Source organism: Lathyrus oleraceus, chromosome 3 (assembly GCF_024323335.1).
Source record: "Lathyrus oleraceus cultivar Zhongwan6 chromosome 3, CAAS_Psat_ZW6_1.0, whole genome shotgun sequence".
NCBI lineage: Eukaryota > Viridiplantae > Streptophyta > Magnoliopsida > Fabales > Fabaceae > Lathyrus > Lathyrus oleraceus.
The window spans coordinates 482,327,164-482,399,252 of NC_066581.1; the positions used below are offsets into that span (position 1 = coordinate 482,327,164).

At 38.4% G+C, this 72,089-nt stretch overlaps 1 protein-coding gene across 1 annotated transcript; it reads left to right on the top strand.

Moving 5' to 3' along the window:
* Nucleotides 1-5,268: 5,268 nt before the first annotated feature.
* LOC127131764 (uncharacterized) lies at nt 5,269-58,179 on the top strand. Its single transcript, XM_051060678.1, has 5 exons — nt 5,269-6,370; nt 6,452-6,598; nt 6,758-7,268; nt 7,539-8,055; nt 58,171-58,179. The coding sequence occupies exons 1-5, from the start codon at nt 5,269-5,271 to the stop codon at nt 58,177-58,179; spliced, it is 2,286 nt and encodes a 761-aa protein (XP_050916635.1).
* The last annotated feature ends 13,910 nt before the right edge of the window (nt 58,180-72,089 follow it).

A 72,089-nucleotide genomic window follows, 5' to 3' on the forward strand; every position in this document is an offset into this window, starting at 1 on the left:
GTGTGATCAATGACTCATATTTGAACAGGTTTCTGCAAAACCAAAATGATAAGACTGATGCACCTGGAACTTCTTCATCCAGAGCCCGAGCCAGACCCAGACCTCAACCTCAACCTCACACTACCCCAGGCTTTGATCAGATGGCGTTTGCCAACTACTGTTGCGAGAGCTTTGAGGCCTCCAGGAGGTCTCAATCATTTCTTTTCGATGCCATGCAGCAGCAGTTCCAGAACACGTTTCTGGCACCAGAGGCACGCACTTTTCCTTCGCAAGCGGACTATGCAGCTTATGCAAATTGGCCTGAGGGCAGACCAAATTTTATGGGGGGTGTAGGAGGCAGTGCTTACCCAGATGAGGAGATGGAGGATGTTCTTGGAAATGTAGGTGGTGACGAAGAGGAGGAGGATTGAGAATGTGGAGATTTGAGAGTTGTTGTATTTCTGAGTTTCTTTGTACTGTTTCTGTTTTTGTTTTTGGGAATTTTTGATGTACTTTGGGTGGCTCTAGTTCACCATAACTTTATTTTGGCACTTTATTTTGTTAGTATTTTGACAATTGCATGAATGCTAGTTGAGATTTAAGTGTGTTTTAATCAAATTGTGGTTTACCAACATTTTTGTTTAATTGTTCTTATTCTTAAGTTAAGCTTTAAGCAACCGAGAAATGATCGCAAAGAAAGAAGCATAGGACACTTCGAGTGGTGATGATAAGAATTAGTGTCGGCATTTCAAGGTACACTTTATCGCTTTCTAGACTTAACATGAGTAGTTTGATGGTGTGTGCAAATTCCATTTCATAAATTCATTGAAGTATATGTTAGTTTTGAATCAAAATAGGACTTAACCAATTGTGAGGAAATTTTCCATTGTACACTAAAAAGCGGGAAACCGAGCATTATTTTAACTCATTCTTATCATGCTAAATCATACATCAAGCTATTTGTGTGTAAATTTTTTGAAAATGATAGAGGCATTGTTTGTGAGAAAAACCACTTGACCAAAAAGTTTGAATCAACTAACCTTGTGAGGAATAATCCTTAGTTAAACCCCTTTGAGCTTAATTTAGGATTCATTTTATTGATCATTGAAAAATCAATTGAAAATTGTGGAATAAATGAATCCTAATTTCTTTCGTGTCAATTGAAACCTTAAATCGAGTTGTTGAAAATTTTGCCTTTTGCTTATGTCTAAGTAGGGAGCATTATTGAATAAATTTGGTTTTGGAATCTAAAGTTGGGGAGAGTAAAGTGAAAAGTTGATTAGAAACTTGGAAAAGTGAATTTTTATGAAAGGGTGAAAATTTGAAAAGAAACAAGAAAAAGAAAATACCCTTGAAACCATAGAGCATAGAAAAAAGATTAGAAAAAGAAAAGTAAAGAAAATGCTCATGGTTGTGTGGAGTTGAAAAGAAAAAGAAAAAGAAAAAGATAGGGACCAAGGAAAAGGAAATTGTGTAGAGTTGAATGTTTGGGAATGCTCCCTTAGGATAGGAAACTTTGTAAATTCTCTTAATCATATCCTTTCTTGTAACCTAAGCCACATTACAACCTTTGAAAGACCTCTTGATTCTCATTTTTCACATGATTTGGTATTTGTTGTGATAACCGCATGATTTGAGTTGTTGTTGATTTAATTGCTTGGATGAGTGAAAGTAACCCTTCATGTTATTCATCATTATTATGATGTGTGTGTAAGTTTGATTCAATTTTGACATATATGGTTTTGAATTCCATTGGAATGATTTTTGCACTTTACCATTTCCCTTATTCATGTTTTGATCTAGAATTAAGATAGGTGAACTGAGAAAAAATGGCCAAACACTTTTGGACCATTTGAATGTCCTTGGTAAATCCTTGTTCCAATCTTTTGTGTTATTGTCTTGGTTGTGAGGGTGGAAACTTTTGTTTAGGGACAAACAAAATGCTAAGTTGGGGAGAGTTGTTAGGGACCAATTAGTACTACTTTTTATATCATTTTATTGGTCCCTTTTACCAAGTTTTGATGTAATTACACACTTTTATTCTCACTATTTTGTATAAATGCAATTAGGTTTAATTTATTTTGTTTTGAATAGTTATTTCACATATTTGTTAGTTTTGTAGAATTTTTGGTTAAGAAGGCTTTGGATTGCAACACCACACTTTGGAGGAAGCTTGCCAAACAAGGAAGCTGGAGAAGCAACAGTTCGCGCCGCGAACTACCTTCGCGCCGCGAAGGCTGCGAATCCAGCAAGCTGACTGAGGGTCAAAAGTGCTGTTTTGCAGGAAAAGTTTATTGCCATTTTGATGTCTGCCTGGGAATTGCTTTTCTGCTTGAGATGACAATGACCAATTAGGGAAATGTCAACCTTTTTTGTTAGAAACAAATACATTATGCTAGGGCATTGAAAAAATAGACTATTATCATTCACACATTGATATTGAGAGCTTTTTGTAAGAGAGAAAACCAGAGTTTTTCTTCTTTAACTTTCTGCTTTGAACAATGATGATGAGGAGCTAAACTCCCCTTTGTCAAGATTGGAGGTAGTAGCTATTCTCATATGTTTATGTATTCCATTTGATTTATATATATGATAAAGATTGTTGATGTATTGAATATTGTTTTTGCCCTAAGTTGAAAACCAGATTTGAGTAGTTGTCGAGAGAGATTATTTGAGTCTTGACATAAAACAGATTTTCAAGTAGTGAATAAGTTGTATAGATAGATTTATTCATTACTCTTCTTTGGTATTAAATATTAAAGATTGCTATATTGATAGTTAGGTGGAGAGATCGTCTAAGGATCAATATAGTGATTATCACAATATCATTTAGACATAAATGACTTTGAGAGGATACTTGAACATCATCAATAATCTTAAATCTATATAGTTATCATAAGGAAGCATAAACATTTGAAATAGTGAACTCCAATCTTGCCAAGCTTTTTTTATTAGATTAAAACCATTTTATTGTTTTTAGTGATATTTACTCACAAGATAACTTTCCAACCAAAACAACCTTGTTACCTTCTAAACTTACAACATTTGGATTATAGAACGGCGGTAATATCAACCAATCTCTGTGGATACGATATAAAAATATTTGCCGAAGATATACTTTTCAACACATCCTGAATCATCAAGGACCTTGAAAATACTGTCGAGAGGTCTAATGCCATGAAGAAAGAAGCGAGGGAAGATTACGAGGCCCGGATTCTCGAACTAAGGACCACTCTAAAAGAGTATAAGGATTTGCTAGCCAAGGAGCAACTAGAGAAAGAAAAGATTCATCGAAGCTTTATGCGTGAGAAGTTCAACCTTGGACGAGCTTGCGAGCAAATCAAGAACTTGAAGAGGGGAATCTATGACCAAGCCTATGTAGAATTGCAAAAAAACTGCGGACATTGGGAGGAGCGTTGCTATGAATTTGAAGTTGCCATTGTTCAAAGGGACGAAATCATCCATAATCTCCAAGTCCTTTACGAAGAATGGAGGGACAAGTACACCAACATGACAGTATTAACCAACTATGCCCTTCAAGACTTTCCCGACAAGTTGAAGGAGGCAGATCTGATCATGTGCCCAGATAATACCCCCAAAGAGGTCTACCACTTCGTCAAGTTCTGCAAAAGAACAATGGCCAAACTCATTACCGACATTGAGGCTCTCCGCAAGTCTCAAGGGGTCACTTTTAGGGTGGATATCTAGTTGGTTTATTTGCTTCCATTACTTGTATTTTGCAACTTCTATGTATTGTTGTCTATTTTCCCTTCAAAGGATGAATGAAAGTTGCGATTTTTCTCTATTGTGTTTTCCTATTTCATGATTGTGAACGAGAATCGTCAAGTAGTTATTGCAATGAATAAACATGAATAACTAAAAAGAGCTTTGCTTTAACAAAAAAATGCATGCATCATATGCATCTTTCGAAACAGAAAAACAAAAAAAAACTCATCCATCCACCCCTTTTTTTCCTTCCAGAACCACTCTCCAAAGCTGACTTTTCGGTACGATACACGAGGACGTCGACAAGCTATCATGGAGCAACTTAAAGAGAACCAAGTTGTCCTTCAGGAAGAAGTATCCCAAATGCGGTCCCAAATGCGGCAATTGATGGAGACTATTCAAGCAGTCGCAAGAGGCTAGGAGGTTATGGCAAAAATGCAAGAAGAAATGAATCAACGTGCCAGTACTACTAATCCTCCTACCCCTCAAACGGTCAAGAATCCGACTCCAGTTCCTCAAGTTGATCCTCCAATTAAAATTAATGCACCCGGCGGTGTTCCAAACGACAATCCTCGTCCTCATGCTCTTGAGACAGACAACCAACTTGATACATTCTTCAGCCCAAGGGACGCTTCTCATGATGACGCCTTCGATTCCGCAACCAACAAGGTGGAGAGGAAGGTAAAGGCTATCGAGGAAAAGCTCAAGGCAATGGGGAGCACTGACATTTTAGGCCTCGATGCGGCAGAAATGTGCTTAGTACCTGGGGTCATCATTCCGGCCAAGTTCAAAGTTCCGGACTTTGAAAAATATAAGGGAAATAGCGACCCTAGGACACACATTAGGGCATACTGCCGAAAGATGGCTGCCTATTCCAGCGATGATCAACTTCTAATGCATTTTTTCCAGGATTCCCTCAGTGGGGCATCTTTGGATTGGTACATGCAACTCGAGGGCAACCATATTCACACCTGAAGGGAAATGGCTGAGGCATTCCTCAAGCACTATCAGTACAACACTGATATGGCACCTAATCGCACGCAGTTGCAAAATTTGACTCAGAGGTCTGAGGAGTCCTTCAAAGAGTATGCCCAGCGGTGGAGGGAATTAGCTGCTAGGGTACAACCCCCATTGCTAGAAAGAGAACTGGTAGACATGTTTATGGGAAACTTGCAAGGTCCATACCTTGATAGAATGGTAGGGAGCACCTCTTCAGGCTTTTCTGACCTGGTCTTAGCCGGTGAAAGGATATAAAATATGATTAAAATGGGAAAGATCCAGAACTCTGCCAGTACTTCTAGTGCATCGAAGAAACCTTTTGTTCCCTATGGTAAAAAACAAGAAGGCGAGACCAATGCTGCCTCCATCATTCGAACAAGAAATCCCACTTATCCACAAGTAGCTGCCATAGCTCTCGTCCAACCAAGTCAACAACAACCATTTGCAATTATTGTTCAAACTCAACAACAACAACGGTATCAACAACAACCGCAACATCAGCAACCACAATATCAACAACAACAAAGGATGCGAAGGCCCGAGAGAAGATTTAACCCAGTTCCCATGCCTTATAGCCACATTCTACCATATTTATTGAGGGGATCAATTGTGCAACTAAGGGAGTTAGGACCCCCACCAGCGGTTCTTCCTCCCGGTTATGATGCAAATGCCCGTTGTGAATTTCATTCTGGCGCTCCCAGGCATTCAATCGAGAATTGTAAAGCATTAAAGTACAAGGTTCAAGATCTTATTGACTCTAAGGAAATCACGTTCGCCCCCAAGAGGCCGAATGTGAATAATAACCCGATGCCCCCTCACAACAATGCATCGGTGAATATGATGGAAGCTGACAATGGAAGGAGATTGATGTCCTGTGTGGACGAGTTAAAAACACCACTCATCGAGATCAAGAATGCTTTGATGAAGAATAATACCTTTCCCATCTGTGGTAATGATTGTGAACATTGTCTGATTAACTCGCAACAATGTAGAACATTGAAGTCTGTCATACAACAATTAATGAACCAAGGGATCTTGGTGGTAGACTGCCCATCCACAAAGGAAGATGTGTCTACCCTCGAGATACCATACGACGAAGTCCCTCCTCTACAAATTCCATATGAATTCTCTCAGTTAACTCTGTCGACAAATCGTATTACTCCAATCATAATAACAATTCCCACACCATTCCCATATGTTGACACCAAGGCAGTCCCTTGGATGTATGACACCTCAGTCTACATTCATGGTCAGAAGATTCAAGAAGAACCGATAAAGTCTAGTGACCCAATGATCAATATCACCGGCACTAGCGGAGTCACAAGAAGTGGAAGGATATTTGCACTGACACCCACTCCAATTGGAACTATCAATCCTTCAACTTCAGATAAAGGCAAACAAATTGATGGCGCTCAGCAAAGACAAGACCCCGCACCTTCAAGTGAAGTAGACGAGTTCTTACACATCATCAAGAAGAGCGATTATCGAGTAGTTGATCAGCTTAACCAGACACCCTCGAAGATCTCAATGTTGTCTCTATTGATGTGCTCGGAGGCCCATAGGGAGGCTTTGGTAAAGTTTCTGAGGACAGCTCATGTACCACAAGAGATATATGTTTGTCAGTTTGAAGGAGTAGTTAACAATTTCGCTACTAGCTTAAGCTTAGGTTTCAGTGATGAAGAGCTTCCCGCCGAGGGGAGGAATCATAACAAGGCTCTCCATATTTCCATTGAGTGTGTGGACACAGTCCTATCAAGAGTTTTGGTAGACACGGGGTCTTCCCTCAATGTGATGCCTAAGAGCTCCTTTGCTAAACTAACTATTGAAGGACTCATAATGAAGCCGAGTGAGCTTATAGTAAGAGCATTTGATGGGACTAGAAAGACTGTAATCGGTGAGGTGAATTTGCCTATGAAGATTGGTCCCCATATTTTCCTTATCACTTTCTTCATAATGGATATCTATCCAGCCTACAGTTGTCTGCTTGGGAGGCCTTGGATCCATTCGGCTGGTGCAGTCACTTCAACGCTCCACCAAAAATTGAAATTCTTAGCTGATGATAAGCTAGTTGTTGTCGAGGGTGAGGAGGACATTATGGTAAGTCACCTCGCATCTTTCCGATATGTTGAGGGAGAAGGGGAGATAAGGGAAGTCCCATTCCAATCATTTGAAGTTATCAATGTTGAAATGGTTTGCCCAGAAAGGGGTGAATCAAAAGATGCCAAATCTCCCATGGCATCTCTTAAAGACGCCCTGAAAATCATAAAGGATGGACACCCCCAAGGATGGGGAAGATTGCTTGAACACCCTGCCAACAAGGACCGCACCGGTTTGGGATACAACTCCCAGAATTTGAAGAAGCCCGCGCCGATAGCTACAAGGGGATCAGTGCTCCCGCTGTCCGACAACTTCTCAAGTGCTGGTTACCTGGATGACAATCGTATTTGTGCCGTGGAAGAAGAAGAAGAAGAAGAAGATGATGGCTTGATCTTCACAAAGACTGATGGAAATGGTGCTACCAAATGGACCGAGTTTGAAATACCTAAAGTGACCTTGATCAAAATGTAATTCCCAATGTTGTTTTCCTTCCTTTTTATCAAAAGAACCCATGTCAAGCCCAAGGCATGGGGGAATAATTTGTAGGGCCTCATCAAATTTCCTTATTAATCATTAATGAAAAAGGATTCATGTTCGCAGTCAATTTTGAGATCTCTGCCTTTCATTTATTTATTTCACCTTTTTTTTTGTGGCATTTTTCTTTTTTTCTTAAAAAAAATCTTTTCAAATCATCCTTTCTTTCATACCAATAAAAGTGTGAACCTTAAATCATGCAGATCATCCTCGACAACCACCAATGACAATCCTGCTACAATCTCATACGACTTTGACAACCCGATTAATCAAGTTGATGAAGAGTGTGACGAAGAGGCCGAACTCCCAGAAGAATTGGCAAGGCTGCTCAAGCAAGAGGAAAAAGTCATCCAGTCGCACGAAGAATCAGTGGAAGTGATTAACCTTGGGACAAATGAGGAAGCGAAAGAAGTCTGGGTCGGCTCCGCTCTACAAGACGAGGTGAAGACAAAATTGATTGAGCTCTTGAAGGAATACAAAGATGTGTTTGCATGGTCATACCAAGATATGCCCGGCCTTGATACTGACATTATGGTCCATCATCTACCCCTTAAAGAAGAATGCCCTCCAGTAAAGCAAAAACTACGAAGAACCCGTCCCGACATGGCTATGAAAATCAAGGAGGAGGTACAAAAGCAGCTCAACACCGGCTTCCTAGCGGTCTCCAATTATCCTCAATGGATAGCTAACATTGTGCATGTACCTAAGAAGGATGGCAAAGTAAGTATGTGCATAGATTACAGAAATCTAAATAGAGCAAGTCCCAAAGATGACTTTCCACTGCCACACATTGACGTGCTAGTAGATAATACCGCTCAGTTCTCTGTTTTCTCTTTTATGGATGGTTTCTCCGGTTATAACCAGATCCGCATGGCTCAAGAAGATATGGAGAAAACCATTTTCATAACACCATGGGGCACCTTTTGCTACAAGGTGATGCCTTTTGGAATGAAGAACGCCGGCGCCACATACCAACGAGCCATGATCACTCTCTTTCATGATATGATCCATAAAGAGATTGAGGTCTACGTCGACGACATGATAGCTAAGTCTCAAACCGAAGAAGAACACCTTATCAATCTAGAAAAGTTGTTTGAGAGGCTGAGGAAGTTCAAATTGAGGCTTAATCCCAACAAATGCACATTTGGGGTAAGATCCGGCAAATTGTTAGGTTTTATCGTCAGTCAACGTGGCATCGAAGTAGATCCCGAGAAAGTAAAAGCCATGCAAGCTATGCCTGCACCCAAAACCGAGAAGGAAGTCCGAGGATTCCTAGGTAGATTGAACTACATTGCTAGGTTCATATCTCACCTCACTGCCACCTGTGACACAATCTTCAAACTTCTTCGAAAGGATCAAGCCATCATTTGGAACGATGACTGCCAAGGTGCATTTGAGAAAATAAAGGAATATTTGCAAGAGCCTCCTGTGTTGATGCCTCCTGTACCTGGTAGACCATTAATCATGTATCTCACCGTTCTTGAAGGATCAATGGGTTGTGTCCTCGGCCAACATGACGAGACTGGTAGAAAAGAGCATGCAATATACTATTTGAGCAAGAAGTTCACTGATTGCGAGAGTAGGTATTCGATGCTTGAAAAGACTTGTTGCGCACTAGCATGGGCTGCCAAACGTTTAAGACAATACATGCTCACTCATACGACATTGTTGATCTCTAAGATGGATCATGTCAAATACATCTTCGAGAAGCCGACTCTAACTGGTAGAGTAGCCCGATGGCAAATGGCTCTGACCGAGTACGATATCCAACATGTCACTCAAAAGGCCATCAAAGGGAGTGTATTGTCTGATTATCTTGCACAACAACCCTTGGAGGACTATCAGTCTATGCGTTTCGAATTCCCCGACAAGGATATCATGTTGATTAGGGATTGCAACATCCCCGGTCCCGAGGAAGGACCCGAGCCTGGATCCCGATGGACCATGGTTTTTGATGGAGCTTCTAACGCTCATGGCAATGGCATTAGGGAAGTAATCACTTCTCCAACTAATTTCCACCTCCCCTTCACCGCCCGATTATGTTTTGAGTGTACAAACAATATGGCCGAATACGAGGCTTGTATCTTTGGTATTGAAGCTGCTATCGATCTTAGAATCAAAATCCTGGAAGTTTATGGGGACTCAGCCTTGGTAATCAGCCAAGTCAAAGGAGATTGGGATACTAGAGACCATAAGCTCATTCCTTACAAAGAGCATGTCTTGAAACTAGTCCCCTATTTCGATGAAATTACATTCCACCACATCCCTCGAGAAGAGAATCAGCTAGCTGACGCTTTGGCGACTTTGGCATCCATGTTTAAAGTTAAATGGAAGAACGAAGCGCCATCCTTTCACCTGAACTACTTGGACGAACCTGCTTACTGTCTGGCAGCAGAAGACGAAGCTGACGGTCATCCTTGGTTCCATGACATCATGAAATTCTTAGAGAACCAAGAGTATCCTGCGGACGCATCTATCACCGACAAGAAGTATCTTCGAAAGTTGTCATCCAAATTTTTCTTAAGTGGAGGGGTATTATACAAGAGAAATTATGATTCTGTTTTGCTTAGATGTGTGAACAAGCAAGAAGCAAACCAGATTATAATGGAAATTCATGAAGGATCCTTTGGGACGCATGCTAGTGGGAGTACTATGGTGAAGAAAATCTTAAGGGTCGGATATTACTGGATGACTATGGAGATTGAGTGTCATCGCCACGTCCAAACCTGCCACAAGTGCCAGATCTATGTTGATAAGATCCATGTGTCGCCAACGCCTCTCAACGTCCTAACATCACCTTGGCCTTTCGCCATGTGGGGCATTGACGTGATCGGACGCATAGAGCCAACTGCCTCGAACGGACACCGCTTCATCCTTGTAGCCATTGACTATTTCACAAAGTGGGTAGAAGCAGCCTCATACGCCAACGTTACCAGACAAGTGGTGGCCCGATTCCTCAGGAAAGAAATCATCTGCCGTTATGGGGTCCGCAACAAGATCATTACTGATAATGGATCTAACCTCAATAATAAAATGATGAAAGAGCTATGCCAAAATTTCAAGATCGACCACCACAACTCATCGCCTTATAGGCCTAAGATGAATGGCGTTGTTGAGGCAGCTAACAAAAATATCAAAAAGATCGTGCAAAAGATGGTGGAAACCTACAAAGATTGGCACGAAATGCTCCCATTCGCATTACACGGCTATTGTACTTCCGTACGCACTTCCACTGGGGCAACTCCCTTCTCCCTTGTGTACGGCATGGATGCGGTCTTACCAGTCGAAGTAGAGATTCCTTCCTTAAGGATTTTGACAGATGTTAAGCTTGATGAGTCTGAGTGGGTACAAGCTCGATTTGATCAACTAAACCTCATTGATGAGAAGCGCTTAGCAGCCATCTGCCATGGCCAACTTTATCAAAAGCGCATCAAGAGGGCACATGACAAAAAGGTTTTCCCCTGCAGCCTAAAAGCTGGAGACCTCGTATTGAAGAAGATTCTTCCAATCCATACTGACCCAAGGGGAAAATGGACGCCAAACTATGAAGGTCCGTATGTTGTAAGAAAGGTCTTCTCCGGAGGAGCCTTGATCCTCCCAACTATGGATGGTGAAGATCTTCCATCCCCGGTGAATGCGGATGCAGTAAAAAAATACTATGCTTAAAAAAATAAAATATATAGCCCGATATGTTGAAAACCCGAAATGGCAACTTATGCAAAAATGGGTATCCCGGTAGACTGAAAACCCGAAAGGGCGGTCTAGGCAAAAATTAGGGATTTAATAAGAGCAAGAGGCTGCATCCCGTAAGGAATTCTTCTTCATTCCTTGGCAGGTCAATTATGTGGGTCCCAAGCAAGCCAATCCTATCACCCTCCTTCAAAAAAGCAAGATCAAAGGACGACCAAAGGCATGAAGACTATAGCAGAGTTAGAATCTGGTGGAAACTCGAGATGTTTCATTGCCATTATAATTATCATTTTCTTTTCGCAATCACCTCTTTTAGGAATTGCTTTCCTTTGTACAAAATTCCCTACTTGTGGAATCACTTGTCAATAAAAATCAAGTTCCCTCACATATGTTCCATATTTTTACTTTTCCTGCTTTGTCTGCGAAATATGACCTTTCTCTAAATAAGATTACATGGGAAATTTTCGATTAAAAGACCTTTTTTTTCAACAAAAAAAAACTATAAGGAAGACAATATCGAATTATATTCTTTCTAGAATTTTGCTAAAGGTAGTCAAAACACATTTCCAACTCAAGAGTGCCACATAGTTCTTTGGACTAAGCCGATCATTTCTCCCCCCAATGGGAATTCCAAAATATTACATTCAGCGCCTGCTTGGACGTCGAACTTCAATTTCTCAAGTATCGGAAAGTCAGTACGATTCACCCAATCACCCTTTTTAAGCCCAATCACCATTGGCATTCCCTAAACACACTCCTCCGCAAACCCCAAACATGCTTGGCATAACTTGCAGACCATGCATTTCATAAATTCCCCTTGAAAGCCCAAACATGCATTGGAATACATAACATCACATCATGAGTATCTCCTTAACTTACTCAAATTAACTCGTCAGAGTTCGGAATTTCCCAACCGTTGTTAGGAATTTTCCCCAATAAACTTTTTTTCATCAACCCTCTGATGACGACATTTTACAACAGTTTCTTTCCGTCAACCCTTTGACGAAGACAAATTACCCTTCCGTCAACCCTTTGACGATGACAAACTCTTTTCCGTCAACCCTTTGACGAAGACAAATTACCCTTCCGTCAACCCTTTGACGAAGACAAATTACCCTTCCGTCAACCCTTTGACGATGACAAACTCTTTTCTGTTAACCCTTTGACAAAGACAAATTACCCTTCCGTCAACCCTTGGACGATGACAAACTCTTTTCCATCAACCCTTTGACGAAGACAAATTACTCTTTTCCGTCAACCCTTTGACGAAGACAAATTACCCTTCCGTCAACCCTTGGACGATGACAAACTCTTTTCCGTCAACCCTTTGACGAAGACAAATTACTCTTTTCCGTCAACCCTTTGACGAAGAAAAATTACCTTTCCGTCAACCCTTTGACGAAGAGGAATTACCTTTCCGTCAACCCTTTGACGATGACAAAATTTTTCCATCAGCCCTCTGATGACGACATTTTACAACAGTTACCTTTCCGTCAACCCTTTGACGAAGACAAGTTACCTTTCCGTCAACCCTTTGACGAAGACAAATTACCTTTTCATCAACCCTTTAATGATGACACCCTTTTCCATCAACCATTTGATGATGATCCCTCATTGGAAACAAAAATCCCTATAAAAATCCAAATACCCAATTGCAGTCCCACATGCATTGCATGCATCACTTCATGCATGATTTTTCCCTCCGAAACGAAAAGTTCCACTAAAGCCCAATCATATTTGGCGCAATCTATAGGCCGTGCATTTGCATACCCCAGCAGCCCGAGCATACTTCGGTATTCTGCATACACCATAACATACATTGCATATCATACACATCATGACATAACCATCATACATCTGACCCATGTCCTCCCCACATGATACCATAAACTATCCTCAACAGATGATTTCATATCAAATTTATTTTCCACCACATGAACAATCTTCACAAATACCCATAACTTCATATCACATTCATTTCATTCCCAGCAGGTGGAATTCTGGATATTTTTATTTATTTAATCTTCTCTTACCTTGGATGTGTGGAAGCCGTTGCTATCTAAACATTCAGGTTCGAGAAGATTAAATAGGGGTAGCTGTCATACCCCGAAATTCACCCTACTCCGATACAACTTTCATCTGATCCATGGCCCTACTGCACATGCATGCTTTCATTATCTCCTCATCATAATTATATTAACTTTCATAACCAAATACATATTCATGGGATAAAGGCATGATTTAAAAATAAAAAAAAATAAAAAAAGGGGGGAAACCGGATTTTGCCTTGCACACTCCAAAAAAAAAGAGCCTTTTTTGCACAAAGGGTATTTGGTTCCCCCCATTTTCCCACTAACTTTCCCTATAAATAGATGCACCATTCCCCTTCACTTTTCATGCTTTCTAGCCCCCAAAAATGATGAAAAAATATCATTCAACCCCTCTTCTCCAAACCTAAATCAAAACCCAAAAAAAACCTTTCCCTCCCAAAAGTCACCACCACCAACTTTTTTTCATTTCACATTTTTTTCCTCAAAATTTCTCACTCTCTAACACTCATAACCCAACTCATTTACTAAGCTTTCACCATAAATATTTTCATCCCAAACCCCCCACTTCACATTCAAGCTCAACACCATTTCTACCTAGCTTTTTTTTCACATTTTTGTGGGTAATAATTTTAACTTAAACTCTTTAAATTTTTGTTTCTTTTTTTTATTAAAAATGGTTGCTTGTTCTTGGTTGGTCTTTTGAGATTGTTTATATTCAAACTTGCAAAAAAAAATGATTGACTTTGGTTTACTCACCTTTTTTAAAGATTTTTTTACTATCTTTTTTCACCTTTTTGTGGTTGCTTTGTGTGTGTTATTTTTTTCTTTTATTATGAACTCATTGTTGTATTTGTTTGGTTGATGAGGTCTATTAGATCATGACCATGGTTGTTTAGAGTTGATTAAATCTTCAATGTTTCAAACCTATCTATGGTTGATCAATAGATCATTCATGATACTTTGAGGCATTGATAGATTGCCTCTATTTTAACCATATTTGGGTCATTTGATGCATAGATGAAACCAAGTCTTTACATTAACTTGTTAATCCATTTGCTTATTGTTACTAGCTACTAATTACTAACTCCTAATATTTATATTATTGCAATTTATTTTATTGTTCATTTTATTTCATTTACTTTATGTTTATATTCACTAACTACTAACTTCTAACATTTATATTATTGCACTTTATTTTTTTATTTATTTTTTTCTTTTGATCACTTTACTTCAAGTATTTTATGTTTATGTTTATTATTATCTAACTATGTCATTTACATTAGGCTAACTTATTTACTACCTCATTATCTTGTTAAATAAAAGAGGAATAAAAATAAAAGAAAGAGAACAAATCACTTTTTTTATTTATTTTTTAATACTAATAGATGGACTTAAGGTTGCATAACTTTCTTTGTTACAAATCTATTGTTAGTTGATTTTTTAATCATCTTCAATACTTTGCATCAATGATAAGCTATCCCTTAATGTGTCATATTTTAAGTCTTTTTAGCCTAAGAAAATAGTCTTAAAAAATATTCATTTTTGTACATATTACTAACCACTAATTTCCTTCATTAATTATGTTTGTCATTAACCTTTGTTATTGTGATTTTGGTATTATTGACTTATATTTGTTTTATATCATTTATATTCACTAACCATTATTATTGTGATATTGTTTCTTTTTCTTGTAATTTACTTTTATGTCATTACATTAAAGTACTCATCATCATCATCATTGTACAAATTCATCATGCATGTTTATTTACTTGTTATTTATTTTATTATCATCAAACATTAAAAACAACAAAAACATGATAAAATGATAAGACAAAAATATTCATTCCACTCTTAATCAACTTGGACCTAGAGGATTTCATTTTAGGACCCTTGCTTGGAGGCCTTTCCCTTATCTTTGTGATACTTTATAAATGTTGGATTTTATTTGTAACTTACATTCATGTTGTAAGAATGGCATCATGGCACCATCTTAGGGGAACATGTTTGTAAGACCATTATCTTTTGTTTAGCTTAGGTCACTTTTGCACACAAAAGGCTTTCTCTTGGGCTACCTTACAATGAGACTTTTTAATTTCTTGTTGGTTACTTTGCATTCATGTTGCATAAGCCAAATTTCATAATCAAAATAAAATAAACCCTTGATTCAACGTCAAGTGGCATTTTCTTAGCCAAATTCAAAAATACTTAATAATTACGATTATTATTGTGCGCCATAAGCCTTAAGTGGTGGAGAATGAGTGAGAACGGAGCATTCCTACCCTTACTCTGATTATTTTGGACGCAAGACGCTTGACTTGTTGTCTAGAATAATCACCTCCGCCCATAGACTTTAGTACAATATAATCACAAACATTCTTTCATAAAACCCTTATTCAAGGTAAAAACAATACAACTCATCAAACTCTTTTTTGTGCCTTAGGGCATCATCCCGAAAACCCTTTTTTCACAGGTAAAATCAACCAACACACAAATATTTTCTACTCCGAACTACGGAGCTCTGATTCCTCATCCCCGAATGAGTGCTACGTAGGCACAAGGGCCACAATCCTTGGTGAGCACTATAATAACAAAAACACCCCCTTCTTTCCACACATTCTTTTGAAAATAAAACAATAATAGATAAATCCCATGTATGTAAAACAACCCAAATGGTTTCCATGGAGTACCATGGACGTAAGGGGTGCTAATACCTTCCCCTTACGTAACCGACTTCCGAACCCAAATCTCGGTTGCGAGACCGATTCCTTATTCTCCTTTTAGCGCTTCCCGTGCGCGTCTCTTTTCCGAGGGTTTTATCGACTATTTCCCCTCTCCTCTCCGATAGAGGTAAACTAAATAAAATTCGGTGGCGACTCTTCTGACTTTGCCTCTCTTTGGCATCTCTTTAGTCCCGGTTTCGTTATCGTGAAATCCCGATAGCGACAGTACCCATCAACTGTCTTTATGGTCATCCAGTTACGAACAATTTTTGACCAGCAATAAGGCACTCGACTCTACATCTAGGGTCCATAGTGGTTTCAGGTCAAAGGGTGGTATACACCATTATCACCATGAAAATAACTTATGACACTTTGCATAACATTCTATATAGTATTCTCATAGCGGGTCAATCCAGTATAAATATTACTCTTAATATTCATACCTATGTTTAAGACTTGATAACTCCTTATCCATGATCCATGAGATGTGATCATCAGTCTATATACATAATAGTCTTAATACTTTAATGTTATCCCACTTCACAATAAAGCTCGACTATGGATACTTTAAGAATAATATCCTTATGTTTAATGTGATCTCATGATTAAGTCACACTTGATACATTAAACGGACTAGCTATTCTAGGGACTTTATTAAACAAACATAATAAAGAAAAAGCCTTACATTATTAATAAATAATTCGACACAAGTACCAAAAGTAATGGCCTCTAGGGCTTACACCAACAATCTCCCACTAGCACTAGAGCCAATCAGGCATACCCCTAATACCCATAGATCTAGTATGGCCATCATGCTTCTGTTACGCAAGAGGCTTTGTCAGTAGGTCAGCAATATTGTCAAGTGTAGGTACTCTGTGTAACACCTCAAAATTTGCCCTCCTCTCTTGGGACTAGCATTATCATATTTGCATTTCATTTTAGGTCATTAGGCATCTCATATTGCATATCATGTGGTTACATTGCGCAGGCTATCCTCCCAAGTCTTGATCAGAAGATGAGGAAGTCAAAGTGCAAGCCTAGGGTTTTATTGATTGATCAGGGCCATCTGAGGATTGGGCTGTGAATTAGGGTTTCATGATCCTCAAGGGTATTGGTCTTCATCTTGATTGAAGTGATACATCATCATCATCATGGTTGGATGTCATCAGAAGATTGAAGCTTATTCCTTGAGATTAGGGTTTTGACCACTGGTCAACCCTAATCAGTTGTATTGGGCCAAGCAGGGCTGGATCAGGAGATGAGGTTTATGAAGGATATGGGGTTCATTATTTGATTATATTGAGCTAATTGAGGCTAGGGTTTCACCCTTGAGCCATTTCAGTTGAAGATTGGGGCTCAGTTTGATCTATGCATTGCCAGATTCATCTATCAGATGAAAAGTCAACTGTGGTCAACTGTACATGATCTGATGGATGTGGAGGTGGAAATGAGTTAGACACACTTCATTCATGTTGGAACAAGTGTTATATGACATCTCAAAGCTTAAGAATGAAGAAAATCAAGTCAGGACAAAAACTGCCAAAAATAGCAGGTGACTGGTAACTGAAGTTTCCAAAAATGGAAAGTTTTTGACCTCAAAAACAGATATCCAAGGAAGCTTCAAATGAAAAATTGTTCAACATGACAGATGTAGATCTTGTTCTCACCTTTCCAAAAAGTCCAAGAACTTGAAAATCCAATGTACGGTTTGCAAGATATGGCTCAGTGAATTTCAGAAAAGACCCGTAATCAGGAGGTCATAACTACCACATACTTTGTCCAAATTGCAAGTTCTTTATATGCACAAACTCCCTTTGACATGTACTTTGAGAGTGCATCATTGGATTTTCCCAAAAATGGCCCAGGCAAAAAGTCACTTTTCAACTGGACAGCTGAATTGGACCAGGGGCAAAATTGTCCAAATGTCAAAATATTGGGAATTTTTGAATGGGACTTTTTCCAACACCTCAGGAATGGCATTTTAAGTGTGTTTGAATATTCATTTCATGGTTAATGCACATGGTTTGAGTTTTGTCTCGAAAAATGGGAATGACAAAAATGGACATTTTGCAAATACATGGTGAGTTTGAGAAATACATGACCAATTGCAATGGGAATTGTTTCTACACTTCACATATGGTGTTTTGGACATGTTGGAACCAATTGTGAGCTGGCATGTGCTGTCATTGTGTATTGACCAATTTGCCCTCATTTGCAAAAATTACATTTCACTTAACACTCCAAATTGTTAATTAAGTGGATTAGTGATGGATTAAGTGGATGTATATATTCATAATCATGGCCTAATCATAACAGAATATCACAATTACCAAGAACAGATCTAGAAACCTCTCATTCTCTCCATTTTGCTCAAGAACACAACAACCTTCAATCTCAAGTTTCTCCTTCATTCCTTCACCAATCCACACGATTTTGGTTGCGTTGGATTCACATCATCATTGCCTAGAACTGTTTGTAGCATTTGGAGGAGGAATTGCTTTGAATCGTGACTGTTGCTAATGCCTTCATCCATGGTGATTTCGGATTGCGAGCTGTAGGAGCGAAATTGAAGGAACCTGAGCATCACATCACCTTGCCTGGAGCTTGTGCTGCTGCTGTTTGAGGAAAAGGCGCGCTAAGAACACCGATTCGATCACTGCAATTCCAGGTTTGAAGAAAATTCGAACCTCATGAAATGCTTCGAGTTTATATGTGTTTTAAAGTGCGTTTGATGTAGATTACAATGATGTAATTAGAATTGTGAATGCTTGCTTGTATCATGAGAAATCGCGATTTGAAGATAAGAACATAAACCCTAAGTGAGTCGATTCGAGAGATTGAGGAACTTTTAGGTCATGATAGTATGATATTTGTGATCCTCTTGTTGAGACGGTTACAACGAGTATGGCCGCGTCCATTTCTGTTAACATTTGATGTTCATGTGATTTTCGAAATTCTGGAAAATGTGTGAGGAAGACGATGGAAAAGTTGAGTTTGATCCAAAATCCAGTTTGAAATTTCGAATTTAGTGTTTCCCGCCGGCGCTTCTTTTAATTACCATTATGCCACTGAAATTTTTAATTAATTTCTAAAAAATGTTTAACACTTTAAAAAATTTCATGAAAAATAGTAAAAAAAATCAGAAAAATATGAAAAAAATTGTGTTGACTTTGTCTTTGAGTGTAGGATTTTTTTGACCTATTGGTCAAAGTTGTGCTTGGTAGGATTTTCAATTGACCTAGGGTTTTCCATTGTATGTCCATTTTTGACACATGTTTGTAATTTGATCATGAAATACTCATATCATAAAATAAATGGCTGAAAATTTTTGTGGTGGTTCTTGACTCATTGAGGATTATTTATATGTAAATTTCATGAATTTTTGATACCTGGTTAGAGAGCAGCAAATTCTGGAACTTAGGTGTGACAATTTGTGTCACACCTCTTGATGTCAACTTGTTGAATTTAATTGGATGACCTATGCATGTTGGAATTGGCTGAAATTTTGCATGATGACTTGTTGACATGTTAGGATGCTTGATGAATTTTTGTAGGATTTTTCACTGTATTTTCAATTTAATCTTGATTTTTCATTTCTGGTTGTTGAAATTGCAAGCTCATGTGATACATGTTGGTAGATTGATGGGGAAATCCTCATATTGTATTGTATGGCCATGAAATTTGATATGCATGAAATAGACACATGATAGGACCTCCCTGTTTCGGTCTCATCCATTTCTTTTTAGTTTTCAATGAGATATTAATTTTTGAAGTAGATGTATGCATTGATGGTGTGAATTGAAGCATGTAATTGTGTCTGTTTTTGATGATTTTCATTGACATGGTTCCATTTGCCCAATTAAGCTCAAATTTGACATGGTAGACCTTGATTGACCCCTGTTTAGGTGTATTTAATTTGAGAATTTTTGGATTTATTTTGATAGGGATTTGAATGCAATACTTCTGTTTGTATGCTTGGTGGTTCATTTGACCTCATATGGATTGTTTTGTGTATGAATTGAACATGATGGATGATATAAACATGAGACCAATGATGTTTGATCTTGTTTGATGTTAATTTGAGATTGGATGATGAATACCTTGCTGTTTTGAGTTTTTCTTGCTTTTGGACCCTAGGCTTGGCCTAGTGGTCTAGTTACTAATATTTGCTTGGTTTTTCAGGATCAAAAGCATAATGTACATGGAGAATGATACAAGTTGATTTTAATTGATGTTGTGGATGTTTGTACACTAATATAACATTGTTTTGTAGGTGTTGGAGCTTGGGCTTAAGCCTTGAGCTTGCTTTGTGTTGTATTGTTTAAACTGTTTGATTGTTTGCTGTACAATTTGTCTGATTGAATACTGACTGAGTTTGATTGTTTCCAGGTACTTTAGTTGCTTAGTTCCTTGTGAACTTTTGCTTTGCTTTGCTTAAGCAACTTGCATTTGAGGTATAACCTTCTTACTTCATGTAGTCTGGAGACCCGGCTGTTACCAGGCCGGGCAAATTGTCTGAAGTCCTCCTTAAGAGGCAATGATTGTGTATGTTTATTTTTTAAGCCCAAGCAGGAAAAGTCCTTCAAGTAAGGCAATTGGTGGAAGGTAGGGACAAGCGGCCTGTCCCCCACTATTCAGTGAGTCTTCTCTTTGCTCCCATTACATGGTTGTAGCATTGAGATCAAAAGCCCAAGATCTGTTGTGTCAGAGTCATCGAGTATAGGAGGGTTCCCCTATTCTGGACCCATGCTCATTTGTCAGCTCTCCCTGGTTAGGGATAAGAGCTGTGAGGTCTGATCCTCACTTCACCCATCATCTGCTTCACCTTAGCCTCGTAATGGCAAGGTTAAGAGCAAACACAGCCTGTACAGACGATTGCTTAGGCAGTCAAACCTGATTGATTGAGCCCCTTGTTTGGCTATAGTGCGTGTTATGTGGATATCTGATTGACATGCTTGTTTGAGATACATGTTCTCATTTGATGATATATGATTGTATGCTTGTGTGCTAGCTTCTTTCCTGGTTAGGTTAGTTTGCTTATGCAAGTAGGATAGAAAACCGAACTTAGGGTTAACGATGCATGACAACATTAGGCTCGAGTCTCAGCTCCCTAGTTGTGTATCTTTCCCCGGTTCCTGGTTAGCAATTCAGTCCCTTTCAGGGGAACTACATCGCCCTGATCCTCGTTCCAGACGAGGTATGTAGGCAGGTGGTCGTGCGAGACCACTCCGGGTGCCTTTTTATTTATTTGTGTGTGTTGTTTGACAAATGCTAGGCTCGAGTCTCCGACTCTTTAGCCAGTTATTGTTTGTTTGTTTGCTTGTTATGTGCTGTTTGTCTTGTTTTGGGTTCGGATGCTGACGTAAGCCCAGAATTGGCTGTCGGGCTCCATGTTTGCCCTTTTGAGTATGTTTTGGGTTCGGATGCTGACGTAAGCCCAGAATTGGCTGTCGGGCTCCATGTTTGCCCTTTTGAGTGCGTTTTGGTTCGGATGCCGACGTAATTCCATCCAGTGGTTGTCGGGCTCCACGTTTGCCACCCTTGCTTGTTTGTATGTTTTGTGTTGTTTGGCGTGCGTAAGCCGAACTACAGTGGCTCTGATTCTTGTTCCAGACAAGATATGTAGGCATAAGGTGCGATACCTTATCGAGCTCGTTCCTCTTAACCCCACCTGCGTTCCCCGTGTGTGTGTGTGATGTTTAGAAACCTTTTCTTTATTCTAGGACGTGGATCCCTAGGAGTACCTAGGACGTGAGGGGTGCTAATACCTTCCCCTTGCGTAACCGACTCCCGAACCTTTTCTCTCTGGTCGCGAGACCATGTCTTTCCAGGTTTCTCTGAGCGTTTCCTTTCCCTATCTTGGGATAAATAACGCGCAGTGGCGGCTCTGTGTGTTTTATTTTTAGGCTCGCCGGTTGATTTTTCGCAGGATGCGACAGCTGGCGACTCCACTGGGGAATACTGATGTAGACCTATGCTGGTCCATCGTCCCTAAGCGAGTCCTTCCTAGCGTTTTAGGATTGGTTTGGGTTGCTTGTTGTGTGTTATTTATTGCATTTATTATTCTAACCAGTGTGTATCTATATTTGCATTAATGTCTGCATGCATCATTACTGTCATGTTGCCATCTTCCTCTGCAGGTGGTTCTGTTACTTTGGGGTGGGTGTTCTGAGTGGGGCTAAAACCCAGGCCCGAGTATACACCTAGGATTAGTGTGGGTCTCACGTTCCTCATTTGCTATTTCAGTATAATGTTGCAACGTGACATACCACAAGCCGGACGAGGTTCAGTCGATAGTGCTTTCCATTGTGGGATACTTCACTTTGGCTTAGTTACTTCTTCTGAGCTATTGACTCTGGTGACCGATCATTCCCGGATCTTTGGTTCAGACGATTTTAAGAGAGCTACAATGGCACACCCGAAAGGGCAAACCCATTGAGTATCTCTGCCCGATTGTCGAGACTATTATCCGCCTTAGGGTGACCTGATTAGAATTTACCTGTGAGGGGAGGGTGATTATTTCAGATGCATAATCAGATGGACTCAGATGGTGACTTTTGGTTCTGTGATTCAGAGACCTATTTATAAGTCGGATTTATGGTCAGTTATTGCTGTGACGCCGGAGGGCTGTCCGTGTTATTTATCAGTGGGGATCCGTTTATTTCAGGATTCCCCGGGCCGAGATATTTATCAGTGGGGATCCGTTTATTTCAGGATTCCCCGGGCCGATTCAGATGATGGTATGTCTGCTCAGAGGTTGATGATGATGATGATGTATCTGTCTTCCGTTTATTTCGGAACCCGTAGGTCAGATTGATGGTTACACATTCCTCAGATGGTTATGATCAGTTCAGAGACCAGATTCAGTGAAGATGATCAGATGGCTTGGAGGATGGCAACGCATTGCATTCATTCATCAGCATCATTGCATTTTGCATTAATTGCATCTAACACATGTTTACCCATATGCAGGGACACTTTTGATCGAGATTCTGGTTGAGAGACTTTCTGCTCAGATATGAGGGCCGGGTTGAAAGACAACGTTGCCTACAGTTTCTTCGATCCAGAGATTGGTGTGCTGAAGGAGTTGATAGCATTGATTACTCCCGACCATGTGGGGCTGTTCAGAGAGTCATACGGCGGTATTCTGAAGACGGTTTTCAGACTCACTGACAGTGATAGGAACGCCATTCACACTCTCCTCCAGTTTTATGATCCGGGGCTGAGGTGCTTTGTATTTCCAGACTATCTGTTGGGGCCTCTGATGGAGGATTATGTTAGTATCCTGGGTATTCAGATCCGAGATCAGATTCCTTTCTGTGCTACTGCGAGAGAGCCTAATGTCCTTGGGATTTCCCGTGCTCTTTATTTGAGTCCGGAAATGGTCAAGGAAGGTTTGAAGGAGAAGGGAAAGTTACCTGGTTTTCACTTGAGTTTCTTGGAGGCCAACGCCAAGGAACATGCTGCTATGGGTAACTGGAAGACGGTTTGTGCTTTGATAGCTGTGAGCATTTATGGGGTTGTTCTGTTTCCTAATCAGAAGAATTTTGTGGACCATAATGCTATCAGATTGTTCATGCAGAGAAACCCTATTCCTACTCTGATTGGAGATGTGTACTACTCAGTGCATAACAGGAATGAGAAGAGGCGTGGTGGTCTGGTCAGATGCTGTTCTCAGTTGCTCTTTAGATGGTTCATGGGATATTTGCCTTCCCGAGGTGCTTTTGTTCAGATTGATTCCAGTGTCAAGTGGTCCTTTAGGTTGATGGGTCTGCGGGCTGATGACATTGCTTGGACGCATAATGGCTTGGCTGGACAGGATTTTATATATAGCTGCGGGAGATTCCCCAATGTGCCTCTCATAGGAATTCAGGGTTGCATCAACTACAACCCGATACTTCTCAGGAGACAGATGGGGTTTGCTGTGGAGGTTCCTCCTCTTGAGCGGGAGATTCAGGAGTCCTTTTACTTCTCAGCTGAGGGCGATCAGGTCAAGCTGGTGCAGGTGTCTGGGGCATGGCGCAACATCCAGAGAAAGGGCAAGGTTCCCTATGGCAAAGTCAATTGCCGGTATTTTCCTCTTTTTGAAGATTGGTTGCGAAAGAGGATTGAGCTCACATTTTTACCATTTCCTGGAGGGGATTCTGTGTGTCTTAGGATCGAGGGTCCAAGTTCTTCCGTCAGCATGGAAGAATTCCTTGAGATGAAGAGGGCCAGAGATCAGTTGCTTACAGAGAAAGCTGAATTGGAGAGAAGTGTTGCTCGTTTTCAGGCGGCTAATCAGGAGATCAAAGCGAAGATGGAAGATCAAGACAAGCGACATGCCTTGGAGGCCAAACGCTTTGAGATGGATACAGCCTATTATGGGAAGATCAGTCAGGCCTTAGCGTCGTCCAACCGGGAGCACGACATCACGAAGGAGAAGCTGTTCAGAGCATCAAAGGTGATTGAAGATGAGAAGAGGAGGCAAATCCTCGTCAGGGATCAGAGAGATGAGAGAGCCAGAGTAGTTGCTGCAGAGTGGGAAGCGGAGAAAGCAAAGATCAGGGCTGAAAGAGATCACTATATGGCTGAGAGAGACCATTACTTCAGGCAGATGAAGATTCATCAGAAGGAAGTTGGAAGACTACAGCAGGAGAACACCGAGCTCAGGTTCGCCGCAGAGTTCGCGAGGATGGAAGATGAGATAGGGCCACCTGCGGGACCCTCATCCAGATAGATCTTTCATTTGTGTTGGATTACCGTCAGGCTTGTTGACGGAATTCACTTGTCTGTATTTCTTTTCCTGATTCTGGAGGATTGTATTTGACTTTATCTGAGTTGATGTATGACTATGGCACTGATTGTGCACTCTTTTGGTTATGGATGGTGATTTTCAGTCAGTGATTGATCTTCAAGCTTTATTTGCTTTACCGTATGCACTTACACAAGCACACACATGGTTGGGGGGTATTCATGCCAAATCACATATCTCCGATCTGCACGATGAGATTGAATGCTGAATATAAGAAGTTTGCCGCCGGATTGTTATATGTCTCGATGATGCCAGGATCGAGAGACAAAGTGTTCCTCATGTGGATAGACACTGCATTCATGCATAATAACTTGTTTTCTGTTTTGCAGGTGTTAGTTTCTAACCTGTTTGATTGACACAGGAATGATGAATCCGTCCAACGCTGACGTTCTCGAGCTGAAAGAGAAGATGGGAGAGCTGATTGATGTCATGCGAGAGTTTGCCTTGGGGCAGAAATTAATTGCTGAAAAGGTGGGGAGGATTGAAGATTGGCTGAAGATGGGGAACATGCAAGGAAACGCTTCGTCATCTGGACCGAAGAAATCCTTTGGTAACGACCAGCGCAAGGATGAGGGTGGATCGAGTGCTGTGTACGCCCAGAGAGGACACGGTAGGGGTCGTTACTACCAGCACACTGCTGCAGTAACCATCCCTGCTGGTAATCGGGCAGTCCGACAGCAACCTCAGACTAATCCCCAGAAGATACAGGGAGCTGGGAGTCAAGTGAAAGGAAAGGGGGTTGATCGTCATTTTGACAAGCCACCCATGCCATATGCTGCTTTGTTTAAAAAGTTGATGGATCTGGGGATGGTTCAGCCAAGGACGTTAGCTCCATTGAGAGCAGATCAGTGGCCACCAAACTATAATGAGAACGCCAGGTGTGAATTTCATTCTGGTACGCAGGGGCATGACATTGAGGGTTGTAGAGCCTTTAAGCATACTGTTCAAGACCTGCTGGAGTCCAAGGCCCTCCATTTTTCACTATTGACAGATGTTAATGCTAATCCCATACCGGCGCATGGTCAGGCGATGGGGAATGCAATTACTGAAGATTCAGATTACACCCGGGCAGTGGGTAAAGAAACTAACAGTGACTGGGGAATTGATCAGTGGATAAAATCGTGCGTGCCAGGGAGCTGGAAGGCCTAAAAGATCAACACTGTTACTCGTCTGGAAGAGTATTATTTCTTGTTTTCAGTTTATTTGCATGAAAGCCATACGTGTTGCCCGACACGTAATGGTCCATTGTAAGGGCCACCTCATGTTTAAATTTGCATTTCTGCATCATTAATAAATGGATGTTTTTCAGTCAAAAAGCGGTGTTCCCTGTTTTTCATTTATTTTTGCAGTTTAAAAACAAATAAAAATGGCAATGTTTGTTTTCATTTTTCTGTTTGATTTGTCTCGTCCCAACTTCAAAAATAATTCTCCGGATCTCGTTGATAACAATTTGGTTACACCTCGTATGACTTCGACAATTCGATCTATCTTGCTGAAGAAGAAGACGAAGAAGATGGTGATCTGCTGGAATTAGCCAGGTTGTCAAAACAAAAGGAGAAGGTGATTCAGCCGCATGAAGAGCGGATTGAGGTTGTTATTCCAAGCACCGCCGAGGTCAGGAAGGAAGTGAAAATGGAAGTCGCTTCAGAGGCGAATTGAAAGCAGGGTGGTAGGCTTGTTGAAAGAGCATGTGGATGCCTTCACCTGGTCGTGTCAGGATATGCCAGGGTCAGATACCGATGTCGTTGCTCACAAGCTACCGTGGAAAGGAGACTGTCCTCTAAAGAAGTAGAACGCCAGTGCCTATATCAGAGAGCCATGGTGACTTTGTTTCATGATATGATTCATCATGAGATCAAATGCTATGCTATGACATGATAGCAAAGTCCCGAGCAGAAGTGGGGCACCTGGCAGACCGGGGCGAGTCGGTTGGCTGGTTGAGATTATTCAAACTGAGGTTGAATTTGAACAAGAGCACTATCAGAGTGCGATCCGGTAAGTCGTTGGGGTTCATTATAAGAGAAGAATCGAGGTTGCTCCTGCTTTTAAAAAAAAAAAAAAAAAAAAAATGCCTGAACCGAGAAGAAAAAAAAGAGGTTCGTGGTTTCTTTAGAAAGAGTGAACTACCTGTCATGGTTCACATCTCATCTAACAGCCACGTGTGAACCTATATTCAAGCTGTTGAAAAAAAAAAGAGATCAAACGGTCAGGTGAAATAATGGTTGCCAAGGGGCATTGAAAAATAAAAGAAAAATTGCAGGAACCTCTGATTTTGTTGCCTCCCTATGGAGAGAGACTGGTAAATCTGTACTTGACAGCCTTCGAGGGGTCTACGAGGTGTATTGGGTCAGCATGACGCGTCTTGTCGAAAAGAGCATGCAATTTACCTTAGCAAAAAGTTTATCGACTGTGAAACAGTACATTCACGGTTCGAGAAAACTTGCTGTACTTTGGCATAGGCTGCTCGCCGACTGAGACAGTATATGCTGGTTCATACCACTTTGTGAATTTCCGAGATGGATCTGATCAAGTATGGGTTTGAGAATCCAGCATTTACCGGACGGGTTGTGAGAAGGAAAAAATGTTGATCAATTCGTAATACTCTCAGAAAGCAATCAAGGAGTGTATTGTCTGATTACGTCGCTCAGCAACCCATTAAGGGTTATCAACCGATGAAGTTTGAGTTCCCTGATGAGGACATCTCGAGGTGCTCCAATCGAAGGATTGAGAGTGACCGATCCCGGAGGAGGGGCCTGACCCCGAATCCGAACGGGTTCTGATGTCTGATGGGGAGGATAAGGTGGATGAGGTAGTGCTTCCCGGGGCACGATGGAATGCATCAACGATGGTGGCTGAGGCCGAAGCTGGTATCCGGGGTACCGTACCGCGATACGTACGTCTACTGGGGCAAACGCCTTTCTCACTCGGAGAGCCTGATCGGAGGAAAAGAGGCTAGCAGCCATCTGTCATGGGCAGTTGTACCAGCAAAGGATGAAGCGTGCTTTTGACAAGAAGGTGCGACCTCGGGTGTATCACGTGGGTGATATGGTGCTGAAAAGGATCCTTCCTTCTCAAAACGATCGAAGGGGCAAGTGGACACCGAATTATGAAGGTCCATTCGTGGTCAAGAAGGTTTTCTCAGGTGGAGCCTTGTTGTTAACGACCATGGATGGTGAGGATTTTCCATCCCCTGTGAATGCGGACGCAGTTAAAAAATACTTCGTATAAAAAGACCCGCTGGACGAAAAGAACAAAATAGTCCAGGCAAGAATGGGCATCCCGGCGAACCAGAAACAGAAAGAAAGGTTCGGGCAAAAATTAGGGATAAAAGAAAAAAACTGTACACCCGGCAAGTCGAAAACCTGAAAAGGCGACTTGGGCAAAAAAAAAAGGGTATCCCGGTGGACTGAAAACCTGAAAGGGCAGTCCAGGCAAAAGAGGGATTGAAACGAACAACTGCGTCTAGCATGATCGTTTGCGCTTTGGTTAACGCATCATGGATAATACCCGGTAGGGAGCAGTCAGAAGCGTCTTGTTCAGAAGGCAGAAAGCATGGAGAGTCTGAGGACATATGGGGTGTAACTGAGTTGGAACTCGATGAGATTACGGATTTCACATTGCCATTAGGATAGATTTTTCCTTTTGTGCGATTACCTCTTTTCAGGAATTGCTTCCTTTGTATTGCTCAATTTGAGCCACACTTTTTCAGTCAATAAATGCATGTTCAGTCAAATAATTTTGTTTTTGTTTTTCATTACCGCTTTGATTGCAAAAACATCCAGATTATTTTGATAAAGAATCTTGCATTTTAAGACATACAGGTTCCTTCCAATGCATGTTTATGAGATTGAAAGCTTGAAATCTTATTTGGAAGGTTGAGTGACCCAAGTGTTGAAATCTTGACACGCCTGGGGCACGGTTTTATTTAACGATCTGTTTTGCAGGAATTGTTAGATTTTTTTCACTCACTTGCAGGTTGTGATGTGGAAGCTTTGACAAAATAGATCCCCAGAGAGTTCGCTCAGGGATGAATGAATGGAGAACGATGAAGTGACGTTGCGGCGTACGACGAGCCTTGGTGGTAATCAAGAAGACTCTTCAAAGTCGAGAGACTTGCAAGTTTGTGGTTCCCCGCAGAGTTCGATCAGGGACGAAGGAGGAACGGAGAGACGACGAGAGACGCCCGACGACCATTGAAATTAATCAAGAAGACTCTTCAAAGTCGGAAAATTGAAATTTATGTATAAATCCCAGGAGTACGTCTCTCGTCGAGTGCGGAACGACTTGGAATGCAAGATGATGGAGCAGAAAAGGTCCAGACGAGTCTGGGAGTTCTCAAAAGTGGAAAGCTGGTGCGAGATTAGGAGGTCGATACCTTGGTTCGATGAGTCGACAGGTGTTGTGCCAACTTTTCTTATTTCCCCAGCTAGTTCCCCGAGTGGAGCGGGTTCAAAGAAATATATCTCCAGCAGTTCCCCGAGCGGAGCGGGTTCAAAGAAATATATCTCCAGCAGTTCCCCGAGTGGAGCGGGTTTTTTCAATGACATATCTCTCCAACAGTGTTCATTCTACCAGTGGATTGAACGAGTTTCTGTAGCAGACGAATATCTGCATCCCCAGCCGAGGGTATCCTACATGTGGATTGATTGGGTCCTCCCCAGCGGAGTAGTTGTCGTTCCCCTAGCAGGGTCTGGATGGTATTCCCCCAGCAGGTTGAAGATTGCTCTTTTCCCCAGCGGGAGTATCTGTGAGGGTTCCCAAAGCAGAGTTGGGATTTATATCCCCAGCAAGTCAAAGACTGTGGTATTCCCACAGAGTGCAGTGAAGGATCTGTATCCCCAGCATGTCCTCGAGAGGGTGGGGTGCAAAGGAGGTATTCCCCAGCATGTCCTCGAGAGGGTTGGGTGCAAAGGATCTGTATCCCCAGCAAGGGTTGTCTATTTCCTAGCAGCAGTGCTGTCGCATCCTGCGAAAAATCAACTCAGAGAAACCTGGAAAGACATGGTCTCGCGACCAGAGAGACAGGGTAAGGGAGTCGGTTACGCGAGGGGAAGGTATTAGCACCCCTCACGTCCGTCGTACTCGACGGGATCCACGTCCTAGAATAAAGAAAAGGTTGCTAAACATCACACACACACACAAGGGAACGCAGGTGGGGTTAAGAGAAGGGAGCTCGATAAGGTATCGCACCTTATGCCTACATATCTTGTCTGGAACAAGAATCAGAGCCTCTGTAGTTCGGCTTACGCACGCCAAACAACACAAAACATACAAACAAGCAAGGGTGGCAAACATGGAGCCCGACAACCACTGGATGGGATTACGTCGGCATCCGAACCAAAACACACTCAAAAGGGCAAACGTGGAGCCCGACTGCCAATCACTGGGCTTACGTCGGCATCCGAACCAAAACACACAGTCAGATAACAATTAAACGCACGCAAAAAGAAAAAAGGTTGCCCGGAGTGGTCTCGCACGACCACCTGCCTACATACCTCGTCTGGCACGAGGATCAGGGCGATGTAGTTCCCCTGAAAGGGCCTAAATTGCTAACCAGAAACCGGGGAAAGATACACAACTAGGGAGCTGAGACTCGAGCCTAATGTTGTCATGCATCGTTAACCCTAAGTTCGGTTTTCTATCCTACTTGCATAAGCAAACTAACCTAACCAGGAAAGAAGCTAGCACACAAGCATACAATCATATATCATCAAATGAGAACAGGTATCTCAAACAAGCATGTCAATCAGATATCCACATAACACGCACTATAGCCAAACAAGGGGGCTCAATCAATCAGGTTTGACTGCCTAAGCAATCGTCTGTACGGGCTGGGTTTGCTCTTAACCTTGCCATTACGAGGCTAAGGTGAAGCAGATGAAAGGATGAAGTGAGGATCAGACCTCACAGCTCTTATCCCTAACCAGGGAGAGCTGACAAATGAGCATGGGTCCAGAATAGGGGAACCCTTTTATACTCGATGACTCTGACACAACAGATCTTGGGCTTTTGATCTCAATGCTACAACCATGTAATGGGAGCAAGGAGAAGACTCAACTGAATAGTGGGGGACAGGTTGCTTGTCCCTACCTTCCACCAATTGCCTTACTTGAAGGGCTTTTCCTGCTTGGCTTAAAAATAAACATACACAAGCATTGCCTCTTAAGGAGGACTTCAGACAATTTGCCCGGCCCGGTAACAGCCGGGTCTCCAGACTACATGAAGTCAAGAGGACTTACCTCAATGCAAGTTGCTTAAGCAACGCAAAGCAAAGCAATAGTTCACAAGGAACTGAGCAACTAAAGTACCTGGAAACAATCAAACTCAGTCAGTATTCAATCAGACAAATTGTACAGCAAACAATCAAACAGTTTAAACAAACTATGCACAACACAAGGCAAGCTCAAAGCTCAAGCCTAAGCTTCACCACCTACAAAACAATGTTATGTTAGTGTACAAACATCAACAACACCAATTAAAATTGATTTGGATCATTCTCCATGTGCATTATGCTTTTGATCCTGAAAAATCAAGCAAACATTAGCAACTAGACCACTAGGCCAAGCCTAGGGTCCACAAGCAAGAAAAAAGTTAAAACAGCAAGGTATCCACCATCCAACATCAAATTAACATCAAACAAGATCAAACATCATTGGTCTCATGTTTATATCATCCATCATGCTCAATTCATGCACAAAACAATCCATATGAGGTCAAATGAAGCACCAAATATACAAACAGAAGTATTGCATTCAAAGCCATGCCAAAACACATCAAAAAAATCTCAAATTAAATACACCTAAACAGGGGTCAATCAAGGTCTACCATGTCAAATTTGAGCTCAATTGGGCAAATGGAACCATGTCAATGAAAATCAACAAAAACAGACACAATTACATGCTTCAATTCACACCATCAATGCATACATCCAATTCAAAAATTCATATCTCATTGAAAACAAAAAAGAAATGGATGAGACCAAAACAGGGAGGTCACACAATGTGTCTAGTTCATGCATATCAAATTTCATGGCCATACAATACAATATGAGGATTTCCCAATCAATCTACCAACATGTATCACATGAGCTTGCAATTTCAACAACCAGAAATGAAAAATCATGATCAATTAGAAAAGGCAGTGAAAAATTCTACAAAAATTCATACAACATCCTAACATATCAACAATTCACCATGCCAAATTTCATTCAATTCTAACATGCATAGGTCATCCAATTAAATTCAACAAGTTGACATCAAGAGGTGTGACACAAATTGTCACACCTAAGTTCCAGAATTTGCTGCTCTCTAACCAGGTATCAAAAATTCATGAAATTTACATATAAATAATCCTCAATGAGTCAAGAACCACCACAAAAATTTTCAGCCATTTATTTTATGATATGAGTATTTCATGATCAAATTGCCAAAATGTATCAAAATGTGACATACATTAGAAAAGCCTATGCCAAATAAAATATTTGCCAAGCACAACTTTGACCAATAGGTCAAAAAAATCCTACACAAGTCAACAAAGTCAAGGAAAAAATCTCCATATTTTTAGGAATTTTTTACTATTTTTTATGAATTTTTTAATGTGTTAAAATATTTTTTAGAATTTTTTGTGAATTAATTTTAATTAATTAAAATGCCAATGGCATTCTTGTAATTAACAGAGGCGCGGGCGGTAAACAGAGTTTTTAAAATATTTGAATAGAAATTTGGATCAAAACACTCTCCCTCATCGTCTTCAACAAGCAGTTTTTCCAGAAAATGAAAAAAATGAAGAACAACAAACTGACACGAAAATGTACAAATGTATAACCAACCGAACCGTCTCATCAAGCACAACATGAATATCACTTTGATTTTGGCTAAATGTTCATGAATCTCTCAAATCGAGCATGTTAGGGTTTGCATTCATAATTTCATTTCACGATTTCTCACACTACAGGCAACTATTTGCAATTCTACAAACATCACAATGCTCTACGTGGAGTGGCCTACAGCATGCACCTAACCATTTAGCAAATCGTGAGGATCGAGTTTCGAGCATACCTGCTATGGCAGTGGCTAAACTGATGTTCTTCGTGTTCAATTCCTCCAAACAGGCGCGCTAGAGACTTCAAGAAGTTGAGTGACAAGCTTGAGATCGATTGCCATGGCCTCTTGTGCGTGAAAACCTCAATTCACCATTGATGATGTTGATATGAACAGTCACGATCAATGCTCCTTTCTCCTCAAACTACCAAAACAGTTGGTGTTTATGATGATGTGGATTCAGATTGAAAAGAATCTCAAAATTCCATCAAGAACACCAATCTTCATTTCCAAAATTCATCACCATTTCTTGATGAAAATTCGAAATTCTTTTCAATCTGAATCCACATCATCATAAACACCAACTGTTTTGGTAGTTTGAGGAGAAAGGAGCATTGATCGTGACTGTTCATATCAACATCATCAATGGTGAATTGAGGTTTTCACGCACAAGAGGCCATGGCAATCGATCTCAAGCTTGTCACTCAACTTCTTGAAGTCTCTAGCGCACCTGTTTGGAGGAATTGAACACGAAGAACATCAGTTTAGCCACTGCCATAGCAGGTATGCTCGAAACTCGATCCTCACGATTTGCTAAATGGTTAGGTGCATGCTGTAGGCCACTCCACGTAGAGCATTGTGATGTTTGTAGAATTGCAAATAGTTGCCTGTAGTGTGAGAAATCGTGAAATGAAATTATGAATGCAAACCCTAACATGCTCGATTTGAGTGGAAATCGGAGCAGTGGCGAGTTCCTCAGCAGAGAGTCTCGTTTTCCCCAGAAAATTCCCTTGAGGGGGATATTTTTATGCATTCATCATGTAGAATAAGCAGTGCATATTGCATAGAAAAATAAATAATCGCGTAGCATTTCCATAATTATGGAGCATTACGCAGAAGAAATCAAGCATGCATCATTGCAAACGTCAGCTAGTCTCAAGCCGTGGTTACTGTTTGAGAGGTATTTTGCCAGAAAATGAAAGTGTTACTCCGAGTAGTATAGCCTCATGATTGGATCACAGGTATTGTCCCAGTGGTACGACACTGGAGAAGACTCCTTCCGTCGGACGGAGATGGAAAAGGGATGTGTTCAACGCAACCCAAACTGTGGTTACCGCTTGAAGATTTGGGGTTCACCAAAGGTGAAGATGTTACTCTGAGGAGATTAGCATCACAACGTCAGATCAGCAATGTTCCCCAGTAGTGCGATATTGGAGGAAATGTTCCCGTCGGACAGAGATGGGGATACAGTCAGAAGACGTTACGCGATCAGCGCGATTCAAGCCGTGATTACCGCTTGAGGTTTGGTTTTGTCTGACAGCGAAGACGATGCTCCGAGGAGTTCAGCATTGTGAGTTTGGAACCACCGTTTCTTCCCAGACACCAGTAAGTGTTTGGTCGATCATTGTTTGATGTCTGTCCGCATCATTGTTTGATGTCTGTCCGCATCATTGTTTGATGTCTGTCCGCATCATTGTTTGATGTCTGTCCGCATCATTGTTTGATGTCTGTCCGCATCATTGTTTGATGTCTGTCCGCATCATTGTTTGATGTCTGTCCGCATCATTGTTTGATGTCTGTCCGCATCATTGTTTGATGTCTGTCCGCATCATTGTTTGATGTCTGTCCGCATCATTGTTGGATGTCTGTCCGCATCATTATTTGATGTCTGTCCGCATCATTGTTTGATGTCATGTCAACATCATTGTTCGGTGCCTGTAAACATCGAGTTTCCTCCCGGTCATTGGTTAATGTCTGGTCGAGCTTTTTTTGGTATCAGTAAACATCATCGTCCGATGTTCAGTAAACGTCGAGTTTCTTCCCAGTCATCAGTCAGTGTCTGGTTGAAGGTGTACCCTCTGACGTGTTGCCCTTAGAGTGGTGATTAGTGAAGTTTCCGACTATCAGGTTGAAGCACTTATGGTATTCAGGCCAGTTTTTCGGAGTTCAGACCGAAGTGGTTTTCGGACCAGGTAGAAGAAGAGAAAATTTTCGGGGTTCAAGAAAAGCAAAAAAAGAATGAGAATCCCGAGTGGATGTGGTGTTCAGACCATGGTTATCCCTGCGTTACCATTTATTTTGGCATCCAGGTCGTCGGTTTTTCGAGTTTTTCTTCGCCGATGCTGACAGGCGTTGTTAATTATTATCCCATCAGAGTGCAAATTGTTCGTCTGTTCTTGGTATTCAATCACTCTTCATCCTGATCATCCGAAAGCCGAGGCTATTTCGTATCGACAGGTTCACAGTGGATTGAATAGGGGCAGCTGTAACACCTCAAAATTTGCCCTCCTCTCTTGGGACTAGCATTATCATATTTGCATTTCATTTTAGGTCATTAGGCATCTCATATTGCATATCATGTGGTTACATTGCGCAGGCTATCCTCCCAAGTCTTGATCAGAAGATGAGGAAGTCAAAGTGCAAGCCTAGGGTTTTATTGATTGATCAGGGCCATCTAAGGATTGGGCTGTGAATTAGGGTTTCATGATCCTCAAGGGTATTGGTCTTCATCTTGATTGAAGTGATACATCATCATCATCATGGTTGGATGTCATCAGAAGATTGAAGCTTATTCCTTGAGATTAGGGTTTTGACCACTGGTCAACCCTAATCAGTTGTATTGGGCCAAGCAGGGCTGGATCAGGAGATGAGGTTTATGAAGGATATGGGGTTCATTATTTGATTATATTGAGCTAATTGAGGCTAGGGTTTCACCCTTGAGCCATTTCAGTTGAAGATTGGGGCTCAGTTTGATCTATGCATTGCCAGATTCATCTATCAGATGAAAAGTCAACTGTGGTCAACTGTACATGATCTGATGGATGTGGAGGTGGAAATGAGTTAGACACACTTCATTCATGTTGGAACAAGTGTTATATGACATCTCAAAGCTTAAGAATGAAGAAAATCAAGTCAGGACAAAAACTGCCAAAAATAGCAGGTGACTGGTAACTGAAGTTTCCAAAAATGGAAAGTTTTTGACCTCAAAAACAGATGTCCAAGGAAGCTTCAAATGAAAAATTGTTCAACATGACAGATGTAGATCTTGTTCTCACCTTTCCAAAAAGTCCAAGAACTTGAAAATCCAATGTACGGTTTGCAAGATATGGCTCAGTGAATTTCAGAAAAGACCCGTAATCAGGAGGTCATAACTACCACATACTTTGTCCAAATTGCAAGTTCTTTATATGCACAAACTCCCTTTGACATGTACTTTGAGAGTGCATCATTGGATTTTCCCAAAAATGGCCCAGGCAAAAAGTCACTTTTCAACTGGACAGCTGAATTGGACCAGGGGCAAAATTGTCCAAATGTCAAAATATTGGGAATTTTTGAATGGGACTTTTTCCAACACCTCAGGAATGGCATTTTAAGTGTGTTTGAATATTCATTTCATGGTTAATGCACATGGTTTGAGTTTTGTCTCGAAAAATGGGAATGACAAAAATGGACATTTTGCAAATACATGGTGAGTTTGAGAAATACATGACCAATTGCAATGGGAATTGTTTCTACACTTCACATATGGTGTTTTGGACATGTTGGAACCAATTGTGAGCTGGCATGTGTTGTCATTGTGTATTGACCAATTTGCCCTCATTTGCAAAAATTACATTTCACTTAACACTCCAAATTGTTAATTAAGTGGATTAGTGATGGATTAAGTGGATGTATATATTCATAATCATGGCCTAATCATAACAGAATATCACAATTACCAAGAACAGATCTAGAAACCTCTCATTCTCTCCATTTTGCTCAAGAACACAACAACCTTCAATCTCAAGTTTCTCCTTCATTCCTTCACCAATCCACACGATTTTGGTTGCGTTGGATTCACATCATCATTGCCTAGAACTGTTTGTAGCATTTGGAGGAGGAATTGCTTTGAATCGTGACTGTTGCTAATGCCTTCATCCATGGTGATTTCGGATTGCGAGCTGTAGGAGCGAAATTGAAGGAACCTGAGCATCACATCACCTTGCCTGGAGCTTGTGCTGCTGCTGTTTGAGGAAAAGGCGCGCTAAGAACACCGATTCGATCACTGCAATTCCAGGTTTGAAGAAAATTCGAACCTCATGAAATGCTTCGAGTTTATATGTGTTTTAAAGTGCGTTTGATGTAGATTACAATGATGTAATTAGAATTGTGAATGCTTGCTTGTATCATGAGAAATCGCGATTTGAAGATAAGAACATAAACCCTAAGTGAGTCGATTCGAGAGATTGAGGAACTTTTAGGTCATGATAGTATGATATTTGTGATCCTCTTGTTGAGACGGTTACAACGAGTATGGCCGCGTCCATTTCTGTTAACATTTGATGTTCATGTGATTTTCGAAATTCTGGAAAATGTGTGAGGAAGACGATGGAAAAGTTGAGTTTGATCCAAAATCCAGTTTGAAATTTCGAATTTAGTGTTTCCCGCCGGCGCTTCTTTTAATTACCATTATGCCACTGAAATTTTTAATTAATTTCTAAAAAATGTTTAACACTTTAAAAAATTTCATGAAAAATAGTAAAAAGAATCAGAAAAATATGAAAAAAATTGTGTTGACTTTGTCTTTGAGTGTAGGATTTTTTTGACCTATTGGTCAAAGTTGTGCTTGGTAGGATTTTCAATTGACCTAGGGTTTTCCATTGTATGTCCATTTTTGACACATGTTTGTAATTTGATCATGAAATACTCATATCATAAAATAAATGGCTGAAAATTTTTGTGGTGGTTCTTGACTCATTGAGGATTATTTATATGTAAATTTCATGAATTTTTTATACCTGGTTAGAGAGCAGCAAATTCTGGAACTTAGGTGTGACAATTTGTGTCACACCTCTTGATGTCAACTTGTTGAATTTAATTGGATGACCTATGCATGTTGGAATTGGCTGAAATTTTGCATGATGACTTGTTGACATGTTAGGATGCTTGATGAATTTTTGTAGGATTTTTCACTGTATTTTCAATTTAATCTTGATTTTTCATTTCTGGTTGTTGAAATTGCAAGCTCATGTGATACATGTTGGTAGATTGATGGGGAAATCCTCATATTGTATTGTATGGCCATGAAATTTGATATGCATGAAATAGACACATGATAGGACCTCCCTGTTTCGGTCTCATCCATTTCTTTTTAGTTTTCAATGAGATATTAATTTTTGAAGTAGATGTATGCATTGATGGTGTGAATTGAAGCATGTAATTGTGTCTGTTTTTGATGATTTTCATTGACATGGTTCCATTTGCCCAATTAAGCTCAAATTTGACATGGTAGACCTTGATTGACCCCTGTTTAGGTGTATTTAATTTGAGAATTTTTGGATTTATTTTGATAGGGATTTGAATGCAATACTTCTGTTTGTATGCTTGGTGGTTCATTTGACCTCATATGGATTGTTTTGTGTATGAATTGAACATGATGGATGATATAAACATGAGACCAATGATGTTTGATCTTGTTTGATGTTAATTTGAGATTGGATGATGAATACCTTGCTGTTTTGAGTTTTTCTTGCTTTTGGACCCTAGGCTTGGCCTAGTGGTCTAGTTACTAATATTTGCTTGGTTTTTCAGGATCAAAAGCATAATGTACATGGAGAATGATACAAGTTGATTTTAATTGATGTTGTGGATGTTTGTACACTAATATAACATTGTTTTGTAGGTGTTGGAGCTTGGGCTTAAGCCTTGAGCTTGCTTTGTGTTGTATTGTTTAAACTGTTTGATTGTTTGCTGTACAATTTGTCTGATTGAATACTGACTGAGTTTGATTGTTTCCAGGTACTTTAGTTGCTTAGTTCCTTGTGAACTTTTGCTTTGCTTTGCTTAAGCAACTTGCATTTGAGGTATAACCTTCTTACTTCATGTAGTCTGGAGACCCGGCTGTTACCGGGCCGGGCAAATTGTCTGAAGTCCTCCTTAAGAGGCAATGATTGTGTATGTTTATTTTTTAAGCCCAAGCAGGAAAAGTCCTTCAAGTAAGGCAATTGGTGGAAGGTAGGGACAAGCAGCCTGTCCCCCACTATTCAGTGAGTCTTCTCTTTGCTCCCATTACATGGTTGTAGCATTGAGATCAAAAGCCCAAGATCTGTTGTGTCAGAGTCATCGAGTATAGGAGGGTTCCCCTATTCTGGACCCATGCTCATTTGTCAGCTCTCCCTGGTTAGGGATAAGAGCTGTGAGGTCTGATCCTCACTTCACCCATCATCTGCTTCACCTTAGCCTCGTAATGGCAAGGTTAAGAGCAAACACAGCCTGTACAGACGATTGCTTAGGCAGTCAAACCTGATTGATTGAGCCCCTTGTTTGGCTATAGTGCGTGTTATGTGGATATCTGATTGACATGCTTGTTTGAGATACCTGTTCTCATTTGATGATATATGATTGTATGCTTGTGTGCTAGCTTCTTTCCTGGTTAGGTTAGTTTGCTTATGCAAGTAGGATAGAAAACCGAACTTAGGGTTAACGATGCATGACAACATTAGGCTCGAGTCTCAGCTCCCTAGTTGTGTATCTTTCCCCGGTTCCTGGTTAGCAATTCAGTCCCTTTCAGGGGAACTACATCGCCCTGATCCTCGTTCCAGACGAGGTATGTAGGCAGGTGGTCGTGCGAGACCACTCCGGGCGCCTTTTTATTTATTTGTGTGTGTTGTTTGACAAATGCTAGGCTCGAGTCTCCGACTCTTTAGCCAGTTATTGTTTGTTTGTTTGCTTGTTATGTGCTGTTTGTCTTGTTTTGGGTTCGGATGCTGACGTAAGCCCAGAATTGGCTGTCGGGCTCCATGTTTGCCCTTTTGAGTATGTTTTGGGTTCGGATGCTGACGTAAGCCCAGAATTGGCTGTCGGGCTCCATGTTTGCCCTTTTGAGTGCATTTTGGTTCGGATGCCGACGTAATTCCATCCAGTGGTTGTCGGGCTCCACGTTTGCCACCCTTGCTTGTTTGTATGTTTTGTGTTGTTTGGCGTGCGTAAGCCGAACTACAGTGGCTCTGATTCTTGTTCCAGACAAGATATGTAGGCATAAGGTGCGATACCTTATCGAGCTCGTTCCTCTTAACCCCACCTGCGTTCCCCGTGTGTGTGTGTGATGTTTAGCAACCTTTTCTTTATTCTAGGACGTGGATCCCTAGGAGTACCTAGGACGTGAGGGGTGCTAATACCTTCCCCTTGCGTAACCGACTCCCGAACCTTTTCTCTCTGGTCGCGAGACCATGTCTTTCCAGGTTTCTCTGAGCGTTTCCTTTCCCTATCTTGGGATAAATAACGCGCAGTGGCGGCTCTGTGTGTTTTATTTTTAGGCTCGCCGGTTGATTTTTCGCAGGATGCGACACTCTGCATATTTTCACATCTCCTTTATCTATTATCTCTCGAATGAGGTGATAACGCCTAAGTATGTGTTTGGATTGTTAGTGAGATCTAGGTTCCTTAGCTTGTGCGATAGCACTATTGTTATCACAATAGAGACCAATGAGATCCACGATGCTAGGAACTATGCCAAGTTCACTAATGAACTTTTTGATCCAAACAGCTTCCTTTGCTGCACTTGAGGCAGCAATATACTCGGCCTCGGTTGTAGAATCAGCAACTGTATCTTGCTTTGAACTTTTCCAACTCACAGCACCACCGTTTAAGCAAAACACATAACCAGATTGCGATCTAAAGTCATCCTTATCTGTCTGGAAGCTAGCATCGGTGTATCCAATTACAGCCAACTCTTCCTGACCTCCATATATCAAGAATGAGTCCTTAGTCCTTCTCAAATGCTTAAGGATATTGTTGACAGCTACCCAATGAGCATCACCAGGATCAGATTGGTACCTACTCGTTGCATTCAAAGCATACGAGACATCTGGTCGAGTACATAACATGGCATACATGATAGATCCTATTGCAGATGCATATGGAATCTTATTCATGCGATCCCTTTCTTCCTTAGTTGAAGGGGATTATGTTTTTGATAGACATAGTCCATGTTGCATAGGTATGAATCCTTTCTTGGAATCATGCATATTAAAGCATCTTAGCACTTTGTCTATGTACGTACTCTGACTTAGGCCAAGCTGTTTTTGTGATCTATCTCTATAGATTCTGATTCCTAATATATAGGCTGCTTCACCTAGGTCCTTCATAGAAAAGCATTTCCCCAACCAATACTTTACTTGTTGCAGGGTAGGGACATCGTTTCCAATGACTAATATGTCATCTACATATTGAAGGAAAAGAGCGACCCAAAATGCAGCGGAATTTAAAATTTCTCCTTTAGTGATCCTTACGAATGAGCATGATCAGTGATAGAATCGTTACCTCTTGTGGCGATTGTAACCCTTGATGCAGATTTCTCCTTTAGTGATCCTTACGAACATTGAATGATGACAACAACTCTACTCAGTCCACACGAACAGATTCCTTCAATCCCAGTGCTAGCTGCTACGAATGAAGGCTTTGAGTGAGAGAGAGAGAGAGGGGGAAACGAAATTGCAACTACACAAATGCTTCTACACAAGGGTTCTATTTATAGAACCACTTGTGTGGGCTGCAAGCTAAAAAGCCCACTCAAGTGTATGTGGCCCATATCTTATAATATGCCAAAATCACTTAAGTGTGTGGTACCTTACCATATTTCGTATTCTACTTAAGTACATCGTACCTTACGATGTTCTACAATTCACTTAAGGGCATCGTACATTACGGTATTCCTTAGTTACTCTATCTCTCATCAATCCGTCCTTTTGTGTGTGACCCTGTAGGTTTTCGCGGCATTGGCAATTATATTAAATCACGTATTTAACATAATAAACAGTGAGCGGTATCTAGCAACACATCACTGTTGGTATAAGCCCTAGAGGCCAATACTTTTGGTACTTGTATCGAATTATTTATTAATAATAAAAGGCATTTTCTTTATTATGGTTGATTAATAAAGTCCCTGGAATAGATAGTCCGTTTAATGTATTAAGTGTAACTTAATCATGAGAACACATTAAACATAAGGACACTATTCTTAAAGTATCCGTAGTCGAGCTTTAGTGTGAAGTGGGATAACATTAAAGCATTAAAAGTATTATGTTTGTAGACTGATGATCACATCTCATGAATCATGGATAAAGAGTTATCAAGTCTTAAACATAGGTATGAATATTAGGAGTAATATTTATACCGGATTGACCCGCTATGAGAATACTATATAGAAAGTTATGCAAAGTGTCATAAGTTATTCTCATGGTGATAATAGTGTATACCACTCTTCGACCTGAAACCACTATGGATCCTAGATGTAGAGTCGAGTGCTTTATTGCTGATCCAACGTTGTCCGTAACTGGATAACCATAAAGACAGTTGATGGGTACTCCACGAAGCATGCTGAGGGACATGAGTTTCCTAGATGGAATTTGCCAATCCTGCATAACAGGATAAATGTCTATGGGCCCAATATTGAACTGGACAAGGGTGACACGGTCTATACCTTGTGTTCAATATAGACATAAGGGCAAAGGGGTAATTATACACATAATTATTATCACAGGAGGTTTTGTCAGATCACATGACATTTTCGTGACTTGGGTAGCAGTGATGTGTTGCTAGATACCGCTTACTGTTTATTATGTTAAATGCATGATTTAATATAATTGTCAACACCGTGAAAACCTATAGGGTCACACACAAAGGACGGATTGATGAGAGATAGAGTAACTAAGGAACACCGTAAGGTACGGTGCACTTAAGTGGGAGACGAAATATGGTAAGGTATCAAATACTTAAGTGATTTTGGGCATATTATAAGATATGGGCCAAAATACACTTAAGTGGTCTTTTTAGCTTGAAGCCCACACAAGTGGTTCTATAAATAGAACCCCTTGGGTAGAAGCATTGTCACTCCACTCAGACTGAAATTCAAGTAGAGACTTGGAATTTTGTTTCCCTCTTTCTCTCACTCAAAGCCTTCATTCATAACAGCTAGCACTGCGATTGAAGGAATCCGTTCGTGTGGACTAAGTAGAGACGTTGTCATCGTTCAACGTTCGTGATCGCCCCGTGGATCTGTATCAAAGGTTTTGATCATTATCAGAAATCTGCACCAAAGGTTTGAATCTCCACAAGAGGTAACGATTTTATCACTGATCATGCCCATTCGTAAGGATCACTAAATGGAGAAATTTTTAAATTTCGCTGCGCCTTGGATGGCAATTCTCCTTCAATGGTATCAGAGCCTGGTTACGAAACCATGAATCTGATATTTGTTTTTGTTCTGTAATAATATGATTAAAGACAGAATGAATCAAAGGTTAAATTGAGATCGATCAAGTTACATATATGTGATATATGTAATCCTGATGCAAAATACATTATATATGATATAGTGTTCTCATTTCGTTCATTCAAACCCTCGATGATTGTTTTCCTTTGAGCGATCAATGGTCGTTTGCTTCTTGATCCGACATTAGTATGGTGAAGCAATGACGTGTTGATCAATCATACTGAATTAACAATCGAAATGTGTTTGACGGTCTGAAATTGGTGCATCAGGGTTAGTGATGGCACAAGGGTTGTGTTGTCAGAGAGTTATGCGATTGGGGTTTGACTGCACAAGAGTTGTGCTTTCTAAACACTTTTTCGAACAGTGTTAACCGGTTAACGCATAGGGTTAACCGGTTAACGAGAAACTGAATACAGTCTTCTAAACATTTTTTGAACAGTGTTAACCGGTTAACACATATGGTTAACCGGTTAACGCAATGCAAAATAAATTTTTTGAGATTTTCAAACAGTGTTAACCGGTTAACGCATTTGGTTAACCGGTTAACGCAAGGCGGAAAACAGTTTTCCAAGACATTTTCAAACAGTGTTAACCGGTTAACGCATATGGTTAACCGGTTAACACAAGACAGAAAAGAATTTTCTAAAAGTTTTCAAACAGTGTTAACCGGTTAACGCATATGGTTAACCGGTTAACGCAAGAAAAAATTCACCCGTTCGGCTAGAAAAAGTGCTCTGAAGTATCAAGTGTTGATACGAAAAACGACGTCAATTTTAAATGAATTGTTCATTAAAATTTTCGAGCAGGGGCGCTGCCCCTTGACCCCTGTCCGTTGAACGGTCAGCGGAACCACCGTCCGCTGACCGGGCAGCGGAACACCCGTTCCCGCTGTCCGGGCAGTGGACCCCCGGCTAACTCTGCGTAGTGTGATCGGTCGTCGAAATTTAATTTGATTTTAATTAATTAAAGGAATTAATAATAATAATAATAATAATAATAATAATAATAATAATAATAATAATAAAGTGTTTATTATTGTCTTGTGGTGATCGGTTATGGCCTTAGTTTTCCTTTATTCTGCTTTGGATTTTTAAAATACGACCTGCGTGTCGTACCTCTCCCTTAATCTCCCAAATGTAACTTCTCTTCTCATCTCACTCCCTCGTATGTAAAACGAGTTTCTTTTATGTAATGTAATGATATGAAGAAAGCAAAGAAGTCAGTGCCAAAGGAGGACAACCTTGAAGATCTTGCTTGGAGAAGCTTAGATCGTTGTTAGGTTAGCTTAGGTTCTCTCATTGGCTTGGGAGAACAATTGCGCTAGGGGCCATAACTGTTTCATTTTGTGTGAATGTATGTTGATGCATGTGAATGTATGTTGATGCATGTGAGAGACAGTTTATATGATAAACAAACCGGTGAGATCAGAATAATTGCAATTCCCTCAAATTAAATATTAAGTTTATGCTTTCCAAGTTTTAACACTCATCAAGACTAGTAATGGATAATGTAGGTTTCGCCTACGCGAGGTGCATGATCTATATATTAGTAAGGTGCGATGGGATAATTGTAATATCCAACTGTTAAAACAATGGGTCAAACTTAATTAAACAAATTATAATAAGATTATATATATGTTTAGAAGCAAGAGTTGGGAATAATCCATATGATGGATTGGAATAAGGAGTTATTCACCCAACTGAAATTTTCGAGAGTTGTATGAGATACAATTGGAAGGAGTTCCTACCTAAAATAACCTAGTTTTGTGTAATCCGCCTACGCGGACTTAGAACGAAGTGAAATATGGATCTCGACCCACTAGAAAATCTTCCAACGGGATTTTCCGAATCAAATGATGAGGGTCATTTGTTTTGAGTAAAATAGTGGGAGCATATTTAATTAAAGGCCTAATTGAATATGTCAATGATACTTATATTTTCATTAATCCTTATGTAGATTACCAGGACAGCAAACACCTCTAACAACATCCTGCGATCAATCCTTGATAACGAAAAATTGTCTGGGACAAATTTCCTGGATTGGCACCGAAACCTGAGGATTGTCCTCAAACATGATAAAAAGTTGTATGTCTTGGAGACACCTGTTCCTGAAGAGGAACCTCCTAGTTCTGCACCTAAGGTAGAAAGAGATGCTTAGAAGAAGCATGTCGATGATGCCAATGAAACTGCTTGTCTCATGCTAGCTACCATGAACTCAGAATTGCAAAAGCAACATGAGAACATGTCAGCGTTCGATATGATCGAACACCTGAAGTTGCTCTATCAAGAGCAAGCAAGGCATGAGAGGTTTGAAGTTTCAAAAGCCCTTTTTCAAAGCAAGTTAGCTGAGGGAGCCCCTGTAGGTCCCCATGTACTCAAGATGATTGGGTATGTGGAAAACCTTGAGAGATTGGGTTTTCCCCTCGAAAAGGAACTTGCAACTGATTTGATCTTGCAATCGTTGTCAGATAGTGTCAGTCAATTTGTCCTAAATTTCAATATGATTGGTATGGACAAATCTCTTCCTGAACTGCTCGCCATGTTAAGAACTGCCGAGCAGAATCTGAAGTCAAAAGGGAAGTCCATTCTGATGATCGGAAATGGAAAGAGACAGAACAAAAGGCCCACTAAGCAGAGTGATAAGGGGAAGGGGAAGGAAGTTGCCAATCCCAGATCTACTGCTGCTTTGAAGCCTAGTGGAGGCATAGCAAAAGAAGGCACCTGCTTCCATTGCGGTAAGACCGGACACTGGAAGAGGAACTGCCCAAAGTACCTGGAAGATAAGAAGAATGGAGTAGAGACTTCAACTTCAGGTATTTTTGTTATTAATTTATCTACTTCTGCATCATGGGTATTAGATACTGGATGCGGTTCTCACATTTGTACAAATGTGCAGGAACTAAAAAGGAGTAGAGATTTGGCAAAAGGTGAAGTCGACCTACGAGTTGGCTATGGAGCAAAGGTTGCTGCTTTAGCCGTAGGAACTTTTGTATTGACTTTACCTAGTGGTTTAATAATTCAGTTAGAGAACTGTTATTATGTACCTGCAATTAGCAGGAATATTATTTCCATTGCTTGTTTGGACAAGTTTGGTTTTTCATTTATAATAAAGAACAATTGTTGCTCAATTTATTTGAATGATATATTCTATGCTACTGCACAAATGAACAATGGACTATATGTCCTTGATCTTGAAATGCCTATTAATAACATTAATACAAAAGGGTGAAACCTAACGAGTTAAAACCAACTAGGTAAAAATATTAAAACTCTTCGATCATATCGAAGTAATGAGTATTTAATCCTAGAGTTTGATGACCATCTGAAAGAGTGTGGGATCTTATCCCAACTTACTCCTCCTGGAACATCCCAATGGAAGGGTGTATCTGAGAGACGAAATCGAACCCTGTTGGACATGGTCCGATCCATGATGAGTCACACCAATCTTCCAAACTCCTTTTGAGGACATACACCATTGACATCAGCTTACACACTTAACCGTGTTCCATCCAAAAGGTTGAAAAGAGACCATATGAGATATGGAGTGGTAAGAGACCACATATGTCTTACATGAAGATTTGGGGTTGCGAAGTTTATGTGAAACGACAAATTTCAACTAAGCTTAAGCCCAAATCTGACCAATGCTTATTTGTGGGGGTATCCTAAAGAAACAAGAGGATATTACTTCTACAATCCTTCGGAGGGCAAAGTGTTTGTCGCTCGAACTGGAGTTTTCCTAGAAAAGGATTTTAATTCCAAAGGAACCAGTGGGAGGAAAGTAGAGCTTGAAGAAATTCAAGAATCACAAAGCATCGATACACCTATGGAGGAATTAGAGCAGGAAACACAAGTAGTTGTGTAAGAGCAACCTGCTCAAGTAGAACAAGACCAGCGTAGGTCAGGCAGGATACGTCACCTACCTGAGATATATGGATATCTGATCAAGGTGATGTATTACTCATGGATCAAGATGAGCCTGTGACCTACTCATGGAATCTTCGCCTTGATGAAACAGTAAAACTGTATGGATTCATCAAAAACGAAGATGAGCCTTGTGTCTACAAGAAGGTTAGTGGGAGCATGATCGTATTCTTGGTATTATATGTAGATGACATATTACTCATTGGAATCGATATCCCTACCCTGTAACAAGTAAAGTCTTGGTTGGGGAAATGCTTTTCTATGAAGGACCTGGGTGAAGCAGCCTAACAGAATCTATAGAGATAGATCATGAAATGCTTGGCCTAAGTCAGAGTACATAGACAAAGTGCTGAGACGCTTTAATATGAATGATTCCAATCTGGTTATGTGTTTTGCTTAAATGGTGGCACTGTGAGCTTGAAAAGTTCAACGCAAGATGCAGTTGCTGATTCTACAATTGAGGCTGAGTACATTGCTGCCTTAAGTGCGGCAAAGGAAGCTGTTTGGATCAATAAACTTGGCATAGTCCCTAGCATTGTGGATCCCATTGGTCTCTATTATGATAATAATGGTGTTATCGCAAAAGCTAAGGAGCCTAGATCTCACCAACGATCCAAACACATACTTAGGCATTGTGTGAAAATATGTAAAGTACCTACACTTGACAATATAGCTGACCCACTGACAAAGCCTCTTGCGCAGCAGAAGCATGATGGCCATACTAGATCAATGGGCATACGGGTTATGTCTGATTGGCTCTAGTGCTAGTGGGAGATTGTTGGTATAAGCCCTAGAGGCCAATACTTTTGGTACTTGTATCGAATTATTTATTAATAATAAAAGGCATTTTCTTTATTATGGTTGATTAATAAAGTCCCTGGAATAGATAGTCCGTTTAATGTATTAAGTGTGACTTAATCATGAGAACACATTAAACATAAGGACACTATTCTTAAAGTATCCGTAGTCGAGCTTTAGTGTGAAGTGGGATAACATTAAAGCATTAAAACTATTATGTTTGTAGACTGATGATCACATCTCATGGATCATGGATAAAGAGTTATCAAGTCTTAAACATAGGTATGAATATTAGGAGTAATATTTATACCGGATTGACCCGCTATGAGAATACTATATAGAAAGTTATGCAAAGTGTCATAAGTTATTCTCATGGTGATAATAGTGTATACCACTCTTCGACCTGAAACCACTATGGATCCTAGATGTAGAGTTGAATGCTTTATTGCTGATCCAACGTTGTCCGTAACTGGATAACCATAAAGACAGTTGATGGATACTCCACGAAGCATGCTGAGGGACATGAGTTTCCTAGATGGAATTTGCCAATCCTGCGTAACAGGATAAATGTCTAAGGGCCCAATATTGAACTGGACAAGGGTGACACGGTCTATACCTTGTGTTCAATATAGACATAAGGGCAAAGGGGTAATTATACAAATAATTATTATCACAGGAGGTTTTGCTAGATACCGCTCACTGTTTATTATATTAAATACGTGATTTAATATAATGGTCAATGCCGCGAAAACCTACAGGGTCACACACAAAAGAACGGATTGATGAGAGATAGAACCCTTGTGTAGAAGCATTTGTGCAGTTACAATTTCATTTCTCTGTCTCTCTCTCTCCCTCTCTCACTCAAAGCCTTCATTCGTAGCAGCTAGTACTGAGATTGAAGGAATCCATTCGTGTGGACTGAGTAGAGGCGTTGTCATTGTTCAACGTTCGTGATCGCTCCGTAGATCTGCATCAAAGGTTACAATCGCCACAAGAGGTAACGATTCTATCACTGATCATGCTCATTCGTAAGGATCACTAAAGGAGAAGTATTAAATTTCGTCGCGTTTTGGATCACTCTTTTCCTTCAATATGTAGATGACATATTACTCATTGGAAATAATGTCCCTATCCTGCAACAAGTAAAGCCTTGGTTGGGGAAATGCTTTTCTATGAAGGACCTAGGTGAAGCAGCCTATATATTAGGAATCAAAATCTATAGAGATAGATCACAAAAACTGCTTGGCCTAAGTCAGAGTACATACATAGACAAAGTGCTGAGACGCTTTAATATGCATGATTCCAAGAAAGGATTCATACTTATGCAACATGGCATGTGTCTATCAAAAACACAATCCCCATTAACTAAGGAAGAAAGGGATCACATGAATAAGATTCCATATGCATCTGCAATAGGATCTATCATGTATGCCATGTTATTTACTCGACCAGATGTCTCGTATGCTTTGAGTGCAACGAGTAGGTACCAATCTGATCCTGGTGATGCTCATTGGGTAGCTGTCAACAATATCCTTAAGTATTTGAGAAGGACTAAGGACTCATTCTTGATATATGGAGGTCAGGAAGAGTTGGCTGTAATTGGATACACCGATGCTAGCTTCTAGACAGATAAGGATGACTTTAGATCGCAATCTGGTTATGTGTTTTACTTAAACGGTGGCGCTGTGAGTTGGAAAAGTTCAAAGCAAGATACAGTTGTTGATTCTACAACTGAGGCCGAGTATATTGCTGCCTCAAGTGCAACAAAGGAATTTGTTTGGATCAAAAAGTTCATTAGTGAACTTGGCATAGTTCCTAGCATTGTGGATCTCATTGTTCTCTATTGTGATAACAATGGTGCTATCGCACAAGCTAAGGAACCTAGATCTCACCAACGATCCAAACACATACTTAGGCGTTATCACCTCATTCGAGAGATAAAAGATAGAGGAGATGTGAAAATATGCAGAGTACCTACACTTGATAATATTGCTGACCCACTGACAAAGCCTCTTGCGCAGCAGAAGCATGATGGCCATGCTAGATCTATGGGAATTAGGGGTATGCCTGATTGGCTCTAGTGCTATTGGGAGATTGGTGGTGTAAGTCCTAGAGGCCAATACTTTTGGTACTTGTATCGAATTATTTATTAATAATAAAAGACTTTTTCTTTATTATGTTTGTCTAATAAAGCTCCTAGAATAGATAGTTTGTTTAATGTATCAAGTGTGACTTAATCATGAGATCTCATTAAACATAAGGACACTATTCTTAAAGTATCCATAGCCGAGCTTTATTGTGAAGTGGGATAACATTAAAGCATTAAGACTATTATGTATATAGACTGATGACCACATCTCATGGATCATGGATAAGGAGTTATCAACTCCTAAACATAGGTATGAGTATTAACAGTAATATTTATACTGGATTGACCCGCTATGAGAATACTATATAGAATGTTATGCAAAGTGTCATAAGTTATTCTCATGGTGATAATGGTGTATACCACTCTTCGACCTGAAACCACTATGGACCCTAGATGTAGAGTCGAGTGCCTTATTGTTGATCAAACATTGTCCCTAATTGGATGACCATAACCTCCTGTGATAATAATTATGTGTATAATTACCCCTTTGCCCTTATGTATATATTGAACACAAGGTATAGACCGTGTCATCCTTGTCCAGTTCAATATTGGGCCCATAGACATTTATCCTGTTACGCAGGATTGGAAAATTCCATCTAGGTCACTCATGTCCCTTAGCATGCTTCATGGAGTACCCATCAACTGTCTTTATGGTCATCCTGTTACGGACAACGTTGGATCAGCAATAAAGCACTCAACTCTACATCTAGGATTCATAGTGGTTTCAGTTTGAAGAGTGGTATACACCATTATCACCATGAGAATAACTTATGGCACTTTGCATAACTTTCTATATAGTATTCTCATAGCGGGTCAATCCGGTATAAATATTACTCCTAATATTCATACCTATGTTTAAGACTTGATAACTCTTTATCCATGATCCATGAGATGTGATCATCAGTCTATATACATAATAGTCTTAATGCTTTAATGTTATCCCACTTCACAATAAAGCTCGACTATGGATACTTTAAGAATAGTGTCCTTATGTTTAATGTGTTCTCATGATTAAGTCACACTTAATACATTAAACGGACTATCTATTCTAGGGACTTTATTAATCAACCATAATAAAGAAAATGCCTTTTATTATTAATAAATAATTCGATACAAGTACCTAAAGTATTGGCCTCTAGGGCTTATACCAACAAGGATAACTCAAATCTAAATGCTTTCTTTTTGAAAAGTTTAAAAGGAAAAAGGCACCAAAGTGTTCAAAATGATTAGACGAGGTTGTTAGTTCTTTTTGATCTTTTTGAAAATAAAGTCAATATGATTAAGTCATTTTACAAGTTTGATTAAGAAAATAGTTTGAAAATCAATGGCATAAGGCCAAGGTTTCTAATCATTAAAACAAGTCTAAGTTGAAAAACAACAAGCAAAGAAGTTTTGAAAATGAGAGAGGGGTTTTGAAATTAAAGGAGAAGGAGGAGATGAAGGGACTATCCTAGACAATATTAAGATTTTAGAGTTGAAAAGATCTAACCCATGGGAAACATCCACAAGACAATAGTGTCAGATAGAAACCCATTTCCTTTGAATTGTCAAGTAAACAACAAAGCCATAATCATCCAAGCAATTAATAAGAAACCTAATGGTATCAAATAAAGATAACCAAACATCCAAGCTAGCACTCCAAAGCAAGCAATCTTTAATGTCCTCTATGTGTATAAGATGAAAAGTCCCTTGAACATACTCAAAGAGAAAACATCAAATAATAAAAATAAGATTAAGATAAGAATTTAGACAAATAGATGGTGTATCGGATAAACCCAAGGAAGTCTCTCAAGCTCGTGTCAGATGAATGGCATTTGCCATGTTTTGGTCTCAAATTAATGGCATTGGCCAAGTTTCTTTCATAGCTCAGGGGTGTTGCCTACTCTAAGTCCATAGGTCTAAAACAAGTCATAGACAAAGATTCAACAGTCCACCAATGTGTTTTTTTGGTGTTAGTCCCATAATTTTTTGATCAAAAATGAATTTATAATGAATTTTGAAAGAAAAATCTATTTAAAAAATCATTTTAGAAAATTAAAATAAAACAGAAAAACACGAGCCATCAGATCTCCCTCATTAATTGAGGTGGTAGATCTAATGCTCCACAACACGTGTTCCATGGTGCACTTAGTCAACACGTCCACACACATGGTAATCAAAAGCAATGGTTAAGATTAGAACTTAGAAGTGAGATCCAAGGGTGAGGGACTTGCCACAACACCACCGGATCCCTAGCTTCGGTCATCTTCTCCAGTGAGGGTTACCAGACTGGCCAGATAAAAAACTTCCAGAAATTGATGGATCATACATCATTTTAAAGAGAAAATTGCAAGGATCACGAATATCACCTCCATTTATTCCATCTCTCACTTTATAATTAGAAAAGTGGAGATGAAAATCAAGGCATCCAACCTGAGTTGCTTCGAATCAAGTCTAAAACAACTCAGTTGCATTGCCTACGTTGGTAGGACTTTAGCCATCACAAAATTGGGTTCAGATCTAGAGTATTGATGGAGAATCGAAGAGATGAAGTTTGATGAAATTCACCTTCTGTGAGCAGCTTCTGAGCTTGATTATTGATGCAATTTCAAGTGATTTCTCCTCATCTTGCTTGCAGAAGTCCAATGGAATCCTTGGAGTTTTTTTCACAAACTGGAGTTGAACAAAAACTCGATTTCTTGGGAAATATTCAAGAAACTATCTGTTCTGAGGTTATGGAATTGGCTAGCAAAGCTGGGGGCAAGGTTCTCCTTCAATTCTGAGCAAATGCTACTTCATTTATAGGTCAAGTAACTGATGTTCACACCTTTCCAAAATTGAATAAAAATGGAGTAATCTTGGTGCATGGGTGCATGTTCAGGCCTAATTAATGATTGAAATCCACTCTAATTTGTGCCAATATGTTTCTGAAGTCATCATATGAAGCCATGCAAAGTTGTACAACAATTGGAGTTCAAAACTTTCCAAAACCAAGCTATGGAAAGACCTCATGTGAAAGTCCTTCAATTCTTATTCAAATCATGTGATCTTGGACTTTTTGGAAAGCTCTCATTATGAGGAACAACTTTAATGTTGGGACTTTTTTATTTGAAGCTTGAAAAATGTAGAATTCTGGCCTTGAAGATGGAGGTATCAAACATACTTAGGAATTTCTCTAAGTTATAAGTCAAATGACCCATTTTTCCACCTTGAATAACTTTTAATATGAGCTTCAAATGAACTTGGTTTCTTATAAAACATTGTATCCCTTTCAATTATATTAAATTTGATCACAAAATTGACACCATTTGGAATTTGGATGATGTGGTTATGGATTTTATAAGTTGAGGAAAATTGCTTGTTAAATGATGAGGACCAAAATGGACTTATAATGTTTCCTCATGGCACATGGCTTTTCAAGTAGAATTTTATCTTTCTCAAAGAATAAAATTTGAGGAAGACATCTTGAAATTAATCATGCAACTTGGATAATCTTCATATCATAAAAAATGAGGAAGACATGGTTATTGGAAGTTGACCTTCTATCTAGGGCACAGACAAAATGACCTCTAATCTTTCACCATACAAAATGACTTTCCAAAAAAATTAGCTCTTGAAGCCAACATGAAATATGTTTGTAATGTCATAAAGATTTATTTTTATCTTGTAATCATTTTCATATGACAAATATTGTATGAGATAAGGTCTAGGGAGCCCTAGATTTGACTAGTTGACTTTTCTGGTCAACTTCCTTGCATCAACTTGCAAACTTGAAGTTACTTTGCTATTATGGTCTCATGGAGGATAATATATTCTTATGATGATGTAAAATTAAGTATACCTTGATATATTTGACCAAATGTTGAAGAAACTTGGTGAGGAAGGCACACAAGATACCTAGATGAATTAGGGTTTCCTTGACAAACAAGCTTCAAACTCTTGATGAATTCTTGATCAAAAATGACAAATAAAGAAAATAGGGATCCATATATGATGATTTGAAGCAATGTGGACCTTTTCTTGCTTGATCTATTGCATTGAAGGTCTCAAACCCTAATTGTGGGCTTGGTTAGGCGCAGATGGACACACACACTACCTACAAAATAAACAAGGCTATATTAGACATATTTTGTATTTTGGTTAGTGAAAAAAGAAAATAAAGTATGATACAATCAAATATGCTTGGTGATCTCTCCCAATGCAAACCCAATGAATGATAAGTGAGGAGAATACCAAGGTGTGATCCCAATGCCAATGCAATGCTATGAGATGGCATGAGGAATCTTATGGGTCAAAATTGGGGTCTTACACTATACACTAGATAAAAACCATTAGTGTATAAAATTATTCTCTAAGAAATAATGCATTATTATCATCAAAACTAAAGGTCATATGCAAAACCAAATCTTGTTCTTATAGGATGGACAACGCCGCCTCCAAAGTATTGAACGAGAACCTGCCAATAATAATGTTATATGGGGACGCAAGATTAACAATTAGATATCTTACCTGTATACTTTTCTCATGGTCTCTACTGCCAAAAGTTATCATTATAGGAAAATGTCCTAGCACTTGTACATGCTCTCCGGAGAATCCCACCAAAGTACCTTTAAACAGTAGTAGCTCGGTGATATCGAAATTCATCCCTTGAATGCATCTCAATATAAAACATCTGTTGAACTTCCTGAATTTACTAAGACTCGTTTTACGCTCCAGACACGGATCTGAACTTTAATCACCATTGGATCGTTTTCATGAGCCAACACTCCTTCTGAGTGTCTTCTGGAGAAACTAAACACGGTCGGGTCCTCCTTCCCTACTAGAGGCGACTTCTATTCAATGTATATTACTGACTGAGCATATCTTTTCCTAGCCGATCTGGTTTCTCCTCCTCCCTTGAGTTCCCCTACTATGGTATTTTGTATATGACAGGTTATCCTAGCTTCGCAGACTTCTTATGTATTCTTTCCTCTTGGGGAGGAATTCTCTTTTTGAAATGACCTCCCACATCTTTAACATACAATAATAGCTGACCTCTCTAAAATAATATCTCAACTTCTTTTTTTAACTGATGAAAAATTTCTATATGGTGTCCTTGAAGTCTATGGTATGCACACCATGCGCTTTCGTATTTTCCCATCACCATATGCACCCCCTTGGGCGTACCGGTCTGAGGAGCAACTTGAGGTGATAAACTTCTTTTAGGATATCTTCACGTCTAGCGTTTAGAGGCGTGTACTCCTATGCCTTTTCAAACGATCGTCGGGATGGTCTTGCTATTGACTAGAATATGGATCCCGACTTAAAGTATTATTTCTTGTGTCCAGCTCCTTCGTCCTTGGCCCACTCTTTTTCTTTTGCATATCGAGGTTTTTTTGCATGTTACTTTCCTATACTTTGATGTAACATTTCGCTCGAGTGATAACCTCGTCCATGTTGGATGTCGACTTTTATGCTAAAGATTCATTAAATTTCCTGGCTTTGAGGCCGTGTTGAAATGCTTCGACGAATATTTATTGATTCGGATTGGATACCTTAATCATTTATTCATTGAATCTTGCCATATATATTCCCGGAGAGATTTTACGTGCCCTTGTCGAACGTTAAATAGACTGGTAGTCGACACTTTCCTATGCTTACTTGTTGAAAAGTGTTGTACCATCTTCTTGGTTAAGTCATGGTAGTTGATGATAGAGAAACTGAGTAAACTCATATACCACCGTAGAACCCCCTCTTTAAAGGTCTCATCCATGATCTTACACTTGAGTGAGTCAGAAGCCCCTACTATTGCCATTTTATTATTGATGGCAATAATATGCTCATGTGGATCAGTTTTTCCATTGAAAGATGCTTGCGGTTGCGGCTTGAAGTTCTCTAGGACTTGATCATCCCAGATAGCTTCGAATAATGGATAAGAGTCCAGAGGATCCTACTTTGTATCCCCTTTATGGAGACTTTGTGTTTGCAAAACTTGAACACTATCTTGCAAGGTCTCATTTTGCTGACGAAGTACTTCCACCACCATGAGCAATTGAGCTATATCTGGTGGAGGTGTGGATCGCTTCGACCGGGAGATGATCCTGACATCGTCCAGCTGAAGTATTAACGCTACTACTGATGGTTTTGTGTGGCCTGAGCAAGTTTTACCGAGGCCTCACGATGGATGTCAAATGTTCTTGCTAAAAAACACTAAAAGGTTGACTTCCTTGTTTTCAGTCAAGGAGAGTCTAAAATGATTGGTTGGAGTATTTTTTATGTGTGTTTGTCTCGTTTTTGCTTGTCATTTACCCTTTAGACTATCTCTTATTTATAGGTCTCTATCTCCTCCTCTCCCTCATTGCTTGACTTCCCATATTCTTCATAAATATGTTTGCCAATAACGTCTGTTGTCCTTATAATTTCCATCTGACGTTCGCCTTTTTACTAATTATAACTCCCCTTCCATAATATATCATCCTGTAAATATTTCTTATGACCTATCAAATGGAATCTTAACCTTGTCCTCATACTCGACTTATACTAACCGGACCGTACACACTTATAGGAGGTTGGATTTGTCTTGCTTATTCTGATATCCTATCCGAATTTCGATTAGCATATGACAACCTGGTTATCCGTTATGATAACCCTACCATATTCGGTTGTCATGTCAAATCGACCTTAGAGACCTCATGTACACAAATAGGCTTCATCCATCTCATACCTCGGTTGGTTAAAGTAAATTTTTGGGATGTACATGGACATCATACTTCTGTTGGGTAAGAGGCCTTATTAGCGTGTCAACGACATTATCAAGTGTTGGTACGCTACATATCTTCTATCTATCATCTCTCTAATAAGGTGATATCTTCTCAGTATGTGTTTGTATTGTTGGCGAGGTATATGTTCCTTAGCTTATGTGATGGTATCATTGTTATGACAATAGAGTTCAATGGGATCCATAATACTAGGGACTATGCCAATATCACTAATGAACTTCTTGATATAAATAGTTTCCTTTGTTGCATTTGAGGCAACAATATACTCGGCCTCATATGTAGAATTAACAATTGTATCCTGCTTTGAACTTTTCCATCTCACAGTGCCACCATGTAAGCAAAACACATAATCAGATTGCTATCTAAAGTCATCTTTATCTATTTGGAAGCTAGCATTAGCGTATCAAATTAAAACAAGCTCTTCCTGACCTCCATATATCAAGAATGAGTCCTTATTTCTTCTCGAGTACTTAAGGATATTCTTGACAGAAACCTAATGAACATCACTAGAGACTGGTATTTACTCATTGCACTTAAATCATATGAGACATCTAGTCGAGTACATAACATGGCTTACATGATAGATCTTATTGGAGATACATATGAGATATGTGGATCTATTTGCTTGTAGGTACAACTATCTACAATCATCATATGTTTACGGAGGTTTTTATGATGACAACATTATGTTGTGAAGTCTTCGTCTGAAGTAATGATGTTTTCACCTGAAGTAATGATCAACTGTGTTTTATGCATATCAAGTTGTTTTGTTTGTGAGATCAAGAAACAATAAAGTCATCACCTAATATTGATCGAAGTTCGATAGAATCCCTGGTGATGTTTAGTCAAACAATCTCTCATGATGATGTCTATCAAGAAACCTTATCAAGCATCATCAGTCAGAAAAAGTCAAGTCTTATATGAAGTGTTGAATCAATGATGAATCAAGCAAAGGGTCTTAAAACATCAATATTTTGTGGAGAGAGGAAGTCAAAAACCTAATTTGGTTCATGTCTTAGTGATTAGTGTATTGTAAAGATATTGGAGCAACTTTTAAATTACTAAAACAATGCACACACTCACCTAAAAAAATTTAAACCTCTCTGAATTTTTTAAAACACCTTAAAACCTATAAAAAGAACCATCAAAATACATGTGAGATTGACCAATAGTGTTTCTAATCATTTAGGAAGCATTTTTACATTGCCTAATCAATTAGGACGAAGCAAAAAGCTTTTTAATCGATTAAGAACACTCCTAATCGATTAAGAGACATATCCATGGTAGGGCTTCCTTTTGTAGAATTAGGATTGCGTATTTTTGAAACTTCTAATCGATTAACCATATTGCTTAATCGATTATCTCATTTAAAAAGTCATGGATCTTTTCTTTTTTAAATTAAATTTGTCTCCACTTAATATATAAATTCTCCTCATTTCAAAACACACTATAAAACATATTTCTATAATACTTTCATACTTTCTACGCTCTCCATTTCTAGGCTTTGAAAACACATCATTTCTCATTATTTTATAATTCCTGAATAAGTGTACTCCTAGAGCACGTATTATCATCAAGAAAAAAAATTCAAGCTCGATCTTTAATAATCAAACCAACCACTTATTTTATTGTACTAGAACCATTGTTGTAAAAGTTATTTAACTTTTGTTGTTCAAATATGACAGCTGATTTAAAAATACTTTATTAAATTATTTGGATTTTTTTTATGACTTCAAGATTGGTACTTGTTGGCAGCCACCACTACCTCAGTCTCTCTCCTTCATCATGGTCAACTTGTTCTTGCTCATTTGTGACTTGTACATTTGAAATAGCTGGTCTCCTTTGCCTTTCAGACCTTCTTACTGCTATTTCTTGTGTTTCTTCAGTCACTTGTTCTTGCTCATTTGTGACTTGTACATTGTCAACTGGTTCATCAACTATATGTTCATTTTGTGGGTTTTGAATATTAATTTGTTGTCTGTTTGGGTTCTATGACGGTACCACAACCAGGGGGATAACAACTTGAGAAGATTCTTTAGGTGAAGAAGATTCTCCACGAGTCTCCATAATATCCACTTTACGTGATTTCTCACTCCCACTAAACTGCCCATTTTCAATAAATCGAGCATTACCAGACTCAATTATTCTCATACTATGATTAGGACAATAAAATCTATACCCTTTTGATTTTTTAGGATACCCGATTAAAAACCCACTAATGGTTCTTGCATCAAGTTTCTTTTCATGTGGATTATACGCCCTTACTTCGGCTTGGCATCCCCAAACATGAAGATGCCTCAAACTAGGTTTCCTTCCCGTCCATAGTTCATAAGGAGTATTAGGAACTGCCTTGCTAGGAATCCTATTAATCAAATACGCAACGGTCCTTAATGCGTAGGTCCACAATGATAAAGGTACATTACTATAATTTAACATTGACCTAACCATATTCATGAGAGTACGATTCCGCCTCTCAGCCACACCATTTTGTTGTGGTGTGCCTGGCATAGTATATTGTGCACATATGCCACGACTTTTGAGGAACTTTGCAAATGGACCTGGACATTGTCCCTTCTCATTATATTTTCCATAATACTCACCACCTCTATCAGACCTCACTATCTTTACCTTTTTATCTAATTGTCTTTCCACCTCATCAATGAATACTTTTAGCATGTCCACTGATTGAGATTTTTCATGCAATAAATACAAGTAACAATAACGTGAGAAGTCATCAATAAAAGTGATGAAATACTTTTCTCCTCCCCAAGAAGGGACGTCGAAAGGACCACAAATATCAGTGTGTATCAATTCAAGGAGTTCACTGCTTCTTGTAGACGAATTTTTAGATATTTGTTTGGAATGTTTTCCTTTAATGCAATCCAAACATATATTCCAGTCACCAAAATCTAGTTGAGGTAATATTTCACCTTTCATTAACCTCATTACTCTTTCTTTAGATATGTGACCTAACCTTTGATGCCACAAATAAGCAGAACTCTCATTATTTGTACTTCGCTTACTACCAACAATATGTCCAAGTTCATAACACCCAGTTGAAACTGAATCTTTTCAGACCAATCAGCATAGTTTAGCCCATTGAACTTTGTCATTGCGTTGCCTAAGGCAAACATATTAGTAGCAACTGCAAGCATTTACACGTGCTCATGCGTTAATGCTTTGAATAAACTTCATGGATTCAAACTAATTGTAACTTTAATCATGTATCTAAATTCACCTTTGGGTGATACCTACATACATTTCAATAACATACTCAAAAGAACATGCATGTCTATCTTTGGATATACAAGCAACAAGTATGATAAAAACTTTAATTTTATTAATTATAAGTCATGATTCATCTTTGGATGATCTCTATATATCTTATAATAATAAATACTATTATTTAACATAAACATGTTATTTGTATAGCATCGGATTAAAATTATACATTTTAATAAATTTGATCACTTTGGTGATTGCAAATTTTAATATAATAATTTCAAAACAATAAATTATATCTATTAAAAAAAATAACGATACACAATTTTAAAACAGTAACATTTAAATGAGATTTAGCATGGCAATGTTGCAACTCAATCAAACCAGGATATGAACACACAAAATTTGAAAAGGTAACATAACTAAAATGAACGACTTTATATACGAAGTTACGTAAATGAATATACTACGCATATATAGGATATTTTGGATTGTCTATTAACACATGCATTGGAAATTTTGGAACATGTATATAAATTCCAGTGCCATCACCGTAACGTCTTTGAAAATTTTTAAAAGCAATTTTATGCATAGCATACATACATATCAATAATCAACACCGAAAAATCATAATACCGATAACAACGCTCTGATACCAACTGTTAGCAAAATTTTATGTTTTGGATCATGATATCATGATTTTCACAGTGTTTTAGATTCTATAAATAAAACCGTAAAAGCGTACTCGGATCCATGACGTTGATTCTTGTCTGATTTATTGATCCTTGTTTGCAATTGTTTTCTCCTCTCTTCCTTCTTCCTTATTTGTATCTTTGATGATGAAGATACTTTTGTGTATTTGTGAGAAAATGAGAAGGAATGAGAAAAGTTGGTGTTGGTTGCCTAAATGTGTCCTTTTATAGACACTTTATTCCAACAGTCATATTTCATCCCAAGAGTCATGTCCCAACAGTCATGAAGAGAGAGAAGAGGGATTTGAATTTCAAAATAAAACCTCATTGACTTAATTATCCATCTACCAAAATAATCATCACATTTAGGTGTCTTTTATTTAAGCCAAATATTATTTACATGAGTCACACCTAATTAATAATAAATTAATCCAACATGGTTTCTTTTTATAGAATTAGGATTGCGTATTTTTGAAGCTTCTAATCGATTAACCAAATTGCTTAATCGATTATCTCATTCAAAAAGTCATGGATCTTTTCTCTTTTTAAGTCAAATTTGTCTCCACTTAATATATGACTTCTCTTCATTTCAAAATACACTATAAAACATATTTCTATAATACTTTCATACTTTCTACGCTCTCCATTTCTAGACCGAAGATGATATGCGTGAGCACGGGGATTTGCTTTGAAAACACATAATTCCTCATTATTTTATAATTCCTTAATAAGTGTACTCCTAGATCACGTATTATCACCAAGATAAAAAAAATCTCAAGCTCGATCTTTAATAATCAAACCAACCACTTATTTTATTGTACTAGAACCAGTGTTGTAAAAGTTATTTAACTTTTGTTGTTCAAATATGACAGCTGATTTAAAAATACTTTATTAAATTGATTGGTACTTGTTGGCAGCCACCACTACCTCACTCTCTCTCCTTCATCATGGTCAACATAGACAGCCATTCTCACATGTAAATAATTCATTCCCTTTAGGAAGTTTTTGAAAGATTTGTTTTTAGTGTAATTTTATTATTTAAAAATGTTGAATAAGAATTTTATTATTTTAATATATATTAAATGTTGTAAGTTCAATTGATGTGGTATAGAATACATACAAATTAATTTTTATTTTCCATTGATGTAGTCTAAAATACATACAAATTCATTTCTATTTTTATTTTTCTCTTCTATATATGCGTATAATCTTAACCTAAACAGCTTGCAAAATTTATTTCAATATTAGTTTGACTTATATATTTATTTGTATTATTTTTAATATAAAAACTATGCAATAATACAAATGAATTGTTGATATTATAAATTAATAATTTAAAAATTAAATAAATAAAAATATTTGAAATAGACTATCTTTCCTTTCATTTATTTTTCTGTCTTTTTTATAGCAAAAACACCACTTATAAGTCCAAAAAAGAAAATGTCAATTCTTAATATTTTATAGTACTCTTTAACATAAATTATTATTTATTTAAATATTAAATAAGAATCAAGATCCGCTAATATTAGGTTTCAAACATAACTACTTATATATTTTTATTAAAAATAATTTAAATAATTAACTAAATCAATCTTGAGAAATATTATAAAGTAGGTTAAATTTGTAAAAAAATTAAAATATAAAAAATTATTTGATATTCTACCATATTAAATTTAACATGAATCATGACTTTTTAAATAAAATATATAATTAAGAGATTAATTATTATATATTGCCAGGGTAAAAAGATTTACACTGTCAATTCATCACCATCATCCGTTTGCATTATTTTATAGATTTTTAAAATAAAAGTCAAACTTATTTTAATATCCAACGTCTAGGATTAACTGACGGTGTAAAATCATTTTACACTGTCAGTATATTTCAATTAAATCCTATAATTATTTATATATTTTTTTAAACATAATCGTTTATTTTCACAAACGGAAATACATAATAGAAGAATCAAATTAAATTTTATTAACTAATTAAAGCTTTTAATATTCTTTTTTTCAAAAGCTCTTAATCACGTTTTTAGTTTATTTACTTATTTTTATGTTTGACTTGATCTTTAAAAAAAAACTACTTAAACTCTATAAAATATATAAATATTATATTGTAATGTTATGGTCTTTTACAGGGCCGACCTTGTGGGTGTGCGAGGTGTGCCACCGCACAGGGTCTCAAAAATAAGGGGTCCTTAAATATTAAAACTATATTAAATATTTATTATATACGTAGTTTACTAAATAAATGTTTGATGTTAATGCAGTGGCTTAATGGGACTTATCAAGTTTTTGATTGTCATGACCTGAGTTCAATTCCTTATTATTGAATTTTATTTTTTACTATATTATTTACATTTTAAATAAAATTTTAATTTTTTTTTTTAATATTTTTTTATTAGAGTTCAACATAAAAGATTAGATCAGAGCCTCAAAATGTTTTGGGTCGGCCATGATCTTTTACTGAAAACACTTCGCCAATATGCACCTTAATTAAGAGATATTGTAACGCTAATGTCATATTCTAATTTTGTTTGGATATTTTAAAAAAAAAAATCCGCATTCGATTTTATTTTATTTTGCATCATCTGCCTGCATAATAGAACAAGGTTTGAGTGACTTTGAAATAGAATAACTTTGGTAACTTTAATCAATAAATAATTCTCATATATATATATATATATATATATATATATATATATATATATATATATATATATATATATATATATATATTGATTGATTGATTATCCATTTTTCTATCATGTTAACCAGAGTTATACAGTTATAAGCTACAACAAAATCACTCAAATCACTCTCATGCATAACATGCATCTCAAAATTTCAACCATAATAAATTTTCGGTTCTATAGACAAATCGATTGAATCAATTTTTAAATGTACGCAAAATTACCGGACGAAAAACTTAAAGGTCGAGCTTGCAGTCGGTATTATTAATATATGATTCGCGTAGTTTAACCTGACGTGCTCGGTTTATTTTTCGACTACTTTTTTCGTCGCATTTTGATCAGCCTGAGCCTGTTTAACCTGATCATTTTTACTTCAAAATTTGATCAAAACATATATGTTTCCGAGAAGTTTATTTCGCGCTGATCATTTTAGTGCATTCATTTTAATTTTCTGAGCACTTTTGCACCCTATTTTTATTCATTCTGAGTCCTTTTATTTTTATCTTTTTGTCAAAAGATTTAGAAAATTTAAATAGAATTTCTCATGTATTCATTTTATTTTTATTGTATTTATTTAGAAAAATATGAATTTTTAGTTGTTGTAATTGATTTAATTTATTTTTATCAATTAAAGCTTCTATAAATGGCATTCCAAATATTTTTAAATTGGTTAACATTTGTGTTTCTTTGATTTAATCTTGACCTTCGAATTCAAATTAATCAAAGGCTCGTGTTTGCAATGTATGTGCATTTTTATCATCCAATCAAAAAATAGAGAAATAACAAAATAAGAAAGAAATAAAAAATAGAAGGAGAAATCCAATGATCCCTCCCTCCAATCATGAGTTGACACATCACCATGCACATTGAGGAAAAGAAAAAAAATGGTTTTGTGCACATTGATATCCAAACGCGCCCTCATGGAAGACACTCACCAACCACTCACTTCTTGACGTGCAGACCACTAACATCTTTTACTCCTCACAATAATATTCCATCTGATCTCAATTCACAAAAAGAACCATTACCCAATTTCATGCACACAAAAAGCAAATCATCTCTTTCATACAAAGAGGCATAAATCAACTTTTGAAAATAAAAAGAAGGGAATCCATTTTCTGCAACAAAGTTGTAGATTCACCCAACACAACCTTCATCCACAACAATATCATTAACACTCTCTCCCTAGCTTCTATTCAACAACTCCATATCACAACCTTCATAGCTACATAACTCCCTCGTCTCTCTTTTCATAAAGGGCAGAGCTATCACCACTAAAAGGAAACCTCACACCATTTCCTTTTTCACCAATTGATCCTACATCATCAACAATCAACCACACTAACCACTGTGACCAAACGGAATCTCACCGAGCTACACCCTGCAACAAACTATGACATCCTTCAAGAACCAGCTTCTTCAACATCTTAACCTCACCCTCAAACAAACAAAAACTCACCTCCTCCAAGCTCTCTCCAAATCCACGACTTCACTCTAAACACCAAACCACCATCATGTGAAACAACTCAAACACCACACTAAACCGTGACCTGCACCAAAACAACCTTCACTTCATAACTCAATCGTTATCACCGTTCCACAAGTGTTTCTCATTTCTTTTAACTTGCCATCAAAATGAAAATCAATACAACAAATGCAACTTAACACCACCATTTAAAACAACCATTATTCACACCGGTATCACCTTGTTACAACCACCTATACACAAAGCTCACGACTGTTTCACATCCGCCCTTGCCTCCTTTCAACTTCCACACACATAAACCTTTTTTCCTCATCTTCAACAACACCACTAACACAACCCATCGATTCACCTTGCTTCAACCTTCACGTACCACCAAATAACTATTGTGTGACCACCATAAACATCTCATTCAACTGTCAAGCCTTCGACCTCTGCCCCTAGCTCAGTGAGAGAGGAAGAGATTGAGAGGGAAATAAACAAAGAGAAGTTGCATGTTTTTTTCTATTTTCTGCATAATACATAGAGAGAGAATGTTAATGTTGTTTCTTTTTTCTGTTTTTACTCCTCGCAATGTGTCACTTTCGGATTAGCTATGGTGAGAAAGAAAGAGAAAGTTGGCCAACAAAAGCATAGTCCCCGCTAGAGAAAAAATGTTTACTCCCCAAGATTGTTGAAAAACGATACCAACCAATAAGGGAGGTAAACAAAGAGAAACACTTTCTGAGCCTCTGATGGTATCAATGACATAGTCAACCTTCACTCGCTTTGTCCTCTTCATTTTATCTTTATTGGGGGCAACTGCATTGGTCCTGGCTTATTTCTTCTTAGACCGATCCTCATAAGGGGTCGGTACAATTGGAAAGCAACGCCTAAACTCTTGTAGGAAAAGTAAAAATGAAGATCATGTTAGAACAAGGTTTGAATTTTATACCTTGAGTTTTGATGATAAGAATGTTGTATTTGTGTGAGAATAATTTTGGCACCCTAATGATTTAGGTTTAATAAACAGTTTTGATTCTGATCATATGATGTGCAACATCATCAATTTCTGAACTTTGTGTTCCAAAATCGCTTTTCTGCTGCAATTAGAAGTTCTGAAAGACATCATATTGATGTTGCAATGTTCTTTCTGCTTCTGCATTATCTCACCCATAAGAAGCTTCTGAGGAGACACTATGTTGATGTTGCAATGTTCTCTCAATTATTTTGCTTCTGAACGTGACTCTGATCAACAAGCTTCTGAAGAATGGAAAGCTTCTTAAGTTGTGTTAAGTAGCTGAAGATTCTGAAGATCTCAAGACAGACGATTGAAGTTATTAAGGTTCTGACTGAGGTTTCTGAAGACTCTTAAGATTTTGAGAATATTGAAGAACTCAAGCTAGACTACTGATGTTGTCAAGGTTCTGAATTTTCTGAATCCAACTCTCTATTTCTTCACTTCATGCTTCAATCATCTTTTATCAGAAGCCAATGAATCTAAAGATAAGTTTAAATGAGAACATGATCAAATAGTACATAATACAAATCGAATAACTTTTCCACCACCAGATTTTGTAAGCAAGGATTGTACTGCTCATCACACTTGTCACTGATTTTGTGGGTGAAAGAACGTACGTGGTATCATTCCTTTCTCATCCAACAGTGGACAACCGCTCAAGGAGATTTCTCCATTTTCCCCTCCAACGTTCACATGCTTATTTTATGTAAGCATGCATTGGAGACTTGAAGAACTGTGCATTTTGCTGAACTACACAAGCTAATTTTCTTTGTGAAAAGCTCATCTTTTGTATTCAGTGTTCTTTAATTATTTATTACTTATTTGTGTAAATCTTCTTTTAAAATAAGCATCTTGTAACACATAAACTTTTATTCAAACTGTTTGTTTGATTCCTTAAGGAGGTTATCCTTGAGAAGACAAAGAAAGTTGTTCTTTGTGAATCCTTGAGGAGACTAAGGTATAGTTGGATCCTTGAGAAGACAAAGAAGGGTATTCTTTCTGTTTATTATAATTTGTTGATTATAGTGGATTAAGTCCTTGTGTATAAGCAAAATCACCTTGGCGGGTGCACTGGATTAACTTTGAGTTTCAAGCGAACCAGGATAAAAATCTTTGTGTTTTATTCTCTTCATTATTTAACTTGTTAGTGGTGTTTTTGTTTTGGAAAAAGCTTTTGCTTGTAAAACCCAACACAAATCCCCCTTTCTTGTGTTTTTCACACCTTCAATTGGTATCAAAGCCTGGTTTTGATTGTGATAAAAAGTTTTTTTTATCAACATCTCACAGTGTTCAATATCGATCTAGTTATGTGAGAAACAATGGTTGTTGCTAACGTTAATAATGATAGAGATCATTATAGTGCTAAACCACCTATTTTTTATGGTGAAAAATTTGACTACTAGAAAGACAAAATAGAAAGTTTCTTTCTTGGTTATGATGTTGATCTCTGGGATCTCGTAGTTTATGGTTATGTTCACCCAGTAAATGCTGAAGGAAATATGTTAGCAAGAAATGCCATGTCTGATCAACAAAAGAAAGACTTCAAAAATCATCATAAGGGCATAACCATTTTGCTCAATGTTATCTCTTATACGGAGTATGAAAAGATAACAAACTGAGATTCTGCCAAATCCATTTTTGACTCTCTGAGAATGACTCATAAGGGAAACGCTCAAGTAAAGGAAACAAAGGCCTTGGCCTTAATCCAGGAATATGAGGCTTTCAAAATGGAAGATGATGAAAATGTTGAAACCATGTTCTCAAGGTTTCAGATGCTTGTTGCAGGACTTAAGGTTCTAGACAAAGGGTATTCTACAGCTGATCATGTCAAGAAAATTATCAGAAGTCTTCCCAAAAAATGGAGACCTATGGTAACTGCTCTAAAGATGGCTAAGGATCTTAATAGCATCAGTCTTGAAGAACTTGTTAGTTCTTTAAGAAGTCATGAGATTGAGTTAGAAGAATATAAACCTCGAATGAGAGCTAAATTTGTAGCTCTAAAATCTAAGCTTGAGAAGACTAAAGCATATCAAGTTGAGGAAGAATTAGAAGGATCTGATGAAGACTCAGAAGATGATGAACTATCTCTAATCTCAAGAAGAGTCAACAAACTCTAGAAACACAGGCAAAGTGGTCAAGGGAAATTCAAAGGAGTCAAAGGAGTCAGAAGGACTGTTGGTCGCTTTGAATCCTCATCTGGTCAAAAGAAGCAAACTTCTGGAAAAGGAGCCATACCATTACAAGAATGATTGTCCCAAGTTGAAGAAGGACAAAAGGCCCAAGAAGAACTTCTCCAAAGTCAAGAAGGGGTTAATGGCTACCCGGGATGACTCAGAATCTTAAGAAGAAGATTCTGACGAAGAAAAAGCTAATGTTGCCCTGATGGCAACTACTGAGGATCCTACAAGCTCCGAGGAACCAGAAGACAAGGTTCTGTCAGAATCAAAATCAGACTCCGATTCTGAAGAGGTATTCTCTAATCTATCTCGTTCAGATATTGAAAGTTGTCTTTCTGAAATGCTGGAAAAGTACCAGAGTCTTTAAAGCAAATACAAGGACCTTAAACAAGTCCAAGTAACTGCTTCTGAAACTCAGAAGGAGCTTGAGAATGATATTTCCTCTCTAAACTAAAAAGTATTTTCTTTAGAAAGTAATAACTCTGCTTTGAAAAGCAAAATTTCAAAACTAGAGGAGGAAATAACTTCAGAAGCTTCTAGTACTGATTGCATCATCAGATATGACAGAGCATTTCAATACTTTCTGGATAAAAGCATAGATAGAAGCAAAATGGATTCTTTGATCTATGGAGTTAGAATAAATGGCAAGAAAGGTTTAGGTTATACAGAAACTACAAAACCTAACGAAAGTCAGAAGGTTAAACCAAAACCTCTCTATGTGCATTTCGTGCCTGTTGGCACTAAGTCTGATATTACTGCCCAGATGCAAAAGCATACTAAGGATAAGAACTCTGTTCTGAAACCTAAGTATCATGCACAAATCTCTCATGATTATCCTTCTGCTAAAAAATCCAAAGTTGTAAGAAACTCTGGGAAAACTAACAAAAGAGGACCCAGAAAATGGGTACCTAAGGATAAAATCATTTTTGTTGCAGACATCCTTAACAACTCAGCTGAAACACCAATCATGGTACTTGGACAGTAGATGCTCGCGACACATGACAGACAAAAGGTCTATGTTCCAAGATTTGGAACTTAAGCCTGAAGGCTTTGTTGGTTTCGGAGGAAACCAAAAAGGAAAGATCATTGGCTTTGGAACCATTTGTAACAGTAAACTTCCTTCTATTACTAATGTTCTTTTAGTTGATGATCTAATGCATAATATTTTGTCCATTAGCCAACTTAGTGAGAATGGTTATGATATCATCTTCAATCAAAAGTCTTGTAAGGCTGTTAGTCAAAAAGATGGCACAATCATTTTCAATGGAAAGAGGAAAAATAACATTTACAAAATTAGACTTTCTTATCTTGAAGATCAAAATGTAAAATGTCTAATGTCTGTTAACAAAGAGCAATGGGTATGACCTAGACGTTTGGGTCATGTTAGCATGAGAAGGATTTCTCAGCTAAATAAGCTTGAATTGGTCAGAGGTCTAGCCAAGCTGAAGTTCGCTTCAGATGCTCTTTGTGAAGCATGTCAGAAAGGCAAGTTTTCTAAAACTTCTTTCAAAGCTAAAAAATTTGTTTCTACCTTTAGACCATTAGAACTTCTGCACATTTATTTGTTTGGACTAGTGAAAACTGCTCCTATCAATGGAAAGAAGTATGGATTAGTCATTCTTGATGACTACAATCGCTGGACATGAGTAAAGTTCTTGAAACACAAGGATGAGTCTCACTCTGTGTTTTCAACCTTCTGCTCACTAGTGCAAACAGAAATGAATTGCAAAAAAGTCAAAGTCAGAAGTGATCATGATGGCGAATTTGAAAATAAACACTTTGAAAATATTTTTTATTCAAATGGTATTTCCCATGATTTCTCATGTCCTAGAACTCCACAGTAAAATGGAGTTGTAGAAAGGAAGAATAGGACTTTACAAGAAATGTCCTGCACCATGATCCAAGAAACTAATATGGCTAAGCATTTATGGGCAGAAGCAGTCAACACAACGTGTTATATTCAGAACAGGATTTCTATCCGACCTATTCTGGGTAAGACTCCTTATGAATTGTGGAAGAACAGAAAGCCCAACATTCCTTACTTTCTTCCTTTTGGATGTGAATGTTTTATGTTAAACACTAAAGAGAATCTTGGCAAGTTTGACTCTAAGGCACAAAAGTGTTTATTGTTAGGATATTTTGAACGCTTTAAAGGCTACAGAATCTTTAATACAGAAACACGAGTTATTGAAGAATCAATTCATGTTAGATTCAATGATAACCTTGACACTGAAAAGTCAAAGCTAGTTAAGAAATTTGCAGATTTGAAGATTAATCTTTCAGAATCTAAAAAAGGTGTCTCTAAAGAAAAAGACTTAGAAGGCAAGACTAAATAATCTGAAGAAACGACTCAACCAGAAGCAAATGTTGATCTAATTCATCATAAGAAGAGTAGATCAAGAATTTCTCATTCTGAATAACTGATTCTGGGAGATAAGAATGCTCCAGTCAGAAATTGATCTTCATTCAGACCCTCTGAAGAAACCCTTCTAGGTTTGGTATCTCTGATAGAACCCACCTCCATTGATGAAGCTCTTCTGGATAATGAATGGATTCTGGCCATGCAAGATGAACTAAATCAATTCACTAGAAATGACGTTTGGGATCTTGTTCAGAAACCAAAAGGCTTCCATGTCATTGGAACCATGTGGGTTTTCAGAAACAAGCTGAATGAGAAAGGTGAAATTGTCAGAAACAAAGCTTGACTAGTAGCTCAAGGTTATAGTCAGAAAGAATGTATAGACTATACATAAACCTTTTCTCCAGTTTCCAGGTTAGAGTCTATTCATTTTTTAATTTCTTTTGCAGCCAATCATAACATAATACTTTATCATATGGGTGTTAAGAGTGCATTCCCGAATGGTTATATTTCTGAAGAAGTTTATGTGCATCAACCTCTTGGTTTTGAAAGTTCTCAAAATCCTGATTTTGTTTTTAAACTAAAAAAATATGTGGATGGTCTGAAGCAAGCTCCAAGAGCTTGGTATGATAGGCTAAGCAACTTTTTATTGGAAAATAATTTTACCAGAGGAAAAGTGGACACAACTCTCTTTGGCAAAACCTTCAAGATTGACATTCTGGTTGTGCAAATATATGTTGATGATATTATTTTTGGTTCTTCTAATGCGTCGTTGTGCAAGGATTTTGCTAAGTTTATGCAGGCAGAATTTGAATCTAATGGGAGAACTGAAGTTCTTTCTGGGAATTCAAATTGATCAAAGACCAGAAGGCACATATATTCGTCAAAGCAAATATACAAAGGAACTTCTGAAGAAATTCAATTTATGAGAATGTAAGCTAGCAAAGACTCTAATGCATCCTACATGAATTTTTGAAAAAGAAGAGGTAAGCAGTAAGGTAAACCAGAAGCTTTTCAAAGGTATGATAGGTTCTCTTATGTATCTAATAGCTTATATACCTGATATCTTGTTTAGTGTATGCGCATGTGCTCGCTTCCAATCAGATCTAGGGAAACTCACTTAACTATTGTTAAGAGAATCTTTAGGTGTCTGAAAGGTACTACTAATATTGGTTTATTTTATAGAAAATCAAGTAAGTATAAATTAGTAGGCTATTGTGATGCTGACTATGCTGGAGATAGAATTGAAAGAAAAAGTACTTTTGGAAGTTTCCAATTTCTAAGAGAAAACTTAATCTCATGGTCTAACAAGAGACATTCAAAAATTGTGTTTTCAACAGTTGGAGTTAAATACATTGCAGCTTCTAGATGCAGCACTCAGATACTCTGGATGAAGAGTCAGATGGAAGATTATCATATATCTGAGAGTAACATCCCTATTCTCTGTGATAATACTTCTGCTATATATTTGTCTAAGAATCCTATCTTGCATTCTAGGGCTAAGCATATTGAAATAAAACATCACTTTTTACGTGACTATGTTCAGAAGGGAATCTTTCACTTAAAATTTGTTGATACAGACCATTAATGGGTTGATATATTTACAAAACTCCTTGCTGAAGATAGATTCGCATTCATTCTGGAAAATTTGTTTATGAAACCCTTTCCAGAATGAAAAGATGTTATTCAAAATGTAAAGTCTCCAGAACTCTAGATTAGATTATGAGATTGTTTTCTTTCTAACTCTGAAACTTGAAGCTTTCTGAAGTAAGGAAGTTTTCAAAAATCAGGAAGGTTCTGATCATAAGCAATCTTATCGATTTGTCTTCCTGATTCTGAACAGTTGAATCATTTAATGGTTATCTTATCATTTTATTTCGTGTGATTCTTAGTGGAGACAACTGTCCCACTTTTCTGAGCATGTGTGATTAAAGCGTGACACACTGGGTTTTCCAAAGTCTTGGAATTAGGTATAA

Bases quoted from the DNA above. Each gene is read 5' to 3' on its own strand.
- LOC127131764 (XM_051060678.1), top strand. From the start codon at position 5,269: ATGCCTTATAGCCACATTCTACCATATTTATTGAGGGGATCAATTGTG. The intron at 6,599-6,757 runs GTGAGGTGAATT...TGAAATTCTTAG, and splicing joins GACTAGAAAGACTGTAATCG to CTGATGATAAGCTAGTTGTT. The intron at 7,269-7,538 runs GTAATTCCCAAT...TAAATCATGCAG, and splicing joins AAAGTGACCTTGATCAAAAT to ATCATCCTCGACAACCACCA.